The sequence below is a fragment of the Hyla sarda genome (genome assembly GCF_029499605.1).
Source record: "Hyla sarda isolate aHylSar1 chromosome 1 unlocalized genomic scaffold, aHylSar1.hap1 SUPER_1_unloc_15, whole genome shotgun sequence".
NCBI lineage: Eukaryota > Metazoa > Chordata > Amphibia > Anura > Hylidae > Hyla > Hyla sarda.
Window position 1 is genome coordinate 26,095 of NW_026607576.1, and position 72,089 is coordinate 98,183.

A 72,089-nucleotide genomic window follows, 5' to 3' on the forward strand; every position below is an offset into this window, starting at 1 on the left:
AGGACAGCTTCACATGGTCCAAGGCGACCATCTGGTTAGGCCTTTCAGTGTGGATGGGGTGAAGGGGCGCTCTCGCATCCTTGCGGAGGTTCTTGGTGACATTGCAGACGGTATATTCAGCATACCATTTCTCAATATCTCCACGCATTCCCACCCAGTAGAACCTCCACCTGATGGTGGCTATCGGTTTTGTGGACTCCAAAGTGTCCTGACTGGTCGTGGTACGTATTAAGGACCATGGCTGCATCTCTCCTAGGGATCAGAATCTGGTTTAGGCGCTCCCAGGAGACTGGATCCAACGAGTTTCTGTACAGCAGTCCTTTATGGAGAAACAGACGATTTTGTTGTGGCCACAACCGTTTCAGTTCAAAGTCACACTGCGGCATGCATCGACAAGTTGGTACCTTCTTCTGGAGCAGGTAATCCAAGAGATCCCCCATTAATCAACTCTCATCTTGCAGAGTCTTCCAAGTGTATAGGTCTTCGGGAACCTTGGTAGATCCAGGCTCATCGCCTTCTTGTGTGGTCACAGCATTCTTACTCACAAACCTCTGGTAGAACGGATGGTTCTTCCCCAGGAGCCATTCGAGAGAGTACATCAGCGTTGATATTAGATTTACCAGTTCTGTACTTGATGTTGAAGTCATAGTTGGCCAGTCTGGAGGCCCAACGCTGTTCTATGGCTCCCAACTTCGCAGTATTCAAGTGTGCTAACAGGTTATTATCCATATACACAGTGAAAGGGGTGGATGCTAGATAGTCTTTGAACTTCTCGGTTACCACCAAGACCAAGGCAAGGAGCTCCAACTTAAAGGAACTGTAGTTGGCGTAATTTTTCTCCGCTCCTCGCAGATGTCTGCTGGCATAGGCTATCACCCTTTCTTTACCTTCTTGTACCTGGGATAGGACAGCTCCCAGGCCTTCAAAGCTGGCGTCGGTGTGCAGCCTGAAAAGGCTGACGATAGCCAGGATCCGCCAGGATGGGCGGCTCGGTGAGGAGGTATTTCAGAGCCTGGAACGCCATTTCTTGTTTTTCAGCCCACTGGATCGGGAGTCGTCCATTGCAGTTCTCCTTTGCGGTACCCCGGAGAAGAGCTGTAAGGGGTCCAGCAATTTGTGCGAAGTGAGGGATGAAGCGCCGGTAATAGCCAGCAAACCCCAGGAAGCTTTTGATGTCTCGCACCGTGCGGGGTGTAGGCCAGTCCTTCACTACCCTCACTTTTTCGGGGTCAGGCTGAACACCCTCTGCACTGACGACATGCCCCAGATAGTGGACTCGTGGCTCCAACAAATGGCATTTGGATGGCTTGATCTTTAACCTGTGCTGTATCAGGACTTGAAACACCTCCTTCAAGTGATCCAGATGCTCTTGATAAGTCCAATGACATCGTCCAAATACAGGAGTACACTTTGGAAGTTGAGATGTCTGAGGCAGCATTCCATTAAGCGCTGAAAGGTGGCAGGTGCATTGCACAGCCCAAAGGGCATGCTCTTGAACTAGAAGAGACCCATCGGGGTCACAAACGCCGTCTTCTCACGGTCTTCTTCTGCCATCGGCACTTGCCAATATCCACTGGTCAGGTCTAATGTGGAGAAATAGGCAGCTGATCCCAAAGCAGTCAGAGATTCTTCTATTCTGGGTAGAGGGTAGGCATCTTTGTGAGTGACGTTATTTAGCTTTCTGTAATCCACACAGAAGCAGATGGTCCCATCTTTTTTCTTGACAAGGACCAAGGGAGCAGCCCAATGACTTTGGCTCTTCCGGATGATGTCCACCTCCTTCATCTCTGATAGCATCTTCTTCACCATCTGGTACATACCAGGGCCACTGGGCGATGCCTTTCCTTGATTGGAGGGCTATCGCCAATTAGGATCCGATGCTGGATCATCGTGGTCCGGCCAAAATCGGTGGGGTGTTTGCTGAAGGCTTCCTGATATTGTTTAGCCCCTTGAGTGACCCCACCAACCTGATCTCTGGGGGTATTCTCATCCCCAATTTGCAACTGGGTCCACCAGGGTTCAGGGTAGCCTTTGCCGGCACTATGGGCAGTCTGAGCGGTCTGCTATCGTGCTACTTGCGGCTTTGACAACACATCCTTGGACTCCAAATGGTAGAGCTGAGCAACAGGAATATACTTGGGCAGCCTGGTAGCGACATCCGATAGATTAACCACTCGAACTGGGACTCTTCCATTTGTCACTGTCACTAGACTCCTTGCTGCACGGACCAGAGGGTAGTCTTCCAATTGAATCGGTTCCAATAAGGCCTGGTACTCTTGGTTCTTCACCCTTGGTCGGGAACGGCACTATATGATAGTCTCTGTCTGTGGTTGGAGGGTCACAGACCTTATATCTTGAATTCTTACACGACAGATCTCCCCCTGGCGGTTGACGAATTTCTGTTCTGCCTGTAGGGTCTTCAGATGGTGTTGCGCGGCTCGCCAGCCTGAGGGTGACATGTGAGGGAGAGATGCATCGAAGGACCCTACCAATCTCCTCAAAACAGTGTCTCATGATGTTCATCCCTAAGATAAACTCGGCTACATTCTTATCATTGACATTGGTAACAATAACACCTTGCCTTCTAAGGACACATTCCCCCACTTGTATTGTGGGCTCCCAGTACCCATGCCTGGGTACTGGTTTCCCGTTCCCTGCAACCACCTTAAAATCTACGTCATCGGGTTCACACATTTCAGGTCCCCAAAATTTGTAAAACACTTCTTGAGGGATAGTGGATACCTGGGACCCTGTGTCAATGAAAGCCTGTAATTGTACTCCCTCTACTATAATTTTCACGTAAGGGCATGGGGCAACATACATGGAAAAACCCAACTTAATACCGGTTGTTTCTGGACCTAAAGTAGTTACTCCTGAGGTGCGGTCCTTGACCTCAGGGGATGCCCGTTTAAAGCCCAACACTGACTCTTCCAATGTTCAGCTTTGTTACAATGGCTACAAACAGGCCGCTGAGTCCCAGGAGGTCTCACAGGGGGGTAATTAGGTGGATTGGCAGGACGGGGAGCAGGCTTTCTAGGTTGAAGTGTCTCGGATCTAGATGGACTAGACCTGCCCGCCATTTCTTTAAAAGCTTTAGTTAGTTGATCAATGTCCTGACGTACACTCTGTAGGTCTGTGGTCCCAGGACTAGCAGGGGCAGCTGCAACAACAGGCTGTGAGGGTGGCATTGGCTTGGCAGAGGCTCCTAATGTCTCAGCAGAAGGGGCACTACCTTCCTCTGCCTCGGGCTCTGACTCAATGACTTTTATGGCTAACCTCTTAAAGGCTGGGAAAGATCAGGATTCTGCACCACCAGCATCCTAAGTTGGGCCTTATCCCATTTATTCTGTGCCCCATCTATGAATATGTCCATTATCACCTTGTTACCCTGCTCGGGCTTGATGTCGTCTAGTTTCTGTACATTTTCTAAGGCATTTTGTAATGCCACAGCATATGCTCGAAGAGTCTCACCTGGCTTCTGACGTCGTTCGTACAGCCTAAGACGTACCTAATGTCACGATTCGGCAGGCTGGAGGTGGATCCTCTGTGTCAGAGAGGGATTGGCGTGGACCGTGTCGGTGGACCGGTTCTAAGTAGCTACTGGTTTTCACCAGAGCCCGCCGCAAAGCGGGATGGTCTTGCAGCGGCGGTAGCAACCAGGTCGTATCCACCGGCAACGGCTCAACCTCTCTGACTGCTGAGATAGGCATGGTACAAGGGATAAGGCAAGAGCAAGGTCGGACGTAGCAGAAGGTCAGGGCAGGCAGCAAGGATCGTAGTCAGGGGCAACGGCAGGAGGTCTGGAACACAGGCTAGGAACACTCAAGGAAAGGCTTTCTCTGGCACAAGGGCAACAAGATCCGGCAAGGGAGTGCAGGGGAAGTGAGGTATAAGTAGGGAGTGCACAGGTGGAAACTAATCAGGAAGATTGGGCCAGGCACCATCATTGGTGCACTGGCCCTTTAAATCTCAGAGAGCTGGCGCGTGCGCGCCCTAGAGAGCGGAGCCGTGCGCGCCAGAGCATGACAGCCGGGGACCGGGACAGGTAAGTGACTTGGAATGCGATTCGCGAGCGGGCGCGTCCCGCTATGCGAATCGCATCCCCGCTGACAGTGCAGCGCTCCCGGTCAGCGGGTCTGACCGGGGTGCTGCAGAGAGAGGGACGCCACGAGCGCTCCGGGGAGGAGCAGGGACCCGGAGCGCTCGGCGTAACAGTACCCCCCCCCCTTGGGTCTCCCCCTCTTTTTGGGACCTGAAAATTCTTTAATCCGGAAGACGTCTGAGGACCCGGAGACAGGAGTAGCTTCCTCTAGGCATTTCACTTCAAAGGGTCCAAGATAACGTGGTCCCAGATAAAAACTGGGGACACGGAAGCGGATATACTTGGCGGAGAGCCACGCAAAAACAGGAGGAGCTCTTCTCTTTTTTCCGGCAAGCTTCTTCACCCGGGATGAGGCTAGTATGAGGAATTTTAGAGTCTTTTTCCAGACGGTGGCGAAGCCCCGGGAAACCTCATCAACAGCGGGCACACAAGAAGGCGTGGGAGTGGGGAGGGAGGGAAGAGGGTAAAGCTTGGCACGGGGCAGAGTGTTAACAGGACGGGGGCTGTGAGGAGGAGACACAGCATAGTCCAGATAGGCCTTGGGGAGACCAGGTAAAGGAGGAGACACAGAGGTTTGACTGACGGGACTGGGAGCAGACGTGAGGCATTTTCTGTGGCAAGAAGCACCCCAGCTCTTGATCTCCCCGGTGGTCCAGACAAGGGTAGAGGAGTGGCGTTGGAGCCATGGCAGACCGAGGAGGACTTCAGAGGAGCATTTGGGCAAAACAAAAAGTTCAATTTTTTCGAGATGCAATTCCATGCTCAAGAGCAGGGGTTCTGTGCGGTAACGCACAGTGCAGTATAGAAGTAAATCTTTCTTTCTGCGGCGAGTCCTCTCTTCAGGGGTCAGGCGAGACCGATCCACTTGCATAGCCTCCTCGGCGGGAGGCACAGGGGTGGATTGCAAAGGATACTGTGAGAGAGGTGCTCCGAGCGGTGTGGCACATGGCAGGGCCTTCCCAGGCAGGAGACCACGGCAGAGTCTAGAGTCCCCATCAAATTTGTCCGGCAGGGACAAGTGGGGGTTAGGAGCGGCCGGTCGCTGCGGAGGAGTTGCAGGAGCCGGCGGAGGAGATGGTTGTTGCTGTTGCAGCTGCTGTGTCTGTGACTGAAGTTGCTGTATCTGCGGCAGCAGCTGCTGTATCTGTGACTGAAGTTGCTGTGTCACGGTGGTCAAGTATGACAGCTGGTGATTTCGTTGGGTGATCATTAGGGATTGCTGGGCGATCACCGTGGAAATGTCGGCAAGACTTGACAGCGGCACCTCAGCGGAATCCATGGCCGGATCTACTGTCACGATTCGGCAGGCTGGAGGTGGATCCTCTGTGTCAGAGAGGGATTGGCGTGGACCGTGTCGGTGGACCGGTTCTAAGTAGCTACTGGTTTTCACCAGAGCCCGCCGCAAAGCGGGATGGTCTTGCAGCGGCGGTAGCAACCAGGTCGTATCCACCGGCAACGGCTCAACCTCTCTGACTGCTGAGATAGGCATGGTACAAGGGATAAGGCAAGAGCAAGGTCGGACGTAGCAGAAGGTCAGGGCAGGCAGCAAGGATCGTAGTCAGGGGCAACGGCAGGAGGTCTGGAACACAGGCTAGGAACACTCAAGGAAAGGCTTTCTCTGGCACAAGGGCAACAAGATCCGGCAAGGGAGTGCAGGGGAAGTGAGGTATAAGTAGGGAGTGCACAGGTGGAAACTAATCAGGAAGATTGGGCCAGGCACCATCATTGGTGCACTGGCCCTTTAAATCTCAGAGAGCTGGCGCGCGCGCGCCCTAGAGAGCGGAGCCGCGCGCGCCAGAGCATGACAGCCGGGGACCGGGACAGGTAAGTGACTTGGGATGCGATTCGCGAGCGGGCGCGTCCCGCTATGCGAATCGCATCCCCGCTGACAGTGCAGCGCTCCCGGTCAGCGGGTCTGACCGGGGTGCTGCAGAGAGAGGGACGCCACGAGCGCTCCGGGGAGGAGCAGGGACCCGGAGCGCTCGGCGTAACACCTAAGAAGGGGAGGGGGACTTGAACACTTGGTAGAGTCCCTCAAAAATCTGCTCCACTGTAGCCTTATCGGCAGCTGGCCAGGTGCGGACCTCTTCCAATGCAGACCCCTATAGCTGTCCCGTAAGTAACTGCACCTTCTGATTAGGGGGAAAAGAATAAAAAACAAAGACTCTGGATCTTTTCTTTGAAGTCACGCAGTGTGAAGGGATCCCCATTGTTGGTGGGGAGGACTGGATTCCCTGGGAAGACAGGTGCGGCTACAGGAGCTCCCAAGTTAAGATGTTGAGCCGGAGGTGTAGTGGGTAGCATTCTTCTTGCTTGTTGTGGTGACCCCCTGACGGGGTCGCTGGAGCACCACCATCCTGCTGGTCAGGCGGTGGCGGTGATGCTGTAGGCGCTGACATCTTGATTGGATGCGTCGGCCCTTTAACCACATAGGGACCCAGGGCGTACAGGTACGCCTTTGGTCCCTGGTACTTAAGGACCCAGGGCGTACCTGTACGCCCGTGGGAATGCGGGGACCGGACCGGGGTGACTGCTGATATTGATCAGAAGGCACCTCCCCATGTCGGCGATCTGCGCAAATCGCAAGTGAATTCACACTTTCAATTTGCGACAATTCCGGGTCATACGGGTCTATGGTGACCCGGAATAGAAGGGGGATCATGCTTGTCCATAACACCCATGATCCCCCTGAAGGGATAGGAGTGAGGTGGCAGGGGTGCCACCCCTCCTATCCCTGCTATTGGTCATCAAGACGCGATGACCAATAGCAGATCGGGGGCGGGGGGCTTTACTTTCGGTTTCCCGGTTCTGCCCACCCACAATAGGCGGGGAAGAATGGGGAACCGAAGGGCACCGGGCGGCGAAGTCCACTCACCCATCGGCGACGGCAGTATGTGACGATCGACTGAAGAAGAGGACGGCGAAGCAGCTCCGTGGATCCTACGGAAGCCGGTGAGTTGCTTAGCAACATCTGGAGGGCTACAGTCTGAGACCACTCTAAACTGTAGTCCTCCAGATGTTGAAAAACTACAACTCCCAGCATGCCCAGAGAGCTGTTTAGGCATGCTGGGATTTGTAGTTTTGCAACAGCTGGAGGGCTACAGTTTGAAACCACCGCACAATGATGGTGGAGGCTCCTGCACCTATCTGGACTGTTCTGTACACAGGATATATATAGTGGAGGCTCCTGCACCTATCTGAACTGTTCTGTACACAGGATATATATAGTGGAGGCTCCTGCACCTATCTGGACTGTTCTGTACACAGGATATATAGTGGAGGCTCCTGCACCTATCTGGACTGTTCTGTACACAGGATATATATAGTGGAGGCTCCTGCACCTATCTGGACTGTTCTGTACACAGGATATATATAGTGGAGGCTCCTGCACCTATCTGGACTGTTCTGTACACAGGATATATAGTGGAGGCTCCTGCACCTATCTGGACTGTTCTGTACACAGGATATATATAGTGTTGGCTCCTGCACCTATCTGGACTGTTCTGTACACAGGATATATAGTGGAGGCTCCTGCACCTATCTGGACTGTTCTGTACACAGGATATATAGTGGAGGCTCCTGCACCTATCTGGACTGTTCTGTACACAGGATATATATAGTGGAGGCTCCTGCACCTATCTGGGCTGTTCTGTACACGGGATATATAGTGGAGGCTCCTGCACCTATCTGGACTGTTCTGTACACAGGATATATAGTGGAAGCTCCTGCACCTATCTGGACTGTTCTGTACACGGGATATATATAGTGGAGGCTCCTGCACCTATCTGGACTGTTCTGTACACAGGATATATATAGTGGAGGCTCCTGCACCTATCTGGACTGTTCTGTACACAGGATATATATAGTGGAGGCTCCTGCACCTATCTGGACTGTTCTGTACACAGGATATATATAGTGGAGGCTCCTGCACCTATCTGGACTGTTCTGTACACAGGATATATAGTGGAGGCTCCTGCACCTATCTGGACTGTTCTGTACACAGGATATATATAGTGGAGGCTCCTGCACCTATCTGGACTGTTCTGTACACAGGATATATATAGTGGAGGCTCCTGCACCTATCTGGGCTGTTCTGTACACGGGATATATAGTGGAGGCTCCTGCACCTATCTGGACTGTTCTGTACACAGGATATATAGTGGAGGCTCCTGCACCTATCTGGACTGTTCTGTACACAGGATATATATAGTGGAGGCTCCTGCACCTATCTGGACTGTTCTGTACACAGGATATATAGTGGAGGCTCCTGCACCTATCTGGACTGTTCTGTACACAGGATATATATAGTGGAGGCTCCTGCACCTATCTGGACTGTTCTGTACACAGGATATATAGTGGAGGCTCCTGCACCTATCTGGACTGTTCTGTACACAGGATATATAGTGGAGGCTCCTGCACCTATCTGGACTGTTCTGTACACAGGATATATAGTGGAGGGCTACAGCCCATGACCAAAGATCCTGTATATCAATATACTATAATAAAATATAATAAATATATACATTTCTGGACAGTTATATGAGGCAACTAGGGGACAGCCCTCCAGGAGAGCCCTACCAGCATGGAGGGACTCTGGCTGAGGGGACACTGACTGAGGGACAGGACCAAGTCCTGTACCGGAACACCACACACCTATCTGGACTGTTCTGTACACAGGATATATAGTGGAGGCTCCTGCACCTATCTGGGCTGTTCTGTATACAGGATATATAGTGGAGGCTCCTGCACCTATCTGGGCTGTTCTGTACACAGGATATATATAGTGGAGGCTCCTGCACCTATCTGGACTGTTCTGTACACAGGATATATATAGTGGAGGCTCCTGCACCTATCTGGACTGTTCTGTACACAGGATATATATAGTGGAGGCTCCTGCACCTATCTGGACTGTTCTGTACACAGGATATATATAGTGGAGGCTCCTGCACCTATCTGGACTGTTCTGTACACAGGATATATAGTGGAAGCTCCTGCACCTATCTGGACTGTTCTGTACACAGGATATATATAGTGGAGGCTCCTGCACCTATCTGGACTGTTCTGTACACAGGATATATAGTGGAGGCTCCTGCACCTATCTGGACTGTTCTGTACACAGGATATATATAGTGGAGGCTCCTGCACCTATCTGGACTGTTCTGTACACGGGATATATAGTGGAGGCTCCTGCACCTATCTGGACTGTTCTGTACACGGCATATATAGTGGAGGCTCCTGCACCTATCTGGACTGTTCTGTACACAGGATATATATAGTGGAGGCTCCTGCACCTATCTGGACTGTTCTGTACACGGGATATTTAGTGGAGGCTCCTGCATCTATCTGGACTGTTCTGTACACGGGATATATAGTGGAGGCTCCTGCACCTATCTGGACTGTTCTGTACACGGGATATATAGTGGAGGCTCCTGCACCTATCTGGACTGTTCTGTACACAGGATATATATAGTGGAGGCTCCTGCATCAATTTGGACTGTTCTGTACACAGGATATATATAGTGGAGGCTCCTGCACCTATCTGGACTGTTCTGTACACGGGATATATATAGTGGAGGCTCCTGCACCTATCTGGACTGTTCTGTACACAGGATATATATAGTGGAGGCTCCTGCACCTATCTGGACTGTTCTGTACACGGGATATATAGTGGAGGCTCCTGCACCTATCTGGACTGTTCTGTACACAGGATATATATAGTGGAGGCTCCTGCACCTATCTGGACTGTTCTGTACACAGGATATATAGTGGAGGCTCCTGCACCTATCTGGACTGTTCTGTACACGGGATATATAGTGGAGGCTCCTGCACCTATCTGGACTGTTCTGTACACGGGATATATAGTGGAGGCTCCTGCACCTATCTGGACTGTTCTGTACATGGGATATATAGTGGAAGCTCCTGCACCTATCTGGGCTGTTCTGTACACAGGATATATAGTGGAGGCTCCTGCACCTATCTGGACTGTTCTGTACACAGGATATATATAGTGGAGGCTCCTGCACCTATCTGGACTGTTCTGTATACAGGATATATAGTGGAGGCTCCTGCACCTATCTGGACTGTTCTGTACACAGGATATATAGTGGAGGCTCCTGCACCTATCTGGACTGTTCTGTACACAGGATATATATAGTGGAGGCTCCTGCACCTATCTGGACTGTTCTGTACACAGGATATATATAGTGGAGGCTCCTGCACATATCTGGACTGTTCTGTACACAGAATATATAGTGGAGGCTCCTGCACCTATCTGGACTGTTCTGTACACGGGATATATATAGTGGAGGCTCCTGCACCTATCTGGACTGTTCTGTACACGGGATATATAGTGGAGGCTCCTGCACCTATCTGGACTGTTCTGTACACAGGATATATAGTGGAGGCTCCTGCACCTATCTGGACTGTTCTGTACACGGGATATATAGTGGAGGCTCCTGCACCTATCTGGACTGTTCTGTACAGGGGATATATAGTGGAGGCTCCTGCATCTATCTGGACTGTTCTGTACACGGGATATATAGTGGACGCTCCTGCACCTATCTGGACTGTTCTGTACACGGGATATATAGTGGAGGCTCCTGCACCTATCTGGGCTGTTCTGTACACGGGATATATAGTGGAGGCTCCTGCACCTATCTGGACTGTTCTGTACACGGGATATATAGTGGAGGCTCCTGCACCTATCTGGGCTGTTCTGTACACGGGATATATAGTGGAGGCTCCTGCACCTATCTGGACTGTTCTGTACACGGGATATATAGTGGAGGCTCCTGCACCTATCTGGACTGTTCTGTACACGGGATATATAGTGGAGGCTCCTGCACCTATCTGGACTGTTCTGTACACGGGATATATAGTGGAGGCTCCTGCACCTATCTGGACTGTTCTGTACACAGGATATATATAGTGGAGGCTCCTGCATCTATCTGGACTGTTCTGTACACAGGATATATAGTGGAAGCTCCTGCACCTATCTGGGCTGTTCTGTACACAGGATATATAGTGGAGGCTCCTGCACCTATCTGGACTGTTCTGTACACGGGATATATAGTGGAGGCTCCTGCACCTATCTGGACTGTTCTGTACACAGGATATATAGTGGAGGCTCCTGCACCTATCTGGACTGTTCTGTACACAGGATATATAGTGGAGGCTCCTGCACCTATCTGGACTGTTCTGTACACAGAATATATAGTGGAGGCTCCTGCACCTATCTGGACTGTTCTGTACACGGGATATATAGTGGAGGCTCCTGCATCTATCTGGACTGTTCTGTACACGGGATATATAGTGGAGGCTCCTGCACCTATCTGGACTGTTCTGTACACGGGATATATAGTGGAGGCTCCTGCACCTATCTGGACTGTTCTGTACACGGGATATATAGTGGAGGCTCCTGCACCTATCTGGACTGTTCTGTACACGGGATATATATAGTGGAGGCTCCTGCACCTATCTGGACTGTTCTGTACACGGGATATATAGTGGAGGCTCCTGCACCTATCTGGACTGTTCTGTACACAGGATATATATAGTGGAGGCTCCTGCACCTATCTGGACTGTTCTGTACACGGGATATATAATGGAGGCTCCTGCACCTATCTGGACTGTTCTGTACACGGGATATATAGTGGAGGCTCCTGCACCTATCTGGACTGTTCTGTACAGGGGATATATAGTGGAGGCTCCTGCACCTATCTGGACTGTTCTGTACACGGGATATATAGTGGAGGCTCCTGCATCTATCTGGACTGTTCTGTACACAGGATATATATAGTGAAGGCTCCTGCACCTATCTGGGCTGTTCTGTACACGGGATATATAGTGGAGGCTCCTGCACCTATCTGGACTGTTCTGTACACAGGATATATATAGTGGAGGCTCCTGCACCTATCTGGGCTGTTCTGTACACAGGATATATATAGTGGAGGCTCCTGCACCTATCTGGACTGTTCTGTACACGGGATATATAGTGGAGGCTCCTGCACCTATCTGGACTGTTCTGTACACAGGATATATATAGTGGAGGCTCCTGCACCTATCTGGGCTGTTCTGTACACAGGATATAAAGTGGAGGCTCCTGCACCTATCTGGACTGTTCTGTACACAGGATATATAGTGGAGGCTCCTGCACCTATCTGGACTGTTCTGTACACAGGATATATATAGTGGAGGCTCCTGCACCTATCTGGACTGTTCTGTACACAGGATATATAGTGGAGGCTCCTGCATCTATCTGGACTGTTCTGTACACAGGATATATAGTGGAGGCTCCTGCACCTATCTGGACTGTTCTGTACACAGGATATATAGTGGAGGCTCCTGCACCTATCTGGACTGTTCTGTACACGGGATATATAGTGGAGGCTCCTGCACCTATCTGGACTGTTCTTTTACACATGGCGCACACTTCTGCTCTACCTATAATGGTGGCTGCTGCTCTCTGTATTCCCTGGTGCCTCTGACCCCTAAACTGCCTCCTGATTGGCTTCCCGAGCCCAGATATGTCCTTAAGGAGTTAAAGAGTAGTACAAAACTTTATACATGGACACCCTGACCGCCTGGTTCTCAACCCACCAGAACATACATGTACACCCTGACCGCCGGGTCCTAAACCCACCAGAACATACATGGACACCCTGACTGCCTGATCCTAAACCCACCAGAACATACATGGACACCCTGACTGCCTGATCCTAAACCCACCAGAACATACATGGACACCCTGACCGCCTGGTCCTAAACCTACCAGAACATACATGTACACCCTGACCGCCTTGTCCTAAACCCTCCAGAACATACATGGACACCCTGACCGCCGGGTCCTAAACCCACCAGAACATACATGGACACCCTGACCACCTGGTCCTAAACCCACCAGAACATACATGTACACCCTGACCGCCTGGTCCTAAACCCACCAGAACATACATGGACACCCTGACCGCCTGGTCCTAAACCCACCAGAACATACATGGACACCCTGACCGCCTGGTCCTAAACCCACCAGAACATACATGGACACCCTGACCGCCTGGTCCTAAACCCACCAGAACATACATGGACACCCTGACCGCCTGGTCCTAAACCCACCAGAACATACATGGACACCCTGACCGCCTGGTCCTAAACCCACCAGAACATACATGGACACCCTGACCGCCTTGTCCTAAACCCTCCAGAACATACATGGACACCCTGACCGCCTGGTCCTAAACCCACCAGAACATACATGGACACCCTGACCGCCTTGTCCTAAACCCTCCAGAACATACAAGGACACCCTGACCGCCTGGTCCTAAACCCACCAGAACATACATGGACACCCTGACCGCCTTGTCCTAAACCCTCCAGAACATACATGGACACCCTGATCGCCTGATCCTAAACCCACTAGAACATACATGGACACCCTGACCGCCTGGTCCTAAACCCTCCAGAACATACATGTACACCCTGACCGCCTGGTCCTAAACCCACCAGAACATACATGTACATCCTGACCTCCTGGTCCTAAACCCAACAGAACATACATGGACACCCTGACCGCCTGATCCTAAACCCACCAGAACATACATGGACACCCTGACCGCCTGGTCCTAAACCCCCCAGAACATACATGTACACGCTGACCGCCTGGTCTTAAACCCACCAGAACATACATGTACACCCTGACCGCCGGGTCCTAAACCCACCAGAACATACATGTACACCCTGACCGCCGGGTCCTAAACCCACCAGAACATACATGTACACCCTGACCGCCTTGTCCTAAACCTACCAGAACATACATGGACACCCTGACCGCCTGGTCCTAAACCCACCAGAACATACATGTACACCCTGACCGCCTGGTCCTAAACCCACCAGAACATACATGGACACCCTGACCGCCTGGTCCTAAACCCACCAGAACATACATGTACACCCTGATCGCCTGATCCTAAACCCACCAGAACATACATGGACACCCTGACCGCCTTGTCCTAAACCTACCAGAACATACATGGACACCCTGACCGCCTGGTCCTAAACCCACCAGAACATACATGGACACCCTGACCGCCTGGTCCTAAACCCACCAGAACATACATGGACACCCTGACCGCCTGGTCCTAAACCCTCCAGAACATACATGGACACCCTGACCGCCTGGTCCTAAACCCACCAGAACATACATGGACACCCTGACCGCCTGGTCCTAAACCCACCAGAACATACATGTACACCCTGACCGCCTGGTCCTAAACCCACCAGAACATACATGGACACCCTGACCGCCTGGTCCTAAACCCACCAGAACATACATGGACACCCTGACCGCCTGATCCTAAACCCACCAGAACATACATGGACACCCTGACTGCCTGGTCCTAAACCCACCAGAACATACATGGACACGCTGACTGCCTGATCCTAAACCCACCAGAACATACATGGACACCCTGACTGCCTGATCCTAAACCCACCAGAACATACATGAACACCCTGACCACCTGGTCCTAAACCCACCAGAACATACATGTACACCCTGACCGCCTGGTCCTAAACCCACCAGAACATACATGTACACCCTGACCTCATGGAACTCTGCAGCTTGATCACAGGGGTCTGATGGGTTAAATGGCAACCTAAGGTCTTTTACCCCCCTCCGTGCAGCATGATTGTCGGTCGTCTTGTGCGGTCTGCCAACTATACAAGTAGATCACTGATTTCACTGATCAGTGTTATGTAATAGCGGAATAAATTAACATAAAATATATAGAAGCCCCTCCCTCCCCTAATAACAATTTAATCCCCTCCCATAATAAATTGTAAACCCCTCTCCTTTTTCTTATTGATAGTGAAATCAAATAAACCTATTTCGTAACGGAATGTTATGTTTATGATCCCGCACGATGATTGGCGTTAATCCGTTTTAATCCGTTATGAATAACGGACGTTATTTTGTGACGGGAGAATGAAGAGAAGAAATAGCACATGCACTAATTCTCCCGTTATTATCTTCAGCCACAAAATAACGTCTGTTATTCATAACGGATTAAAATGGATAATGTAAAAATCCAATCGACTATAATGGGATTTTCAAACAGACGTTTAATGGCCGATTTTCAGGGTTTTCATAACGGAACATCAAACGGATGAATTTTATAGTGGGAAAGACGCCTTACTAATTAACTAAATCCATTTTATCCCAACAGGACATCCCAGAAAGAAAGAAACATCAGAGATCATGGAGCGCTACTCAGGAGAAGATGGAGAGATTATGGAGCGCCCCTCAGGAGAAGATGGAGAGATCATGGAGCGCTACTCAGGACAAGATGGAGAGATCATGGAGCGCCCCTCAGGAGAAGATGGAGAGATCATGGAGCGCTCCTCAGGAGAAGATGGAGAGATCATGGAGCGCTGCTCAGGAGAAGATGGAGAGATCATGGAGCGCTCCTCAGGAGAAGATGGAGAGATCATGGAGCGCTCCTCAGGAGAAGATGGAGAGATCATGGAGCGCTCCTCAGGAGAAGATGGAGAGATCATGGAGCGCTCCTCAGGACAAGATGGAGAGATCATGGAGCGCTCCTCAGGACAAGATGGAGAGATCATGGAGCGCTACTCAGGAGAAGATGGAGAGATCATGGAGCGCTACTCAGGAGAAGATGGAGAGATCATGGAGCGCTCCTCAGGACAAGATGGAGAGATCATGGAGCGCTGCTCAGGAGAAGATGGAGAGATCATGGAGCGCTCCTCAGGAGAAGATGGAGAGATCATTGAGCGCTCCTCAGGAGAAGATGGAGAGATCATGGAGCGCTCCTCAGGACAAGATGGAGAGATCATGGAGCGCTCCTCAGGACAAGATGGAGAGATCATGGAGCGCTACTCAGGAGAAGATGGAGAGATCATGGAGCGCTACTCAGGAGAAGATGGAGAGATCATGGAGCGCTCCTCAGGACAAGATGGAGAGATCATGGAGCGCTGCTCAGGAGAAGATGGAGAGATCATGGAGCGCTCCTCAGGAGAAGATGGAGAGATCATTGAGCGCTCCTCAGGAGAAGACCTCCTTACCCCTAATGTCCATCCAGATCTATCATATAATAATCCCCCTGATCATGTGGAACCTTCTCCTCACCAACCCCAAATTGTTACCACAAGGACAAGTCAGAAAGAGGGGAAAAGGATCCAATGTGATGAATGTGGGAAACAGTTTAAAAAAAGAGCAGATCTTGTTACACACAGAAGAAGTCACTTAAGAAAGAAGCCATATTCATGTTCAGAATGTGGAAAATGTTTTAAATCTAAATCAGAGGTTGTTATACATCAGAGAAGTCACACAGGAGAGAAGCCATATTCATGTTCAGAATGTGGAAAATGCTTTTCGCAAAAATCACTGCTTGATACACATAAGAGAACTCACACAGGAGAGAAGCCATATTCATGTTCAGAATGTGGGAAATGTTTTATACAGAAATCACTTCTTAATAGACATGAAATAATTCACACAGAAGAAAAGCCATATTCATGTTCAGAATGTGAAAAATGTTTTAATTCTAAATCACAGCTTGTTGTACATGAGAGAAGTCACACAGGAGAGAAGCCATATTCATGTTTAGAATGTGGGAAATGTTTTAGACAGAAATCACATCTTATTAAACATGAGAGAATTCACACAGGAGAGAAGCCGTATTCATGTTCAGAATGTGGTAAATGTTTTACAACTTCATCAAAGCTTGCTAGACATGAGAGAATTCACACAGGAGAGAAGCCATATTCATGTTCAGAATGTGGGAAACACTTTGGTCAGAAAGTAGATCTTGTTAAACATGAGAGAATTCACACAGGAGAGAAGCCGTATTCATGCTCAGAATGTGGGAAATGTTTTAAACAGAAAGTAAATCTCGTTACACATGAGAGGATTCACACAGGAGAGGAGCCATATTCATGTTCAGAATGTGGGAAATGTTTTAAACAAAAATCATCTCTTGTTATACATCAGAGAAGTCACACAGGAGTGAAGCCATATTCATGTTCAGAATGTGGGAAATGCTTTACAAATAAATCAAATCTTGTTACACATGAGAGAATTCACACAGGAGAGAAGTCATATTCATGTTCAGAATGTGGGAAATGTTTTACAACTAAATCATATCTTGTTATACATCAGTGAAGTCACACAGGAGAGACAGCATATTCATGTTCAGAATGTGGGAAATGTTTTTCAAGTGCATCAAATCTCGTTACACATGAGAGAATTCACACAGGAGAGGAGCCATATTCATGTTCAGAATGTGGGAAATGTTTTAAACAAAAATCATCTCTTGTTATACATCAGAGAAGTCACACAGGAGAGAAGCCATATTCATGTTCAGAATGTGGGAAATGTTTTAAGCAGAAATCAAATCTTATTACCCATGAGAGAATTCACACAAGAGAGAAGCCATAGTAATTTTATGATTGGGTGAAATGACGAGGATATCCTATCACAGAGGATAAACCAGGTTCTTGTTTGGAATGTGTGAAAGTATTTACACCCCTGGGACCGCCCACAGTCCATCAGTTCTAATGCTATAAAGCATAGGAGGGCGGAGTCTATAATACAAGATGATAGCATTATATTAGGGGTTTCCGATGATTCTTTAGGGTCAGGGATTGTATAGGGAGATGGAGGGTCCGATCCCTATATAACCCCGGGGTGATTTGTAGTAATAACCGTCCCGTTCCTGGTGTGTGGGTGTGTTTGCACACCTGTGAGGGGAGATGAGTGCGATACGTGTGAACTCCTCACATCTTACAGCTTTATACACTTAGTTTGCAGTAGACGTCTCTTGAATATTCATCTTTGTTCCTTCTAGTCTGTGATGTAAAGTTGTAGGAAGACGCCTGTATTATCATTATGTGCTATATATCTATATACACAAACTCCTTCCTGATGATTAACCCCTAATGTGCTGGGGATGTAGTTCAGCCTATAGTCAGGTGAAGTCATTTGTGATTGTCAGGAAGGTTTTACCTTCAGCCTATGTTCATATGTAGACGCTGACTAAGACCACTGTGCACCCGAAACCCGTCAGTCTTTTCCTGTCTATTCATGCTGCCCGAGTGTATTTTATTATCTTCTAAATAAAGGATTGAATTGTAAGGAATTTCATTACTTGTGTGATGTCTACAGCGCATAATGATTAGATACAGATTAGATACATCATGGAGAGAAGATTCCTGTACACTAAGGGTTCTCATATATTTGTGTGATGTCCATAATGATTAGATACAGATTAGATACATCATGGAGAGGAGACTCCTGTACACTAAGAGTTCTCATATATTTGTGTGATGTCCATAATGATTAGATACAGATTAGATACATCATGGAGAGGAGACTCCTGTACACTAAGGGTTCTCATATATTTGTGTGATGTCCCATAATGATTAGATACAGATTAGATACATCATGGAGAGGAGACTCCTGCAGCACTAAGGGTTCCCATATATTTGTGTGATGTCCATAATGATTAGATACAGATTAGATACATCATGGACAGAAGACTCCTGTACACTAAGGGTTCTCATATATTTGTGTGATGTCCATAATGATTAGATACAGATTAGATACATCATGGAGAGGAGACTCCTGTACACTAAGGGTTCTCATATATTTGTGTGATGTCCATAATGATTAGATACAGATTAGATACATCATGGAGAGGAGACTCCTGTACACTAAGAGTTCTCATATATATGTGTGATGTCCATAATGATTGGATACAGATTAGATACATCATGGAGAGGAGACTCCTGCAGCACTAAGGGTTCCCATATATTTGTGTGATGTCCATAATGATTAGATACAGATTAGATACATCATGGAGAGGAGACTCTTGTACACTAAGGGTTCCCATATATTTATGTGATGTCCATAATGATTAGATACAGATTAGATACATCATGGAGAGGAGACTCCTGTACACTAAGGGTTCTCATATATTTGTGTGATGTCCATAATGATTAGATACAGATTAGATACATCATGGAGAGGAGACTCCTGTACACTAAGGGTTCTCATATATTTGTGTGATGTCCATAATGATTAGATACAGATTAGATACATCATGGAGAGGAGACTCCTGTACACTAAGGGTTCTCATATATTTGTGTGATGTCCATAATGATTAGATACAGATTAGATACATCATGGAGAGGAGACTCCTGTACACTAAGGGTTCCCATATATTTGTGTGATGTCCATAATGATTAGATACAGATTAGATACATCATGGAGAGGAGACTCCTGTACACTAAGGGTTCTCATATATTTGTGTGATGTCCATAATGATTAGATACAGATTAGATACATCATGGAGAGGAGATTCCTGTACACTAAGGGTTCTCATATATTTGTGTGATGTCCATAATGATTAGATACAGATTAGATACATCATGGAGAGGAGACTCCTGCAGCACTAAGGGTTCTCATATATTTGTGTGATGTCCATAATGATTAGATACAGATTAGATACATCATGGAGAGGAGACTCCTGTACACTAAGGGTTCTCATATATTTGTGTGATGTCCATAATGTTTAGATACAGATTAGATACATCATGGAGAGGAGACTCCTGTACACTAAGGGTTCTCATATATTTGTGTGATGTCCATAATGATTAGATACAGATTAGATACATCATGGAGAGGAGACTCCTGCAGCACTAAGGGTTCCCATATATTTGTGTGATGTCCATAATGATTAGATACAGATTAGATACATCATGGAGAGGAGACTCCTGCAGCACTAAGGGTTCCCATATATTTGTGTGATGTCCATAATGATTAGATACAGATTAGATACATCATGGAGAGGAGACTCTTGTACACTAAGGGTTCCCATATATTTATGTGATGTCCATAATGATTAGATACAGATTAGATACATCATGGAGAGGAGACTCCTGTACACTAAGGGTTCTCATATATTTGTGTGATGTCCATAATGATGTCCCATTTAGGAAGCCCCTATGGTGCCAGGACAGCATAGAACACCCCACATGGGATACTATTTTGGAAACTACACCCCTCAAGGAGCGTAACAAGGGGTACATTGAGCCTTAATACCCCACAGGTGTTTGACGTCTTTTCGATAAAGTTGGACGTGTAAATGATTTTTTCATTTTCACATGTGGTTGTAAATCCGTCTCTTTGGAGTAAGGACAAACCTCCCATCTTGGTGTACGGCGCGCGCACACGGGTCTCACAGGTCCCGGAGATCAGTCAGGGCGTTGAGCTAAGCCAGAACAGTAGGACCCCCCTCCCTCAAGGGGCATTACATGGGGTAAATAACTGGGGTACACTAAATAACTAAAATGGGGTACAGTTGGATATAAAAGTATAAAACAGATTATGTTCCCAGAATGATGACCCAGAGCATAGCCAAAACTAAATAAATATGCCCACCCCAAACCCTGTGCTCTGAATCCTCATTCTGGGAATGTGACATGTGTGGCCCTAACCTGTCGCCTCAGATGTGCCCCCGCTCAGGTGGAGAGAGAGGCAACATAAAATGTCCCCGATAATAATTTTTTTTTTTTAGATGAAACATTATTTTGGGCAATTTAGTGGTTTATGGGGTTAAAACTTAGAATGTGCTCTGGACTTGGGGTCAAATTATGGAAAATTTTAATGAGAAGGGAAAATGTAGGACTCCATGAAGTGTGATCCTCCCTGAAGGAATCCTTAATGCAGGGGCCCGGATGATCGGGGCAAGTGTCACATTGAGTGGTGGTGTCCTTCCGTGTCCCCCTCCTGTCCTCCCGTCTCCCCCCTCCTGTCCTCCCGTCTCCCCCCTCCTGTCCTCCCGTCTCCCCCTCCTGTCCTCCCGTCTCCCCCTCCTGTCCTCCCGTCTCCCCCTCCCGTCCTTCCGTGTCCCCCTCCCGTCCTCCCGTCTCCCCCTCCCGTCTCCCCCCTCCCGTCCTCCCGTCTCCCCCCTCCCGTCCTCCCGTCTCCCCCCTCCCGTCCTCCCGTCTCCCCCTCCCGTCCTTCCGTGTCCCCCTCCCGTCCTCCCGTCTCCCCCTCCCGTCCTCCCGTCTCCCCCCTCCCGTCCTCCCGTCTCCCCCCTCCCGTCCTCCCGTCTCCCCCCTCCCGTCCTCCCGTCTTCCCCCTCCCGTCCTCCCGTCTCCCCCTCCTGTCCTCCCGTGTCCCCCTCCTGTCCTCCCATGTCCCCCTCTTGTCCTTCCGTCTCCCCTCCTGTCCTTCCGTGTCCCCCTCCTGTCCTTCCGTGTCCCCCTCCTGTCCTTCCGTCTCCCCCTCCTGTCCTTCCGTGTCCCCCTCCTGTCCTTCCGTGTCCCCCTCCTGTCCTTCCGTGTCCCCCTCCTGTCCTTCCGTGTCCCCCTCCTGTCCTTCCGTCTCCCCCTCCTGTCCTTCCGTCTCCCCCTCCTGTCCTTCCGTGTCCCCCTCCTGTCCTTCCGTGTCCCCCTCCTGTCCTTCCGTGTCCCCCTCCTGTCCTTCCGTGTCCCCCTCCTGTCCTTCCGTCTCCCCCTCCTGTCCTTCCGTGTCCCCCTCCTGTCCTTCCGTATCCCCCTCCTGTCCTTCCGTATCCCCCTCTTGTAATACACTCTGCATCTTTTCTGGGTTCGTCCCTTCTTACTAGTGCGGGGGACGTCACCTGGAAAGTGTTGGCCGGGGACCATCCTGGCCCCTATTACTTCAGGTCCTTGGGAAGTCCGGCCTGCTCTTTCCCGGTCAGCAAAGATCAGGACCTTTAGGACTTCTTCTTGGAACTGCAGGAATGTCCCTGTGTTGCCAGCGTTCTGGGACAGTACTAAAGAGTTGTACATGGCGACCTGTACCAAGTAGACTGCAACTTTCTTGTACCATACCCGTGTTTTGCTCATGGCGTTATATGGCAGAAAGATCAACTCCCCCCATATACTCAAGGAAAAATGATGCTTGTGTATCGGCGCACATAAAAGGAACCCCCATATGGGAATACACTTACCTAATACAGTTGGTTTCTTGGTATCTGTGTAAGATAGGACGATTCTGATGAATGCGCTGGTATTGGTTTCATTCACTCGGCAGAAAAAAATGCTTTTGAGTGACCAATCCGGATACTGTGTCTGTCACAGAATTGTATCCACTTTGTATCACTATATATTGTAGCAAAGAAACTTACTTAGATGTCCTATTAGAGTTGGTCTATGATGAAAATGGACGCCGTCTCCCCACCACACCAGACGGCGTTGACGGAGCAGTTCTATCTCAGTCACTGTGTGTGTTTATAAAATGAATCAATAATTACGTAATTTGAGTATATTGAACACAATGTGCTTACATGCAAACGAAGGTGGCAAAGTGCATGACTATATATGGCACGATATATTATACGCTGCAACATGTCAACGGTACCTGTAGATTTGATGCCACACAAAGTGATCCACGGAGCGCTGTTCGTCCTGGGAATCGGTGTGGGATGCTGGTATACACGATGCGGTCCACGGAGTGCTGTTCGTCCTGGGATACGGTGTGGGATGCTGGTATACACGATGCAGTCCACGGAGCGCTGTTCGTTCTAGGATACGGTGTGGGATGCTGGTATACACGATGCGGTCCACGGAGCGCTGTTCATCCTGGGATACGGTGTGGGATGCTGGTATACACGATGCGGTCCACAGAGCGCTGTTCGTTCTAGGGTACGGTGTGGGATGCTGGTATACACGATGCGGTCCACGGAGCGCTGTTCGTCCTGGGATACGGTGTGGGATGCTGGTATACACGATGCGGTCCACAGAGCGCTGTTCATCCTGGGATACGGTGTGGGATGCTGGTATACACGATGCGGTCCACGGAGCGCTGTTCGTTCTAGGGTACGGTGTGGGATGCTGGTATACACGATGCGGTCCACGGAGAGTTGTTTGTCCTAGGGTACGGTGTGGGATGCTGGTGTACACGATGCGGTCCACGGAGCGCTGTTCATCCTGGGATACGGTGTGGGATGCTGGTATACACGATGCGGTCCATGGAGCGCTGTTCATCCTGGGATACGGTGTGGGATGCTGGTATACATGATGCAGTCCACGGAGCGCTGTTCGTCCTAGGATACGTGTGGGATGCTGGTATACACGATGCGGTCCACGGAGCGCTGTTCGTCCTGGGATACGGTGTGGGATGCTGGCATACACGATGCGGTCCACGGAGCGCTGTTCGTCCTGGGATACGGTGTGGGATGCTGGTATACACGATGCGGTCCACGGAGCGCTGTTCGTCCTGGGATACGGTGTGGGATGCTGGTATACACGATGCGGTCCACGGAGCGCTGTTCGTCCTAGGGTACGGTGTGGGATGCTGGTATACACGATGCGGTCCACGGAGCGCTGTTCGTCCTAGGGTACGGTGTGGGATGCTGGTATACACGATGCAGTCCACGGAGCGCTGTTCATCCTAGGGTATGGTGTGGGATGCTGGTATACACGATGCGGTCCACGGAGCGCTGTTTGTCCTAGGGTACGGTGTGGGATGCTGGTATACACGATGCAGTCCACGGAGCGCTGTTCATCCTAGGGTATGGTGTGGGATGCTGGTATACACGATGCGGTCCACGGAGCGCTGTTCGTCCTGGGATACGGTGTGGGATGCTGGCATACACGATGCGGTCCACGGAGCGCTGTTCGTCCTGGGATACGGTGTGGGATGCTGGTATACACGATGCGGTCCACGGAGCGCTGTTCGTCCTGGGATACGGTGTGGGATGCTGGTATACACGATGCGGTCCACGGAGCGCTGTTCGTCCTAGGGTACGGTGTGGGATGCTGGTATACACGATGCGGTCCACGGAGCGCTGTTCGTCCTAGGGTACGGTGTGGGATGCTGGTGTACACGATGCGGTCCACGGAGCGCTGTTCATCCTAGGGTACGGTGTGGGATGCTGGTGTACACGATGCGGTCCACGGAGCGCTGTTCGTCCTAGGGTACGGTGTGGGATGCTGGTATACACGATGCGGTCCACGGAGCGCTGTTCGTCCTGGGATACGGTGTGGGATGCTGGTATACATGATGCAGTCCACGGAGCGCTGTTCGTCCTAGGATACGTGTGGGATGCTGGTATACACAATGCGGTCCACGGAGCGCTGTTCGTCCTGGGATACGGTGTGGGATGCTGGCATACACGATGCGGTCCACGGAGCGCTGTTCGTCCTGGGATACGGTGTGGGATGCTGGTATACACGATGCGGTCCACGGAGCGCTGTTCGTCCTGGGATACGGTGTGGGATGCTGGTATACACGATGCGGTCCACGGAGCGCTGTTCGTCCTAGGGTACGGTGTGGGATGCTGGTATACACGATGCGGTCCACGGAGCGCTGTTCGTCCTAGGGTACGGTGTGGGATGCTGGTATACACGATGCGGTCCACGGAGCGCTGTTCGTCCTAGGGTACGGTGTGGGATGCTGGTATACACGATGCGGTCCACGGAGCGCTGTTCGTCCTAGGGTACGGTGTGGGATGCTGGTGTACACGATGCGGTCCACGGAGCGCTGTTCATCCTAGGGTACGGTGTGGGATGCTGGTGTACACGATGCGGTCCACGGAGCGCTGTTCGTCCTAGGGTACGGTGTGGGATGCTGGTATACACGATGCGGTCCACGGAGCGCTGTTCGTCCTGGGATACGGTGTGGGATGCTGGTATACACGATGCGGTCCACGGAGCGCTGTTCGTCCTGGGATACGGTGTGGGATGCTGGTATACACGATGCGGTGCACGGAGCGATGTTCGTCCTGGGATACGGTGTGGGATGCTGGTATACACGATGCGGTCCACGGAGCGCTGTTCGTTCTAGGGTACGGTGTGGGATGCTGGTATACACGATGCGGTCCACGGAGAGTTGTTCGTTCTAGGGTACGGTGTGGGATGCTGGTATACACGATGCGGTCCATGGAGAGTTGTTCGTCCTGGGATACGGTGTGAGATGCTGGTATACATGATGCAGTCCACGTAGCGCTGTTCATCCTAGGGTACGGTGTGGGATGCTGGTATACACGATGCGGTCCACGGAGCGCTGTTCGTCCTAGGGTACGGTGTGGGATGCTGGTATACACAATGTGGTCCACGGAGCGCTGTTCGTCCTGGGATACGGTGTGGGATGCTGGTATACACAATGTGGTCCACGGAGCGCTGTTCATCCTAGGGTATGGTGTGGGATGCTGGTATACACGATGCAGTCCACAGAGCGCTGTTCATCCTAGGGTATGGTGTGGGATGCTGGTATACACGATGCGGTCCACGGAGCGCTGTTCGTCCTGGGATACGGTGTGGGATGCTGGCATACATGATGCAGTCCACGGAGCGCTGTTCGTCCTGGGATACGATGTGGGATGCTGGTATACACGATGCAGTCCACGGAGCGCTGTTCGTCCTAGGGTACGGTGTGGGATGCTGGTGTACACGATGCGGTCCACGGAGCGCTGTTCATCCTAGGGTACGGTGTGGGATGCTGGTGTACACGATGCGGTCCACGGAGCGCTGTTCGTCCTAGGGTACGGTGTGGGATGCTGGTATACACGATGCGGTCCACGGAGCGCTGTTCGTCCTGGGATACGGTGTGGGATGCTGGTATACACGATGCGGTCCACGGAGCGCTGTTCGTCCTGGGATACGGTGTGGGATGCTGGTATACACGATGCGGTGCACGGAGCGATGTTCGTCCTGGGATACGGTGTGGGATGCTGGTATACACGATGCGGTCCACGGAGCGCTGTTCGTTCTAGGGTACGGTGTGGGATGCTGGTATACACGATGCGGTCCACGGAGAGTTGTTCGTTCTAGGGTACGGTGTGGGATGCTGGTATACACGATGCGGTCCATGGAGAGTTGTTCGTCCTGGGATACGGTGTGAGATGCTGGTATACATGATGCAGTCCACGTAGCGCTGTTCATCCTAGGGTACGGTGTGGGATGCTGGTATACACGATGCGGTCCACGGAGCGCTGTTCGTCCTAGGGTACGGTGTGGGATGCTGGTATACACAATGTGGTCCACGGAGCGCTGTTCGTCCTGGGATACGGTGTGGGATGCTGGTATACACAATGTGGTCCACGGAGCGCTGTTCATCCTAGGGTATGGTGTGGGATGCTGGTATACACGATGCAGTCCACGGAGCGCTGTTCATCCTAGGGTATGGTGTGGGATGCTGGTATACACGATGCGGTCCACGGAGCGCTGTTCGTCCTGGGATACGGTGTGGGATGCTGGCATACATGATGCAGTCCACGGAGCGCTGTTCGTCCTGGGATACGATGTGGGATGCTGGTATACACGATGCGGTCCATGGAGAGTTGTTCGTCCTAGAGTATGGTGTGGGATGCTGGTATACACGATGCGGTCCACGGAGCGCTGTTCGTCCTGGGATACGGTGTGGGATGCTGGTATACACGATGCAGTCCACGGAGAGTTGTTCGTCCTAGGGTACGGTGTGGGATGCTGGTATACACGATGCGGTCCACGGAGCGCTGTTCGTCCTGGGATACGGTGTGGGATGCTGGTATACACGATGCAGTCCACGGAGCGCTGTTCGTCCTGGGATACGGTGTGGGATGCTGGTATACACGATGCAGTCCACGGAGCGCTGTTCGTCCTGGGATACGGTGTGGGATGCTGGTATACACGATGTGGTCCACGGAGAGTTGTTCGTCCTAGGGTACGGTGTGGGTACTAACAGGATCCCTCCAGGAGCTCCCAGGGACAGGGTGAGAGAGACAGTCCAGGTGCACAGTGGGTAAAGGCTCCGGGAGATCTGCTCCGGCCGTGAGCGTCTCACCGGTGCGACCGCACTGTGATAGTTTGCACAGAGATCTGATTACTGAACGTGACGTCACGGTTACAGCTACAGCAAGGCACATGAGCCAAAAATCATCTAACGCGTTTCGGTCAGTACGCTGACCTTCGTCAGAGATGAAGTGTCGCTAATGGCTCCTGGTATTTATGCGAACTAGCAGTTGTTAATCCGGAATAGTCCTTACACTCCTGTTCGCATCTCCGGCAACCATATTTTCCAAATTGCAAGTTTCTAATAGAGTATATTCACCGTATCTAGTCTTTATGGATACTCTATTGGTCCACAGATGTCCCAGGCTCCAATTCTAATATTTACACTTTCATATATGCAATACTTCAGGGCCTTTGCTGTAAAAAACGCATCCAAAACGCAAGTGCAAAAAACGCACGGTGTGAACATGTTCCTAACCAAAAGTTTCTGAAAAAGAGGGTTAAAAGGAAAGGGTGAAATGATCCTATATATTGGTAGTACTAATCTGACAGACAACCGAACTACCATAGTAGTACTTTTAATTAAACACTTCACAAAGAAGTATCGTAAAAAGGCAAAGAGTTCTAGATCAATATTTAAACCGTATGGGGACATTGTATTTAAATTGAAAATCCAGCGGCTCTCCGTTCTTGACATGTTTGCCACATGATTTCCGCCTCGCCAATGGGTTTTTTTATTTTTTCCAGTCCAAAAAATATAGATTGTGCAAAAGACGCATTGTGCTTGTCCACAAAATGTTTAGAGAGTGGATGGCCCAAGAATTTCCTCTCTATATTATAAATATGTTCTCCAATTCGAGTGGACAAAATGCGTTTGGTCCGTCCCACATACATTTTGCCACACGGCACTGAATACCATAAATCACATCTTTGGTTTTACAATTTATCTGTCATTTTATGGGACTTCTGAACGAGCCATCCCAACTTTCCACTTCACGCATTGGAGTTCTTTTTAATTCAGTTTTTTTACAACATTTACATGACCGACATGGAAAAAACCTGTTTTCCTGAAAAAACGCAACCTGATCTTTGTTGGGCTTATTTTTGATGGTCGGTGCCACCCTATTCCCTATATTGGAAGTTTTCTTAAATATAAAGGTAGGGTGTTTTGGTAGCAATTGTCCCACAATTCTATCACCTTTCAGGATTTCCGGACTTGGATCTGGCAGCGAGGGATGTGAACAGAGGGATGCTGGTATAAAAGTTGTCCACGTACATGTGGTGTCCCAGTACCGTATCCTATCCGGTACCTGCGTGTGTGGGTCCCCTTAGCCAGAGTCCCTAGGACGTCGGGGTTCCCATTGTCTTGTTCACCCCTGGTCACCTCTCACTCAGATATTTATTGTGCTAATAGTTTATTTAACCCCTTAAGGACTCAGGGTTTTTTCGTTTTTGCACTTTCGTTTTTTCCTCCTTACCTTTTAAAAATCATAACCCTTTCAATTTTCCACCTAAAAATCCATATTATGGCTTATTTTTTGCGTCGCCAATTCTACTTTGCAGTGACATTAGTCATTTTACCCAAAAATTCACGGCGAAACGGAAAAAAAAATCATTGTAAGACAAAATCGAAAAAAAAAAACGCCATTTTGTAACTTTTGGGGGCTTCTGTTTCTACGCAGTGCATATTTCGGTAAAAATTACACCTTATCATTATTCTGTAGGTCCATATGGTTATAATGATCCACGACTTATATAGGTGATTTTGTCGGACTTCTGGAAAAAATCATAACTACATGCAGGAAAATTTATACGTTTAAAAATGTCATCTTCTGACCCCTATAACTTTTTTATTTTTCCACGTACGGGGCGGTATGATTTTTGTTTTGATCGGACTTTTTGATCACTTTTTATTCATTTTTTAATGTTATAAAAAGTTACCAAAATACGCTTTTTTGGACTTTGGAATTTTTTTGCGCGTACGCCATTGACCGTGCGGCTTAATTAATTATATATTTTTATAGTTCGGACATTTATGCACGCGGCGATACCACATATGTTTATTTATTTATTTTTTTACACTGTTTTATTTTTTTTATGGGAAAAGGGGGGTGATTCAAACTTTTATTAGGAAAGGGGTTAAATGACCTTTATTAAGACTTTTTTTTTACTTTTTTTTTGCAGTGTTATAGGTCCCATAGGGACCTATAACACTGCACACACTGATCATTGTTATCCCATAGGGACCTATAACACTGCACACACTGATCATTGTCATCCCATAGGGACCTATAACACTGCACACACTGATCATTGTTATCCCATAGGGACCTATAACACTGCACACACTGATCTCTTATACTGATCATTATTATCCCATAGGAGACTATAACACTGCACACACTGATCTCTTATACTGATCATTATTATCCCATAGGGACACTGATCATTATTATCCCATAGGGACCTATAACACTGCACACACTGATCTCCTATGCTGATCACTGGCATGTATTAACACGCCTGTGATCAGCATTATCGGCGCTTTCTATACAAGGGTAAAGTTTTACTGTAAAGAGTGCACACCACAGGATCAATATTCATATAAGTAACATGTTTTATTTTATTAGATATCAAATAAATGTGAAAAAAGACAGAAAGAGCTAAAAACAATTAAAAGGCTCTTAATTGAGCCACCTCTACAACATGGGAGAGGGGCCATGAACCCCCTTCTCACCAAAGTCCCGTCCCTCTATAATACAATACAATGGCTCAAGCAGTGGTGCTAACTAATAAGATAATACACATGCAACATCAAACTATGTCACCGAATAAATTATCCTAAATTAAAATGAAAAGGAAAACACGATGTACAAAGAGAAGGTATATAAATGCATATCACCAGTGCACAGCAACCACAGAACAAAGGAGCCAAAAGGATGGAAAGCGGGACGGGACCCCTAAAGCCCCACGCGTTCCGTCACCGTTTGTGACTTCCTCAGGGGTGTTGTAGTCTACCTGCCCTCAGGGTCTTTTATATCAGCATAATGTATTAAATAATACCTGTCAGGTGAGGCCATTGAGGGTCAACCACGCTGTGTGTAATGGAGCCGGCGTGGACTTCCGCCTCCGCCACCCACTTCCGCTATGCGTGCGTCATGAGTGCAGACCATGTGACCAGCAAGTGGTCACATGATCTCCTCTATTAGATGTATGCTGTCATGCGCAGTAATGCCGTATCCAGGAATAAGTGCGTCTCACGTGACCAAGGTCACGTGAGGCGTCATGTGATCACATGTTGTTAAAAATTTTTTGTACCTTAGCGCATGCGCACCCTTTATGTCAGGACACCAGGTAAATACATAGCAATGTATATTGACACAGTGGAACTCAATAATAAAACGGTACTGTGCATGCAATGATGGTAAGTAAATTAGACCGTAACATGATAGACATTATATATAAAAAAGTAAATAAGAATATATAGAAATATAAATGTGTATGATTGAAAATGAATAGTATATATATATATGTGAATGGAATGTGAAAAGTAAAAAATAATAAGTGATAATACACAATATATATGTATGTATGGGGGGCAGAGTATATTATATATATGTATTAAAAAAATATATAAAGGAAATAAGAAATAGCTAGTGTGTGTGTAATTTATTGAGGAGTGTATAAATGATGAAGTGAGTAGGCAAATAACCAGTGTGTGGTCATCCGTTTGAATAAGTGCGAGATCTCAAGGTAATTAATACAAAGAGTAAATAAAAAATACCCAAAATAATAAAAATTAATAAGAATGTGCAAATAAATATATCGATATGATGTCTATCTGATCCCAATCATAGAGAAATAGCAATTATAAGAAGATCTTCGTCCAATATATAATCCCACCATGCATGCAGAATCAAAAATATACGAGATATATATCTCTATTAAAATAAAATTTAGAGTCACCATTGCTGTATCATACCTGGTGTCCTGTGCGGGTAAAGGATGGCCCATTATCCCCTTAGTTAAAACAGCCTGTGTAATCCTCAAGGGCCTCCCGACCAGGTCAATGTTAAATAAACCAATATTAAGATACTACATAAAGTATTATTGTTCAAAATTTAATGATCATCCAAATTTAATGGTCATCCAGACTGGGCAAGTGGCATCCTCTTCTTAATTAAATCAATACAGTCCAGGGTCTCCAAAATGGAGTCCACATCCATAAATGTTCTCGTAGTGTGTGTGGGGGGATGGCTACAAAAAAGTCCATCAATCCCAAAATTTCCCAAATTAGATCATCCTAGGGGGGACCAGTAGCAGTCAATAGGGTCCAAATCCAGGCTGGAAAGTCCATTATCCAAGAGTGTCAAGCTGCCACAAGTATGTCCAAATATTCTCATACGTTCTTCTTTTTATCATCTTCCTAGACTCCACATTGCACCCGCCATTAGGGACTCAACAATTCTTGGAACAACACGAGGTAAGTACAATAACTCAGGATCAACTTAATCTGGAAAGGTGATGCAAAAACCATTAGTATAATACAACTAATCACTCCGACAAGATGCCCCCATGTCTGAACAAGCCCACCCGGTATAAGTGGATGTGTGTGTGTGTGTGTATGTGTGTGTGTGGCCATGCCTCCTGTGCGTGTGGTGCCTGTGCCCCCTATGTGTGGTGAAGTAACTGTTGTATAAGTGGTCATGTACTGGCTGACCATGTAATGTGATCAATGTGTGATAGTGAATGAGATGTAAGTGTGTGAATTAGGTGTGGCCCAAGCATGACCCAGGGACTAATGTCCTCCCTAATCTCCATGAATGGTGTGGTGCCCCCCCCCCCCCCCACAAAAAACCCCCCCCAACACACAAAAAAGCCACTAGCCCCCCTCCCCTAAAACAACCTCCCCAAACCAACCCACTACACTGCAAACCCATACTTGCCTGTTGAGAATGAGTGACATATAAACTTGATATCACTTTAAGTCATCCCTACTGGAAAGTGCCTGAATGATCGTCGACCTGAAACATAAAAGTGTACAATCTCTCCATAGGATCTATGCATGAGTGTGCGTAAAAACGCACACCCATACCGCATAATTGGATGTGTGAACACACACATGTAACAGAATAGCCACAGTAATGACAACTCCTCACTCACCCAAAAAGCCAGTAAACAGTAGGTCCTCGTTCATGCCCCAGGGAGACACTGTTCCCAATTCGAAAATCCATTTGGATTCTACTTGTAGTAATCTTTGGGTAATGGGTCCTCCTCTCATATTTGTCATAACTCTTTCCAAGCCGATAACCTGTAAGCCACATGGGCGTCCTCCATGATGTTCTAAAAAGTGATTTGCCACGGTTGTCAGGGTTTTGAATCTGTCTTTATCTCGACGAGCCAATGCTATGGTGGATAGATGCTTCTGTATTCTTTTTCTAAGCTGTTGTCCTGTTTGCCCCACATATAGTTTACCACAAGGGCAAATGATGGTATATATGACCTGTGATGTTTTACAGTTGATGTAATTTTTTAGATGGTAGCTTTTTCCATTTCGTGGATTGGTAAATTCTTGTTTAGGTGTCATAAATTGACAGGCAGTACAATCTCCACACGGATATGATCCATGATGTTTGAAACCCCGGCCTAGAGTTCTTGTGGGTCTCTGAAAGTGGCTCCTTGTTAATAAATCCCTCAAATTTGGCGCTCTTCTTGAGACCAACATTGGTCTCTCAGGTATCACATTTCTAACCTGGTTATCTGATAGCAAAATGTTCCAGTTCTCACCTAATATCTTCCTGATGTCCTGCCACTGGTTGTTATATGTGGCCACAAATCTTATAGTGTTATCCTCCAGTCTTTTAGAAGTCCCCTCAAGGAGTGCTCTTCTCTCAATGCCATTAGCCCTTTGGTAGGCCTGGGATATAATACTTTTCGGGTATCCCCTCTTTTTGAATCTGTTAGTAAGGTCCAAAGCCTGTACTTTGAAATCTTGGGGTCGGCTACAGTTTCTTCTCACACGCAGAAATTGTCCGGTAGGGATCCCCCTCAAGGTGTGTCTAGGGTGAAAAGAGGAGTAATGCAGCAAACTATTGGTAGCTGTGCTCTTCCGGTATAGATTGGTCTCTAAATGCCCGTTGCTCACCTCTATTCGAAGATCCAGAAATTCCACTGCCCAAGGGGAGATAGTGTGCGTCAGTCTTACATTGACGTTGTTCTGATTAAGAAAAGAAATAAAATTCCAAACATTCTTCCTGTGTACCTGTCCAAAGAAACAAAATATCATCTATGAACCTAAACCATTTGAGTACATGATGAAAATAGGGCGATGGGTACACGTGTGTCCCCTCCCACCAACCCATAAAAAGGTTGGCATAGGAGGGGGCACAACGTGCGCCCATCGCCGTGCCTGATATCTGTAAGAAAAATTTGTTGTCAAAGGTAAAGAAATTATGATGTAGAACAAAATCCAGAAGCGTGATCAAAAAGGAATCAAACTGTATGTCCCGGTTTACCTGTTGTTCCAAGTAGTATGTAATTGCACAGATGCCATCTTGGTGTCCGATATTGGAGTACAGTGATTCTACGTCACATGTAACTAATAATGTTCCTTTCGGGATTTGTATGTCCTTAATCATTTGCATCAGGTGTAGAGAATCTCTCAAATATGATGGTAGTGCTGTTACCAGGGGCTGCAGAGAAAAATCAATGTAGGTAGTAGCTCTTTCACATAGGCTTCCTATCCCTGAAATAATTGGTCTTCCACGTGGATTTTCCCTGTTTTTGTGTACCTTAGGGAGCATATAAAATGTTGCAATACGTGGCTCTTTTACCTGCAGGTATTCAAGTTCCTTTTTAGATATTACTCCGTATTCCAGGGCTGAGTCAAGAATGTGTGTGAACCTCCTTTGAAAGTAGTCCGTTGGGTCTGATGGTAATTGTTGATAATAGTTCCGGTCATTCAGCTGTCTCAATGCCTCACAGATATATTTGTCTAGGGGCCACAGGACAACGTTTCCGCCTTTATCAGCTTCCTTGATCAGGAAGTCCTTGTTATTCTTCAGATCATTTATCGCTTGCTGTTCCTCTCTGGTCAAGTTCCTCCCTGAAACACAATTATTGGGTAGTTTACATACTGCTTCCATGATCGTCTGGAAAAACACCTGGACAGTAGGGAACAGAGAGAAAGGGGGGGCTGTTCTGGAAGGTTTAATGCAGGGACAGCGACTTCCGGATTGTGTACCTGTTTGGTTCTCCTCCAAAAGGTCCATTATCGGCGCTTGACTGCTCCTGCCTGGATCTCAGGCACAGAGCAGTCATTCGTCGATCGGACACCGAGGAGGCAGGTAAGAGCCCTCCCGGTGTCCGATCAGCTGTTCGGGACGCCGCGATTTCACCGCGGCGGTCCCGAACAGCCCGACTGAGCAGCCGGGATACTTTCAGTTTCACTTTAGAAGCGGCGGTCAGCTTTGACCGCCGCTTCTAAAGGGTTAATACCACACATCGCCGCGATCGGCAATGTGTGGTATTAGCCGCGGGTCCCGGCCGTTGATTAGCGCCGGGACCGACGCGATATGATGCGGGATCGCGGCGCGATCCCGCTTCATATCGCGGGAGCCGGCGCAGGACGTAAATATACGTCCTGCGTCGTTAAGGGGTTAAGAAGCATGTAAATATGATATCAATGTCTATAAATAGTTAATTACCCTTGTAGCGTAGCAGGACCTGCGGGTCACGTGGTTAAGTGAACTCTATGGTATTTCTGCTTAAGGACCTTTGGAGGTCCCTGTGACGTAGTCAATCCCATCACACTGTGTAAAAGTGAGTGACGGATGTTGGGACCAATCAGATTCACCCCGCCCCTGCCCATATAAGGGAGCAGCGGCCATTGTTCTCTCTCTTGTTCCCAGGCTGTCAAATGAGCAGGATCTGCGCAGCTGTTTATCGCAGTGAGTTAGGCCTGAGCCTTGCGGCAACGGCTGCTATATTCTGGATCGCGAGTGTATCAATCCCTAAACACTCTGCAGCATCACCGGACCTTATCTATCCCCTAAATCCGGACGAATCTGCAATAATTACCCTAAATTCAGAGACTTTAATATCATTCAAGGTTCGCAACAATTGTCAGTCATTGAGATATATAGAGACTGTGTTCCAGAGACTGTTATTGTGCTTTTACGCCGAGCGCTCCGGGTCCCTGCTCCTCTCTGGAGCGCTCGCGGCGTTCGTCTTTGTGCAGCGCCCCGGTCAGACCCGCTGACCGGGAGCGCTGCACTAGTGTCACCGGCGGGGATGCGATCCGCGTAGCGGGTCGCGCCCGCCCGCGGGTCGCATCCCAATCTCCTCACCTGCCCCGTCCTCTGACTGTTCAGTCCTGGCGCGCGCGCCGTCTCTCTGAGATTTAAAGGGCCAGTGCACCACTGATTGGTGCCTGGCCCAATCAGTACCTGCACCTGTGCCTTGTATATAAAAACCTACTTCCCCTTCCTGTCCTTGCCGGATCTTGTTGCCTTGTGCCCTGTGAAAGTGTTTAGTGTGTTCCCAAGCCTGTGTTTCCAGACCTTCTGCTGTTGCCCCTGACTACGACTCTTGCTGCCTGCCCTAACCTTCTGCTATGTCCGACCTTGCTCTTGCCTTGTCCCTGTGTACCGTGCCTGTCTTAACTGTCAGCTGGGGTTGAGCCGCTATCGGGTGAAACGACCTGGGGGTTACCTGCCGCTGCAAGTCCATCCCGCTTTGCGGCGGGTTCTGCTGAAAACCAGTAACCCCTTAGACTCCGTTCCCCTGGTACGGCCCATGCCATCACCCCACTGATACAGAGGATCCACCTCCAGTGTCCTCTCTGCATTCCAGTCCGGATCCTGACAGTAGATCCGGCCATGGATCCCGCTGAGGTCCCGCTGCCTAGTGTCGCTGACCTAACCACGGTGGTCGCCCAGCAATCCAAACAGATCGCACAACAAGGACAGCAGCTGACTCAACTGACCGTTATGCTGCAACAACTTTTGCCACAACTTCAGCAATCATCTCCTCCGCCAGCTCCTGTATCTCCTCCGCAGCAAGTGGCTGCTCCCAGCTTGCGCCTGTCTCTACCGGACAAGTTTGATGGGGACTCTAAACAGTGCCGTGGATTCCTGTCCCAGTGTTCCCTACACCTGGAGATGATGTCGGACCAATTCCCCACTGAACGGTCTAAGGTGGCTTTCGTGGTCAGTCTCCTGTCTGGAAAGGCCTTGTCATGGGCCACACCGCTCTTGGACCGCAACGATCCTGCCACTGCTACTATCCAGTCCTTCTTCTCAGAAGTACGCAGTGTCTTCGAGGAGCCAGCCCGGGCCTTCTCAGCCGAGACTGCTTTGCTGAATCTCATCCAAGGGAGTTCTTCTGTGGGTGAATACGCCATCCAGTTTCGTACCCTCGCCTCAGAGCTATCCTGGAACAATGAGGCTCTCTGCGCGACCTTCAAGAAAGGCTTTACAGCAACATCAAAGATGTACTGGCCGCACGAGAAATTCCTGCAAATCTGTCTGAACTAATCCATTTGGCCACCCGCATCGACATGCGTTTCTCTGAAAGACGCCAGGAACTTCGACAGGAAAAGGATCTTGTTCGCACCAGGCGATTTCTCTCCCCGGCTCCTCTCTTCCAAAGTCCTTTGCAATCTGTTCCTGTACCTTCCGCCGAGGAGGCTATGCAAGTAGATCAGTCCCGCCTGACCCTACAAGAGAGGACTCGCCGCCGTAACGAGAACCTGTGCCTGTACTGTGCTAGTACCGAACACTTCCTAAAAGACTGTCCTATCCGCCCTCCGCGTCAGGAGAAACGCACTCACTTACTTCACAAGGGTGAGACGACTCTTGGTGTGAATTCTGCTTCTCCACGTCTTACTGTGCCTGTGCGGATTTCTCCTTCCGCCAATTCCTCCTTCTCAGCTGTGGCCTTCTTGGACTCTGGTTCTGCAGGAAATTTTATTTTGGCCTCTTTTGTTAATAGGTTCAGCATCCCAGTGACCAGTCTCGTCAAACCGCTCTATATCTCTTCTGTTAACGGAGAAAAGTTGGACTGCACTGTATGCTACCGCACAGAACCCCTGTCTATGAGCATTGGATCTCATCACGAAAAAATTTAATTTCTTGTTCTGCCCAACTGCACCTCGGAAGTTCTTCTTGGCCTGCCATGGCTCCAACGTCATGCTCCTACCCTTGACTGGACCACCGGGGAGATCAAAAGTTGGGGTCCTTCTTGTCTCAAACGATGCCTCTCATCTGCTTCCACTTGTCAAACCCCTGTGGCTCCACCTATACCGGGCAAGCAGAGATCTTACCACCTCATAGGCCTTATGACTGTCCAATTGACCTCCTTCCTGGTACCACTCCACCCCGGGGCAGGATCTACCCTCTGTCTGCCCCAGAGACTCAAGCCATGCCCGACTATATCCAGGAGAACCTAAAGAGAGGCTTTATTCGGAAGTCCTCATCCCCTGCTGGAGCGGGGTTCTTCTTTGTCTCTAAAAAGAATGGATCCTTATGCGACAATATGCGGCCCCTTTTGAATAGTTTAGCGAAGAGAGTAGAAGTATGGATTAAAATGCCCTTCTCTATGTCAGAAAGGATGGCGATAATAATAATGGTGGTCCTCCCACAGATCCTTTTTTTTCTTGCTGCCTCGCCAGTGTGGATCGGCAAATGCTGGTTCCGGAAGATAGAAGTGATACTGGGTAGATTGCTATGGGGAAGAAAAAGGGTTCGTCTGAAGTACAGATATTTTATGGCCCCTGGAGATAGGGGGGGATTGGACATGCCCAATTTCTTTGTTTATTACATGGCCTAGCAGTTGGTACGAATCGTGAATTGGCGAAATTCTAGATATCTGGAGAAGACTGTAGTAGATAAGGAGAAAGTGAACATATATGAGGTGCTGGAATTAGATGATTATGAGGAGAGTGGGTCAAACAAGGGTATAAATATAGGAAAGTATGGGAAAGATTAAAGGGAGAATTACATGTAGGAAATAGTTTTGGGTTCACACCCCTATGGGGTAACAATAAATTTAAAGAATTGGTGAATTGTGAGTCAACTTTTTGGGATAGTAAGGGTATAAAACGACTAGAACAACTATTTGATAAAGGACAACTCTTTTCATTTGAACACATAAAAAGGGGGTATGATATTAGTGATAACGATTGGCTGTACTATTGGCAAGTTAGTCATGCAGTCCATAACACGATAGATAAGGAGATATATGTATATATATATATATATATATGTTGATTAGACACACTATGTAAACAAGTATTAATTTGGCTTCTATGGCTTCTGCTTTTCTTCCGATTGGTGATGTAGTTTTATTGGATTTGTACAATGGCGATGTTGTTTTATCGGATTTGTACAATGTATTTTTGTAATTATTAAAATAAAAATATAAAAAAAAAAAAAGTTAAAAAATAAAAAAAAGTATGGATCCTTACGACCATGCATTGACTACCGCGGTTTAAATAAAATCACCATCAAAAACCGCTATCCCCTGCCTTTGATCTCTGAACTCTTTGACCGTCTTTGTGGAGCCAAAATATTCACTAAATTGGACTTAAGGGGCGCGTATAATCTTATTCGTATCCGGAAAGGTGATGAGTGGAAGACCGCATTCAATACTAGAGATGGACATTTCGAATATCTAGTTATGCCCTTTGGGCTCTGCAACGCCCCTGCAGTCTTCCAGGACTTCGTTAATGAGATATTTCGGGACTTATATACCTGTGTTGTGGTTTACTTGGATGACATCTTAATTTTTTCCTCTAGCTTGGAGGAACACCGCCGTCATGTCCGTCTAGTGCTCCAAAGACTTTGTGAAAACCACCTGTACGCTAAAATTGAAAAATGTTTCTTTGAATGCAACAGTCTTCCTTTCCTAGGTTACCTAGTCTCTGGCCAAGGGCTTCAAATGGACCCAGATAAACTGTCAGCGGTTTTTTATTGGCCACGCCCTTCTGGACTCTGTGCTATCCAACGCTTCCTGGGATTTTCCAACTATTACCGACAGTTTATTCCCCACTTCTCCACCATTGTGGCCCCTATTGTGGCTCTGACCAGGAAGAATGCTAATCCTAAGTCGTGGCCTCCACAAGCGGATGAGGCCTTCAATCGCTTCAAAGCTGCCTTCGCTACTGCACCAGTTCTGTCCAGACCTGATCCGTTGAAGCCATTGTTCCTGGAAGTTGACGCTTCCTCAGTCGGAGCCAGAGCCATACTTCTTCAAAAAAAACTCTACCAGACGTAACATTACTTGTGGTTTTTTCTCAAAAACGTTCTCTCCGGCAGAAAAGAATTACTCCATTGGAGATCGTGAACTTCTGGCCATCAAGTTAGCACTCGAATGGAGGCATTTATTGGAGGGTTCCAAACACCCCATTGTCATTTACACTGAGCACAAGAATCTCTCGTACCTCCAGTCCACTCAGCATCTGAATCCTCGCCAGGCTAGATGGTCGTTGTTTTTTGCCGCTTTAACTTCGAGATACACTTCCGTCCTGCAGACAAAAATGTCAGAGCTGACGCCCTTTCTCGTTCCTCTGATGCCTCCGAATCTGAAGCCCCTCTGCAGCATATCGTACCTCCTGAGTGCCTGGTCTCCTCTGCTCCAGCCTCACTGGGACAAACCCCCCCTGGAAAGACCTTTGTCCCTCCACGCCAGCGCCTCAAGATCCTCAAATGGGGGCATTCCTCTCACCTGGCTGGCCATGCTGGCATTAAAAAGTCCATCCAGCTCATTTCCCGTATGTATTGGTGGCCTACACTAGAGAGTGACGTTACTGATTTCATTCGGGCCTATACTATTTGTGCCCTCACCAGAAGCCTGCTGGACTCCTCCTTCCTTTGCCCGTCCCTAAGCAACGGGGGTCCCATGGCAACACCGTCATCTAGGTGGTCGTTGATCGTTTTTCCAAAATGGCACATTTCATTCCGCTTCCAGGTCTTCCTTCTGTCCCACAGTTGGCGAAGCAATTTTTTCTGCATATTTTTCACCTTCACAGGCTTCCCACGCATATCGTCTCGGATAGAGGAGTTCAATTTGTGTAGAAATTTTGGAGAGCTCTCTGTAACCAATTAAAAATCAAATAAAATTTCTCGTCCTCCTATCACCCCCAATCCAACGGACAAGTAGAGAGAGTAAAACAGATTCTTGGTGACTACCTGCGACATTTTGTCTCCTCCCGCCAAGACGATTGGGTCGACCTTCTGCCCTGGGCTGAATTCTCGTACAATTTAAAAAATTCGGAATCCTCTGCTAAATCCCCATTCTTTGTGGTGTACGGCCGTCACCCTCTGCCCCCCCTCCCCATTCCCACTTCTTCTGGAGTTCCTGCTGTAGATGAAGTAACCCGGGATTTCTCTGTTATCTGGAAGGAGACTTAAAAATCGCTCCTACTGGACTCGTCTCGTATGAAGAGACATGCAGATAAAAAGAGAAGAACTCCTCCTGTCTTCACTCCTGGGGACAAAGTGTGGGTCTCTGCCAAATATATCCGGTTTCGTTTTCCTAGCTACAAGCTGGGTCCATGTTACCTTGGACCATTTAAAGTCAAGAGTCAAATCAACTCTGTCTCCTACAAGCTTCTTCTTCCTCCTTCTCTTCGTATTCCTAACTCCTTTCATGATTCCCTTCTCAAACGTCTCATTCTTAACAGCTTTTCCCCCAAGGTCACCGTTCCTGCTCCTGTCTCTGGCTCCTCTGATGTCTTCACGGTTAAGGGAATCCTCGCCTCCAAGGTAGTCAGAGGTAAAAAAAAAAATTCTCGTTGACTGGGAGAATTGTGGTCCCTGCTCCTCCCCACAGCACTCGCGGCGTTCGTCTCTGTGCAGCGCCCCGGTCAGACCCGCTGACCGGGAGCGCTGCACTAGTGTCACCGGCGGGGATGCGATCCGCGTAGCGGATCTCCTCACCTGCCCCGACCTCTGACTGTTCAGTCCCGGCGCGTGCCGGCTCTCTGAGATTTAAAGGGCCAGTGCACCATTGATTTGTGCCTGGCCCAATCAGTACCTGCACCTGTGCCTTGTATATAAAAACCCACTTCTCCTTCCTGTCCTTGCCGGATCTTTTTGCCTTGTGCCCTGTGAAAGCGTTTAGTGTGTTCCCAAGCCTGTGTAACCAGACCTTCTGCTGTTGCCCCTGACTACGACTCTTGCTGCCTGCCCTGACCTTCTGCTACGTCCGACCTTGCTCTTGCCTTGTCACTGTGTACCGCGCCTGTCTCAGCTGTCAGTGGGGTTGAGTCGCTATCGGGTGGAACCACCTGGGGGTTACCTGCCACTGCAAGTCCATCCCGCTTTGCGGCGGGCTCTGGTGAAAACCAGTAATCCCTTAGACTCCGTTCCCCTGGAATGGCCCCTACCATCACCCCACTGACACAGAGGATCCACCTCCAGTGTCCTCGCTGTATACCAGTCCGGATCCTGACATGTGCATTGGATGTACCGCAACCATCTAAGTAAAGTTCTTCAAGTTAAAGTTCAACTACTTTGTGGATCTTCAGTCATTTTATTACATGCACCTATCGTTACTGGGAAGGGCGGCGATAGGCCAGAGAATTACCTCAGCATACTAGCCCTCAGCCTGGCATCACGAACTATAGGGTTAACATTAACCCCTCATATACCGATACAATACCCCACTATCAACACTCCCCCAAGGGCTACCACAAAGCCTTTTTGGCGTTGCACGAACAGGATGCGGGTGTGTGCCATTAGTGAAAGTGTACTCCCCCCAGAAAGTGAACTTTATTCTTGTACTGTGACTTATACTCCGGAGTAAGGGGTTGCGCACACAGTGCTGTGTGGAGGAAGTGTGCATGTAAAGTAAGGGGGGAGGCGAACAGTACCACAGAGCTACAAGTTAGCGTGGGACATCCCTGCGCACATGATCCAGAGACCCCGCCCACCGAAGCTCTCTGTGCCGCGGCGGCCATTTTGTTGGAGTCTAGTGCCAGAAACCAACAAAGAGACAGTTCAGTGCGGGAAAAGGCGCAGAGTGCGACAACGGGCTGGAAGCCGTGAGGAGCCGGAACAGTACAGGACTCTGAGACATCAGATTGCCGAATTGAAGTCCTACATAGAGTCGCTTCAGCTACCGATCAACACACTCAAATTTCAATTAAAGGCTGTTGAGTTTCAGGTCACCGCTCTCAAATTTGAAATCTACGCTCTAAAGTTCCAGATTAGAGAACAACTGCATATTTCTTTGGGACCTAGGAATTCAAGATCTATTTAAAGGGCCAGCATACCAAATACAGAGATGTGAGAACCTGCAGCCCCACAGTCCCCATCTGATGGGGTCTCCATCCCCAATGGGGTCTCCATCCCAAGCCAGAAGGGTGTTGCCGCCTTCACCAACACTTTCGACCTTACAAGGACATGCTCTGCCTGTGATTCCAGCAAGACCTCCAGCACAGGTGGAACAGGACCCAGCAAGTCCACCTTCAGTCTCTCCCTATGTGTTGGGAGCCCCTGTTGCTTCACCTGTCTTCTTGGGGAATCCTGTGCTTCCCACCTACAATGGTGACCCTTTTACATTAAGAGACTTTAAAGAAAAATTCTTCCGCCTCTTTGGATTTTATGCACTTCCCCCTCATCAACAGGTACAGCTGCTTCTGGGACAACTCCAGGGACCCGCCTTGGGAGAACTTCGCACCTGGCCAGCGGCTGATAAAGCTACAGTGGGACAGATTTTTGAAGGACTTTCTCAAGTGTTTGAATCTCATTCTCCCTCGGAGGTACGCCTCTGACTCTATGAACGGCGCCAGAAGCCAGGTGAGACCCTCCGAGCATATGCAGTGGCTTTGCAGAGCGCATTAGAGGCGGTACAGAAGTTGGACAGCAACACGCCCGATCAGGGCAATCGAGTACTGATGGACCGTTTTATAGAAGGGGCGCTGAACAAATGGGACAAGGCCCAACTTAGGATGCTGGCCGTGCAAAATCCCGACATGGCTTTCCCAGCTTTTAAGAGACTTGCGGTTAAAGTAATAGAGTCGGTACCTCAGACAGAAGAGACTAGTGTCCCCGCTACTGAATCTCCGGAGCCCGTGCCCCAGCCGCCTGTCCCTTCTCAATCTGCCCCGCCAACACCTTCTTCTAGTCCTTGGACAGTTGACTTACAAGACATTAAACAGGACATTGAACAGTTAGTCAAGGCCTTTAAAGAAATGGCTGTACGGCCAAATCCTTCTAGATCTGCAACACCACCACCTAAGAAGGCTGACCCTCGCCCTGTTGCTCCATCTGGTATCCCTCCTGTGAGACCACCTTGGAGTCAGAGACCCGTCTGCAGCTATTGCAACAAGAATGGACACTGGAAAAGCCAATGCTGGGCTTTAAACGGGCGTCCCCTGGGGTCGAGGACCGCACCCCAGGAGTAGAGACTGAAGGTCCAGAATCAACCAGCGACAAGAAGGGACTGTCTATCTATGTAGCTTCTTGTCCTTATGTACAGGTGATGATTGAAGGTATCCGGTTACAAGCTCTGATAGATACGGGGTCTCAGGTATCCACTATTCCGCAGGGTGTTTTCTATAAGTACTGGGGCCCAGAAAGGTTGTGTGACCCTCAGGAAGCGGAGTTCAGAGTAATTGCAGGGAACGGGAAACAAGTACCCAGGCATGGTTACTGCGAGCCCACGGTGCAGGTGGGAAAACATGTGTTAGGAAGACAGGGTGTGATTGTCACAAATGTTAGGGATGAGGGGGCCGCTGATTTCATTTTAGGCATGACAGAGGAATGGCTGTGGATATAGTGTTTCTGGATTTTGCTAAAGCATTTGATACTGTCCCTCATAGACGTCTGACAGGTAAGTTAAGGTCTTTGGGTTTGGAAATTTTAGTTTGTAACTGGATTGAACACCGGCTCATGGATCGTACCCAGAGAGTGGTGGTCAATGATTCGTACTCTGATTGGTCCCCGGTTATTAGTGGTGACCCCAAGGTTCTGTACTGGGCCCGCTGTTGTTTAATTTATTTATCAATGATATAGAGGATGGTATTAACAGCTCTGTTTCTATCTTTGCAGATGACACCAAGCTTTGTAGCACGGTACAGTCTATAGAGGATGTGCATAAGTTACAAGATGACTTGGATAGACTAAGTGTCTGGGCCTCCACTTGGCAAATGAGGTTCAATGTGGATAAATGTAAAGTTATGCATCTGGGTACTAATAACCTGCATGCATCGTATGTCTTAGGGGGGATTAAACTGGCAGAGTCACTGGTAGAGAAGGATCTGGGTGTACTTGTAGATCACAGACTACAGAATAGCATGCAATGTCAGGCTGCTGCTTCCAAAGCCGGCAGGATATTGTCATGTATCAAAAGAGGCATGGACTCAAGGGACAGGGACATAATACTTCCCCTTTATAAAGCATTGGTACAGTCTATAGTGTATAATACTCCCCCTTTATAAAGCATTGGTACAGTCTATAGTGTATAATACTCCCCCTTTATAAAGCATTGGTACAGTCTATAGTGTATAATACTCCCCCTTTATAAAGCATTGGTACAGTCTATAGTGTATAATACTCCCCCTTTATAAAGCATTGGTACGGCCTCACCTGGAATATGCTGTTCAGTTTTGGGCACCTGTCCATAAAAGGGACACTGCGGAGTTGGAAAGGGTGCAGAGACGCGCTACTAAACTAATATGGGGAATGGAACATCTTAGCTATGAGGAGCGATTAAAGGAGTTACAATTGTTTAGTCTTGAGAAGAGACGTTTAAGGGGGGATATGATAAACGTATATAAGTATATTAATGGCCCATACAAAAAATATGGAGAAAAACTGTTCCAGGTTAAACCCCCCCAAAGGACGAGGGGGCACTCCCTCCGTCTGGAGAAGAAAAGGGGCGTGTCTCAAGGGGCGACACGCCTTCTTTACCATGAGAACTGTGAACTTATGGAACAGTCTACCTCAGGAACTGGTCACAGCAGGAACAATTAACAGCTTTAAAACAGGATTAGATAAATTCCTGGAACAAAATAAGATTAATGCTTATGAAGAAATATAAAATCTCATCCCTTCCCCAATATCGCGCCACACCCCTACCCCTTAATTCCCTGGTTGAACTTGATGGACATATGTCTTTTTTCGACCGTACTAACTATGTAACTATGAATATTATGAGGCACTGTTTTGATGATTTTGTCTGTGCACTGCATGCATCTCTCTCTCACCTGTCACCCCAAGGCCGGCATGCTGCCCAACACCACCTCAAAATCCTCCAAGCAGAACAGAAGTTCGAATTATCAAGGATAAATTGTTTCGAGTAAGAATTCAAGATATCCGAGCCGTTAGTCTACAGCCACAGACGGAGACAGTTATTTGGTGCCGTGCCCGACCCGTGTGAAAATCAAGATTACAAAGCGCTCTTGGAACTTCTTCTACTGGAAGATTGTCCCTTGGTGCGAGCTGCTAGAAGCATGGTTACCGTACGTAATGGGAAGGTTCCAGTGAGACTTATTAATCTCTCTCAAGTTGCGGTCCAACTACCCAAATATACCCCAGTGGCTACTCTACACCATTTAGACATCAGAGATGTGGTCTTGAAGTCACAGGTGGTTCAACGAGGACCTGACCAGAATCCTGCGGAACCTTCGTGGAGCCAACTACAGATAGGAGGCGAAGATACCCCCAAGGAACAGGTGGAAGGAGTCATCCAGGTGGCTAAGAAACATCAAGAAGCTTTCATCAAGTTCTCCACAGACTTTGGCAGGACCACCATGATCAAACATAGGATTCTCACCGGAGATAATCCACCCATTAAAGAGAGACATCGTCCTGTGGCTCCTAGGATGTATCAGACCATAAAGAAAATGCTTGTGGAGATGAAAGAGGCCGATGTCATCCAGGAAAGCCAGAGTCCGTGGGCTGCACCTTTGGTCCTGGTGAAGAAACAGATGGAAATATCCGCTTTTACGTGGATTACCAGAAATTGAACAACATAACTCATAAGAATGCCTATCCTCTCCCTCTCATCGAAGAATCCTTGACTGCGTTGGGGTCTGCCGCCTACTTTTCCACACTGGATCTGACGAGCGGCTACTGGCAGGTGCCAATGACAGAAGAGGATAGAGAGAAGACCGCATTTGTGACCCCTACGGGTCTCTTTGAGTTCAAAAGTATGCCCTTTGGACTGCGCAATGCACCAGCTACTTTCCAACGCCTAATGGAGCGATGCTTGGAGCATATTAACATCCAGAGTGTTCTGTTGTATTTAGATGACGTCATCGTCTATTCTCAGACATATCAGGAACACATGGATAACCTGAAAGAAGTTTTCCAAGTCCATATCCGACATGGACTCAAGGTTAAACCTTCCAAATGTCACTTGCTAAAGCCGCAAGTGCACTACCTAGGACATGTCGTCAGTGCTCTAGGAGTCCAGCCTGATCCAGACAAAGTGAGTGCTGTGAAAGAGTGGCCTACACCCAGGACGGTGCGAGATGTCCGAAGTTTCCTGGGGTTTGCTGGATATTACCGGCGCTTCATCCCCCATTTTGCTCAAATTGCTGGACCCTTGACCGAATTACTGAGAGGGACTGCCCGGGATAATTATAATGGGAGGCTTCCCATACAGTAGAAAACGGAAGATGTCCAGCACCAGGAAGGCAGGTAAAAACTTATTTATTGAGGTACAAAAGTGACAAACAGCATATCGAGGAGCGTAGAGCCTACGCGTTTCAGGCTAAAGAGCCCTTAGTCATGGCATAAAAACTTTACAGCACTGTGTTCTTTTATAATAAAACACATTAGAATCACATGATCTGAGCAGCAAAGTGGTGGATCATCTAAAAAATGCGGCATGGAGTTGATCACAAAACACTATGACTGTTATACATAGATAGACATGGTGTTCAATACACGAGTATACAAGACAGCCACAAGATTCAGTTGCACTAATACTTATATTATCGTAAGCAAAGTTGTAGTCTGGCTAAATAGATAGACCATATTTACTAGTTACTTCTATTATTAAAACGTTAGTATAAGGTCTTGTCTCAAATTTAACCCTTGGGGCTCTCTCGTGCCTAGCATGAATATCCAGAACGATTCCCTGTTGAGAACCATCCTCCTTAAATCCCCACCCCGTCTCGGTTTCCTAACTTTTTCTATGCCCATGATTTGTAATGTACTCATGTTGCCTCCATGAACATCCCTGAAATGCCTGGACAACGCAGAAATATTACTATTAAAAGACAAAATATTCTTTGCATCAGATATGTGCCTGCGTATCCTAGTTTTCAGGGAGTTCATGGTGCAACCTACATACTGGCATTGGCAAGATGTGCAGGACGCTAGATAAACAACATTTTTTGTATTGCAATTAACATAATCCTTCAAAACAAAAGTTTTAGTATTTGAATATGATTTAAATTCCTTGTTAACCTGCATGTAACTGCAAGTGATAGAGACATTGTGCCCACACTTCCAGTTACCTGCATGAAGCAACCAATTCGTACCAGTATGTTTGTTGTCAGCACCACAAAACATACTAGGTGATAAAATAGATCCCAAAGAGGGACCTCTTTTGGACACCATTTTGAAGTTGTCCTGTAAAAGATTATATAAAACAGTGTCTTGATGCAGTATAGGTAGATTTTTCTCAATCATATTCCTGATTTTATGAAATTGTTTGCTGTACTGTGTAATGAAGAAAGGGGGATGAGCCCTGTCCTGTCTCGTTGTAAATTCCTTGTCTTTAGTACCATGTGCAATAAGATCCTGTCTATCTAGTTTGGCCGCTCTATTTCTAGCCTTATTGAGTGTCTCCGGGTGATATCCTCTTTCCCGTAATCTATTAAAGAGCAGGTCCGATTCATGTATAAATGTTTCTTGTTTGCTACAGTTGCGTCTTAGTCTGCACCATTCCCCATAGGGGATGTTGCGGAGAACATGTTGGGGATGGCATGATGTGGCTTGTAGGATAGAATTCCCTGTGTTCTCCTTTCTATAGGGGGCCGCCACAATCTCATTATTTTCCACAGAAAAACATACATCCAGAAAGGGTATGCTTTCCTGTGAAAAATTGTAGGTGAAGGAAAGGTTCAGATTGTTATTATTAATGTATTGTACAAACTCTTTAAACTCCAATTCCGAACCTTCCCACACAAAAATGAGATCGTCTATATATCTCCCCATCCATTTGATCTGTTTTTGGTATGGATTACTGTTTGAAAAGATCACCTCCTCTTCCCACTGACTCATAAAAATATTGGCAAAAGATGGGGAGTATTTAGCCCCCATCGATGCTCCCCTGGTTTGAAGAAAGAATCGGCCATCAAACATAAAGTAATTATTTTTCAACAAAAATTCCGTGGCCATTAAAATAAATTCCTTCAAACCAGGGGAGTATCGGCTGTATGTATCCATATGTTTAGCCAATGCTCTGATGCCCTCTGGCCAGGGAATGGATGGATAAAGGGAGATCACATCACACGTGGCCCATGCACATGCGGAATTCCACCTAATACCCTCCATTACCTGTAAGACATGTTTAGTATCCCTGATATAGCTGGGTGTGACCTTAGTGAGGGGTTGTAAATAACTGTCAACCCAGTCCCCCAGTCTCTCCCCAAGAGATCCAATGCCTGCCACAATAGGGCGCAGGGGAGGTGGAAAGACCCCTTTGTGGACTTTGGGGAGAGAGTGGAAGACTGGGGTGACAGGATTCCTGACCATCAAATATTCCTTCATTTTGTTATCTAAGATACCCATTTGGAGACCTTCCTCCAATACTCTATTTAGTGCAGCCTGACAGCTATTTGTAGGGTCACCTTTGAGCTGCCTATATGTGGATTGGTCTGATAACATATTCATATTTAATTTCTCATACAAACCCACATCTAAAACCACTATACATCCACCCTTATCTGAATTCCGGATGATCACATTTTTGTTGTTTTTTAATTCCTGTACGGCTGCTTTTTCTGCTCTGGACAGATTGGAACCATGTGTATTTTTTCTACTTTTAACCTCTTCGTGTAGTTCCACTAAATCTTTTTCCACTAGTTCCTGAAATCTGTCCAGGGCAGGAGGGCGTGATGCTACAGGATAGAAATCCCTATTACAGGTAATGATTCCTTGTCCCTCATCACAAAATGTAGACGATTCAATGTTCAATGCTCTTAATGTAAGTATATTTCTTTGATCAGCAAAATTGAGGATTTTCCTAGTAGAGTGACGGAAAATATTGATTTTATTAAGACAGGAGGCGAATATCAGAATGCATTATCCTTCTTTATTTTGCCCATTAGCAGAAAGAATGACAGTGTTAAACATAAAAAGAAAAAGAAAACACAGGTGTCCAAGCACCTAGTAACCATAGCAACTCCCTCCTCCATCCCACCAATCCAAGCATAGACTGCCCTATAAAACCAAGCTGCAGCCCCTCCTCCTCCTCTTTCTTTATGCCGTGATTAAGTCCAGCATCGAAACTGCAGAACTCGCGCGACGGCGTCCACACGGAGGATCTTGAACCAATAACGCAGAACGTCAATCTTCAAACAGGAACGATCAACCGGATAGGTCACGCAGCTGACCCCAACAAAGAACCGTGGCAAGGCAGAACCATTCTTCAATATCCTGAAAACAACAAAGGTTATAAATAATAACGGGTAGGGGAAACGGGTGGGATGATATTCGCCTCCTGTCTTAATAAAATCAATATTTTCCGTCACTCTACTAGGAAAATCCTCAATTTTATTGCAGACAGGAGGCTCATATCAGAATGCATGTTCAAAGCACAGTACATAGAGAAGCATCATAAATCCATCACAATACAGACATAGACACATGTACAGTAGGTTTAAAATAGAACGTACGGAATGTATCCTCGGACGACCAGTCGGCCGCCCTCAAGAGTTCCGAAAGCGAGCCACCCGTCTGAAAGACTTTGGTCGACATCGCACTCCTAGTGGAGTGAGCCGTGAATAGTGACACATCAATACCCGCTAAGGACATTGTCAATTTCACCCACCGAGCCAATGTCGGGGAGGAAACCGGTAAATATGGCGGACAATAGGAGATGAGGAGCTGCGCCGAACCCGTCGGACGACGCGTAGCTGTCTTCAACTCATAAGATCGAAGACATCGCACGACACACAATTTCGGGCGCGTCGGAAAAAATGGGAAGAAAACCGAACGTAGATCGGTTTTGGTCCTACGACAAATGGAAAAACGAACCCCATCGGGAACAAATTGTTTCCTGGAAATATCCAGGGCCCGTACGTCTGACACACGCTTGATGGAGACCAGGCATAACAACATTGTCAATTTAAACGACAGGAGTTTAAGAGACAAGTCGTCATTGTCTTCCCATGTCTCAAACATGCGTAATACACTGCTAACATCCCACGTGGTGAGATATCGCGAAGAAGGCGGTCTCTTAAACCGCATCCCCCTCATAAGACGGCAGACAATAGGGTGTTGTCCAACCAACAAGCCATCCACCAACCCATGGGAGGCGGAAATAGCCGAGCGATAAACGTTAATCGTGCGATAAGCTTTCCCCGCCTCAAAAGACTCCGAGAGGTAATTAATGACCTCCGCTACAGGGGCACGTACGGGATCCAAATCCCGTCGTGAGCACCAACGAAGCCAAAGTCCCCAGGCTGATCGATAAGCCGATCTGGTACCTGGAGCCCAAGCGTCATTGATGAGGTCAGAAGCCGATTGCGAAATGCGGCCCCCAAGCGAAGGTGTCCCGAAATCAACCATGCCAATAGCGGCAGTTGATCGTCCGATGTCAAGGGATGAAGATTCCCTGAGGGGTCTCGAAGCAACGTGAGTAGAGGCGGACACAACCTCGGCACATCTATGGCCATCCCCAGGACCTGGGGAAACCATGACTGAGTCGGCCACCAGGGGGTGATCAACACCAGCGTCGCTTTTTGGGACACCGTCTGCCATAATACTCTGGGGATCATGGCAAATGGCGGGAAGGCGTACAGAGTGCTCTGTGGCCACACTTGAAGAAACGCGTCCGTCGCCATGGCGTCCGGATCCGGTCGCCAACTGAAAAATCGTGGCAGCTGTCGATTGAGACGAGATGCGAATAAGTCGATACTCAATGGCCCCCACAGGGCATGGATCGCCCGGAACACCGTTGGTTCCAACATCCAATCGCTGGAGTCCGTGAGGTACCTGGAGTTCCAGTCCGCAATGGCGTTGGAAATTCCAGGAAGATACTCCGCGGTCAACAATATATTCCGCTGAAGGCAGAATTGCCAAAGGACCGTCGCGAGATCTGCGAGGATCTTGGATTTCGTGCCTCCCAGGCGGTTGATGTATTGAACGGCTGCTACATTGTCCATGCGCAGCAGGATACAACAATCCGACCTGTGGAAAGCGAAACTCCTCAGGGCAAAGGTGCCCGCGAGAAGTTTCAGGCAATTGATGTGCAAACCCATTTCTGATGGTGACCACTTGCCTCCGGACGTCGATGCCCCGCAGCGGGCACCCCAACCCCGCAGGCTGGCGTCTGATTCTATCACTAAGTCCGGTTTGGAATTGAAAATTGTCTTCCCATTCCAAACCTGGGCATGACGTAGCCACCACAGGAGTTCTCCCTTGGCTTCTGCGGATAGTGGCACTTCGGTTGAGTAGGGCAAACCCTCCCTCAAGTGCCGAATCTTCAGTCTCTGCAGCGCCCTGTAGTGTAAGGGGGCAGGGAAGATCGCCTGGATGGAGGCTGTCAGCAGACCGACCACCCGAGCGAGCACCCGCAATGAGACCACCTCTGCACGGAGAAGCTTCCGGATCTCCTTGCGGATCGTAGTCAGTTTCCTCGTGGGCAGACTCAGGGTGGCCAAGTGGGTATCCACCTCGAACCCCAGGAACTCCGTCCGTCGAGACGGCGTGAGTACCGACTTCTCTTCGTTGAGCAGAAAGCCCAACTCCGGCCAACGCGTACGTGGACGCCATGATCAGAATATCGTCGAGATAGACGATCAGGCGTACCCCCCGGCTCCTGAGCAAAGCCATGACCGGTCTCAGCAGTTTGGTGAAGCACCATGGTGCTGAAGAAAGGCCGAACGGGAGGCATGCAAATTCCCATTTGCGACCTTCCCAACAGAACTGAAGATATGGACGGGAAGAAAGGTGTATCGGCACGGTCAGATACGCGTCTTTCAGATCTATCTTCGCCAACCAGTCTCCTGGTAGCAAAAGATCTCTGAGAAGATGTATCCCCTCCATCTTGAAGTGGCGATACAAAACGTACTCGTTTAAATGTTTCAAGTTTATGACCGGGCGGTGACCTCCGTCCTTCTTTTGACCAAGAAAATATTGCTCACATAACCCGGAGCGTCCCAAGACACCTCCTGAATGGCGTGCTTCAACTGCAGATCCATCAATTCTGAGCGGATCAGGGCCTTGTCGGCGTCCGCGAAGTGTATCGCTGGCGGCCAACAAGTCTGTATCGGAGGATAGAGAAATTCTATTTGATAGCCGGTTACAGTTTGCAAGACCCACGGGTCGGATGTGATCCGGGACCAGGTCCGGGAAAAATACCCCAGCCTGCCCCCCACAGGAACCCATGTTAATGACAGAATAGGCAGTCTCACCTGTGCCCCTGGATCTTGGGTATCCGCGGCTGGCACCCCTCGCTCTCCACGGACGTCCTCTAGGCGGAAAGAATGGAGTTGAGGGCTGTGGTGGCTGGGGAACTGGTGTGTAATATTGTCTGTCAGGCATGTAGTGGCCCCTGTTATAGGGTCTATAGTTGGTGGCACGGCCGGAAGGGCGACCCCTACCCCTTCCAGCCCTGGGGAAAACCTTGTTAGCGCCCACCTTTTTTAAAGAGGATTGGGCTTTGTCAAGGCCCGAGAAAAGGCCAACATACTTATTTATATTTTTAAGAAAGGCCTCCCCGAATAGTAAACCGTCCGCTGGCGGACCAGGTTCGTCGGTAGCCAGGTGAGTAAGTTGGGGATCCAGCCGCATAAGGATGGATCTCCGGCGTTCCTTAGACGCCGCAGTGTTTGCATTGCCGAGCAAGCAAACTGCTCGTAATGCCCAGCCCCGTAAAATGTCTGCATCAATTACTTCACCTGAAGCGACAGCATGTTCGGCCAATTGTAAAATCTTAGTCATAGGCCCAAGGACATCCAACAATTTGTCCTGAACAGTTTTGAAAGATTTGTCAATACCCTTTTTAGGGTTTTTACCGGTCTTAACCAGATAGCGCACCAGAATGGGGTCCAACTCTGGCGTCATGGCGACATTATTGGGCAGTGACGGTCGTGGACACTCCGCCCTCAGTTTATTGCGGTTGCGACCATCTAAAGATTTGCGCAGCCAAGCCGAAACATAATCAGCCACCTGTGACATGGGCGACCACTCCCCCGAACGGGGGTGTTTGATATTCTCCGGGCTGAAGAATGGAATTCCCATGGAATCCAAGATCGCCCCGGGGGCGTTTGTGTCAGCGGAGCCATGTGGAGGAGAACGACTCGCGTTCCCTTCCAGATCCTCGTCCTCCAACTCATACAAATCATCATCCCCAGAGTCTGAGGTGCCATCTGAATCTTCAACAAAAGAGTCGGGTTTATTACGCCTGGAGGACCGAGAGGTTCCACCGGGCATGTCATCCCCATCCGTGGGGTTCTGAGCACTCACATTGGTATCCTCAGGAGGCACTGAGGTCTTAGTTAGTTTAGAACCACCTCCAATAGTAGGTGTATTGGTAAGGTGGGTATCTAAGTCGGAACAATAGCGTCTCTTCCGGTCCGACTTGCCGGGTCTTAGTAGGCTGGAAGCCTGGGATTGTATGTGGGAGGCGACCAAGGGGGTATCTGAAGAGGCCGGCCCTTCCCGGTGTTGCCGTGACAACGCCATGGAAACAGACTTAGATATGCTGTCATTGACAGATGACATGGCGGAGGCCAGGGCGGATTGGACCGATGTAGACACCATCTGTTGTAATAATTCAGAAGGGGCTAGGGTATGGTCCTGGGATGAATGAGTCAGCCCACCATTAGGTGGAGATAGCTGATCATCAGACATGATGTAGTTAAAATATGTATGGATGTACAATATAAGCGTGCAGTCCCAGCTGTAAGGAGAGAACAGACAGAGGGACTAGCATTAACTGCAGTGAATAAATAACCTATAATTATACAAGAGTATACAATAAGAGAGAGAGAGAAAAATGTTCGCAATAAGGCGCAGCGAAAAAATCCCACTCAGTTGCGAACTGGGTAAGGCGATAATAATGCGCCAGCGCCGAAAGATGAACGGAGGGGCCGCGGGGAATCCCTGAGTCGGCGACCGACGAAACGGCCGGGCCGCGCAACCAAGGGACTCGCCGGGGCACCACACAGAAGGCCCCGCACGTAGGCGAGGTAACAGTCCAAAACGCTCGCGAAGCGAACGTGCGGACACGCCCCCCTGCGGCGCGCAAAGCGCTCAGGAGATCTCAGACTGAAAGCCGGAGAAGAAGGGGGGCGGAGTCAGGAAAAATGGCGGAGCGCCAAAGGGGAGAAAAAATAAGTGAGACAGAACAACGGTACAGTTCCCTGGGTCTGAAATACCGACCCAGAGGACAAAAAAGGGGAAACGGATATAGATATATAGATGTATATAGATAGAAAAACACGGGGAGAGGGGGGAGGGAGAGAGATAAAGATAGAGAGAGAGAGGGAGAGGGACCCTCGCTCCCTCAGAAGCCGGCCACAGAAGGCAGATGTCCCCCAACCCTGGGAGTACAGGGTCAAGGGAGAAATCACAGTGTGGGTGACAGGAATGAGAATTATTAATGCACTTATCTGTTAGATACTGATGCTGCTAACGAGCAGAAAGAAAGAGAGGAGGAGGGGCTGCAGCTTGGTTTTATAGGGCAGTCTATGCTTGGATTGGTGGGATGGAGGAGGGAGTTGCTATGGTTACTAGGTGCTTGGACACCTGTGTTTTCTTTTTCTTTTTATGTTTAACACTGTCATTCTTTCTGCTAATGGGCAAAATAAAGAAGGATAATGCATTCTGATATGAGCCTCCTGTCTGCAATAAAATCAACACACGCACCAACATCATTGCCAACTACACCTTCATAAACATGTGTATCGTCACTATGAATGTCCGTGTCCGGCTCATGTCTTGGAGATTTCGGTATAAGGGAAAAATGTTTGTGCAAAGTCAATTTCCGTGCCCACCTGTTTACATCCAGTATAGTGGCAAACAGGTTAAAGTCACACGTTGGAACATAATTAAGTCCCTTACTGAGGGCAGATGATTGTGCAGTGGTGATAATAGATGCAGAGAGATTCAATACGGTTTCACTCACTTTTTGTGCGGAGTTTTGGACCGGAGGGCATACCCGCTTGCATCCACGCTTCCTTCCTCCTCTCCGTGTACGTTTGCGTGACGAAACCCCAATTGCTCACGATTAACACCAGATGTGGTTGGAATGGATTTCCGGGACGAACTAGACAAGCTTTCATTTGATGAGGATATTTCCTGGGCGCTATCCACATCGGAAAAACTCACTCTGCGTTTTACCTTGCGGTTTTTCTTTCGGTAACTCCTCTTTTTGTTCCCATTTCTCAAAATGGATTTAGGTACATTGTGTTCATAGTCCAATGTTTTATGCATAGCCCATGTATATATTTCATCTTTCTGATAATCAAGGGTGTCTCGGTTAAATTTTCCTTTTTTAATGTCCATGATTTTATTTTCCAATTCTGTAGTTTTTTGTGTAACTTTTAATTCTAGCACCTTATAGTTATCGTTGTTTTGAAATGGTTTGAGTTTGCTTTTCACATCTTGCATCTCAGTTTCGATAGCTTTAAGCTCCAGCTCTTCTTCCTCCATAATGTAGGAAATCAATTTTTGAGAGCACTCAGATAGAGCTGAATCCCACTTATTCTGGAATTGTTGTGAAAAGACTTTAGTAGGTCGTTTTTTTAACCTCAGTCCCCTTGGTATCATAAGTTTCTCATGATAGGTACTCAGTGTTTGAAAGTCCCACCATGTCTTAAGTTCCTTTATTTATAGATTTTCCAATTGCCGCATTAGGAGAATAAGATCTTGTGGAGCAGTGGGAGTCAGATTCCCCAGGTTGGAAGAAAAGACTGACCTGATTTTTTCTGCCCTATCTGTTATAGGGGCAACCATGGCATTTGGTTCCAGGTCCTCCATCGCATCCACTAGTTCCGTCATATGCTGTTCCATAGTTATGGTCAACGTTGTCCTCTTGTCGGGGAGAGCAGGTAGCGCCAACTCATAGACAACAGTGCAAAGGTGCTGCTCTATCCCCGTATCCTGGCTTCTGTGCTGCAGACCGGCAGGGTGGCGTTCCCTTCCACGTGCAATTAGTAGAAAACGGAAGATGTCCAGCACCAGGAAGGCAGGTAAAAACTTATTTATTGAGGTACAAAAGTGACAAACAGCATATCGAGGAGCGTAGAGCCTACGCGTTTCAGGCTAAAGAGCCCTTAGTCATGGCATAAAAACTTTACAGCACTGTGTTCTTTTATAATAAAACAGATTAGAATCACATGATCTGAGCAGCAAAGTGGTGGATCATCTAAAAAATGCGGCATGGAGTTGATCACAAAACACTATGACTGTTATACATAGATAGACATGGTGGCGCTACCTGCTCTCCCCGACAAGAGGACAACGTTGACCATAACTATGGAACAGCATATGACGGAACTAGTGGATGCGGTGGAGGACCTGAAACCAAATGCCATGGTTGCCCCTATAACAGATAGGGCAGAAAAAATCAGGTCAGTCTTTTCTTCCAACCTGGGGAATCTGACTCCCACTGCTCCACAAGATCTTATTCTCCTAATGCGGCAATTGGAAAATCTACAAATAAAGGAACTTAAGACATGGTGGGACTTTCAAACACTGAGTACCTATCATGAGAAACTTATGATACCAAGGGGACTGAGGTTAAAAAAACGACCTACTAAAGTCTTTTCACAACAATTCCAGAATAAGTGGGATTCAGCTCTATCTGAGTGCTCTCAAAAATTGATTTCCTACATTATGGAGGAAGAAGAGCTGGAGCTTAAAGCTATCGAAACTGAGATGCAAGATGTGAAAAGCAAACTCAAACCATTTCAAAACAACGATAACTATAAGGTGCTAGAATTAAAAGTTACACAAAAAACTACAGAATTGGAAAATAAAATCATGGACATTAAAAAAGGAAAATTTAACCGAGACACCCTTGATTATCAGAAAGATGAAATATATACATGGGCTATGCATAAAACATTGGACTATGAACACAATGTACCTAAATCCATTTTGAGAAATGGGAACAAAAAGAGGAGTTACCGAAAGAAAAACCGCAAGGTAAAACGCAGAGTGAGTTTTTCCGATGTGGATAGCGCCCAGGAAATATCCTCATCAAATGAAAGCTTGTCTAGTTCGTCCCGGAAATCCATTCCAACCACATCTGGTGTTAATCGTGAGCAATTGGGGTTTCGTCACGCAAACGTACACGGAGAGGAGGAAGGAAGCGTGGATGCAAGCGGGTATGCCCTCCGGTCCAAAACTCCGCACAAAAAGTGAGTGAAACCGTATTGAATCTCTCTGCATCTATTATCACCACTGCACAATCATCTGCCCTCAGTAAGGGACTTAATTATGTTCCAACGTGTGACTTTAACCTGTTTGCCACTATACTGGATGTAAACAGGTGGGCACGGAAATTGACTTTGCACAAACATTTTTCCCTTATACCGAAATCTCCAAGACATGAGCCGGACACGGACATTCATAGTGACGATACACATGTTTATGAAGGTGTAGTTGGCAATGATGTTGGTGCGTGTGTTGATTTTGCTGATCAAAGAAATATACTTACATTAAGAGCATTGAACATTGAATCGTCTACATTTTGTGATGAGGGACAAGGAATCATTACCTGTAATAGGGATTTCTATCCTGTAGCATCACGCCCTCCTGCCCTGGACAGATTTCAGGAACTAGTGGAAAAAGATTTAGTGGAACTACACGAAGAGGTTAAAAGTAGAAAAAATACACATGGTTCCAATCTGTCCAGAGCAGAAAAAGCAGCCGTACAGGAATTAAAAAACAACAAAAATGTGATCATCCGGAATTCAGATAAGGGTGGATGTATAGTGGTTTTAGATGTGGGTTTGTATGAGAAATTAAATATGAATATGTTATCAGACCAATCCACATATAGGCAGCTCAAAGGTGACCCTACAAGTAGCTGTCAGGCTGCACTAAATAGAGTATTGGAGGAAGGTCTCCAAATGGTTATCTTAGATAACAAAATGAAGGAATATTTGATGGTCAGGAATCCTGTCACCCCAGTCTTCCACTCTCTCCCCAAAGTCCACAAAGGGGTCTTTCCACCTCCCCTGCGCCCTATTGTGGCAGGCATTGGATCTCTTGGGGAGAGACTGGGGGACTGGGTTGACAGTTATTTACAACCCCTCACTAAGGTCACACCCAGCTATATCAGGGATACTAAACATGTCTTACAGGTAATGGAGGGTATTAGGTGGAATTCCGCATGTGCATGGGCCACGTGTGATGTGATCTCCCTTTATCCATCCATTCCCTGGCCAGAGGGCATCAGAGCATTGGCTAAACATATGGATACATACAGCCGATACTCCCCTGGTTTGAAGGAATTTATTTTAATGGCCACGGAATTTTTGTTGAAAAATAATTACTTTATGTTTGATGGCCGATTCTTTCTTCAAACCAGGGGAGCATCGATGGGGGCTAAATACTCCCCATCTTTTGCCAATATTTTTATGAGTCAGTGGGAAGAGGAGGTGATCTTTTCAAACAGTAATCCATACCAAAAACAGATCAAATGGATGGGGAGATATATAGACGATCTCATTTTTGTGTGGGAAGGTTCGGAATTGGAGTTTAAAGAGTTTGTACAATACATTAATAATAACAATCTGAACCTTTCCTTCACCTACAATTTTTCACAGGAAAGCATACCCTTTCTGGATGTATGTTTTTCTGTGGAAAATAATGAGATTGTGGCGGCCCCCTATAGAAAGGAGAACACAGGGAATTCTATCCTACAAGCCACATCATGCCATCCCCAACATGTTCTCCGCAACATCCCCTATGGGGAATGGTGCAGACTAAGACGCAACTGTAGCAAACAAGAAACATTTATACATGAATCGGACCTGCTCTTTAATAGATTACGGGAAAGAGGATATCACCCGGAGACACTCAATAAGGCTAGAAATAGAGCGGCCAAACTAGATAGACAGGATCTTATTGCACATGGTACTAAAGACAAGGAATTTACAACGAGACAGGACAGGGCTCATCCCCCTTTCTTCATTACACAGTACAGCAAACAATTTCATAAAATCAGGAATATGATTGAGGTATGATTTTAGGGATGTTCATGGAGGCAACATGAGTACATTACAAATCATGGGCATAGAAAAAGTTAGGAAACCGAGACGGGGTGGGGATTTAAGGAGGATGGTTCTCAACAGGGAATCGTTCTGGATATTCATGCTAGGCACGAGAGAGCCCCAAGGGTTAAATTTGAGACAAGACCTTATACTAACGTTTTAATAATAGAAGTAACTAGTAAATATGGTCTATCTATTTAGCCAGACTACAACTTTGCTTACGATAATATAAGTATTAGTGCAACTGAATCTTGTGGCTGTCTTGTATACTCGTGTATTGAACACCATGTCTATCTATGTATAACAGTCATAGTGTTTTGTGATCAACTCCATGCCGCATTTTTTAGATGATCCACCACTTTGCTGCTCAGATCATGTGATTCTAATGTGTTTTATTATAAAAGAACACAGTGCTGTAAAGTTTTTATGCCATGACTAAGGGCTCTTTAGCCTGAAACGCGTAGGCTCTACGCTCCTCGATATGCTGTTTGTCACTTTTGTACCTCAATAAATAAGTTTTTACCTGCCTTCCTGGTGCTGGACATCTTCCGTTTTCTACTAATTGCACGTGGAAGGGAACGCCACCCTGCCGGTCTGCAGCACAGAAGCCAGGATACGGGGATAGAGCAGCACCTTTGCACTGCTTCCCATACAGTGGGCCGAAGAACAAGAAGATGCCTTTCGAGCCCTGAAGTATCTCCTCACGGAACCCCCCCATTTTGGCGTATCTTGACTACAGTCTGCCGTTCCGTTTATACACAGACGCTAGCTTTGAAGGTCTGGGGGCGGTCTTATCTCAAGTGCAAGATGGCAAGGAGAGGGTGATTGCCTATGCCAGCCGGCATCTTCGAGGTGCTGAGAAGAATGATGCCAACTATAGCTCCTTCAAGCTGGAGCTCCTGGCCCTGGTCTGGGCCATTACTGAGAAGTTTAAGGACTATCTGGCTGCTACTCCCTTCACGGTCTACACTGATAACAACCCCTTGGCCCATTTGAACACTGCTAAGTTGGGAGCTCTTGAACAGCGTTGGGCCTCTCGGTTGGCCAACTATGATTTCAACATTAAGTATTGCAGCGGAAAAACCAATGTTAATGCGGATGTACTTTCTCGCATGGCCCCGGGAGAAGCACCCCCTACTGAAGATGTGTGGGAAGATGTGGAAAGGCCTCCCTTCTACCGAAGGTTCGTGAGCCAGAGTGCTCTAACTGCCCAGGCGGGTGACGGACCTGAATCTCCCAAAGTCCCTGAAGATCTGTCCACCTGGAAGACACTTCAGGATAAAAGCCGGGTTATCGGGTGCCACTCGGGTGCGCAAGGCCCACGGGGACTTCGAATTGAAGCGGTTGTGGCGGCAGAGGAATCGCCTGTTCCTGCACAAGGGGCTGATTTACCGAAATTCCCTGGACCCAGTCTCCGGAGACCGCATACACCAGATTGTGGTTCCCAGAAGAGATGCAGCCATGGTCCTGAATACCTATCATGATCAATCCGGACACTTCAGGGTCCATAAGACAGAGATCACCGTCAGAAGATTTTACTGGATTGGGATGCGAGAAGACATCGAGAAATGGTGTGCCGAGTGCTCCATGTGCAATGTGATAAAGAACCCCCGGAGAGACGCAAGAGCCCCTTTGCATCCCATCTGTACAGAAAGGCCAAATCAAATTGTTGCCTTGGACCATGTGAAGCTGGCCCCCACTCGATCTGGCTATTGTCATGCTCTAACTATGGTGGATCATTATTCCAAGTGGGTGGTCGTGGTCCCTGTCAAGGATCTTACCGCCAAGACTGCTGCTCAACTCTTCTATCGACATTGGATCCAACCTCTGGGGTGTCCCGAATCGGTCCTCATGGATAGGGGAACCGCCTTTGAAGCCCAGTTGTTCCAGGAACTTTTCCGGTTGCATGATTGCAAGAAGCTCCGGACAACGGCCTACCATCCCCAAGGGAATGGGCTCTGCGAGAGGATCAATCAAGTGTTCATCCAGATGCTCAGAGCTGCCTCTGTCTCAAAGCACGAAGAGTGGCCTCAGCTGTTGCCTGAACTCCTGGAAATTTACAACAACTCTGTCCACTGCTCTACGGGGTATACGCCCTTTTTCCTGATGATGGGCCGAACCTTCTGGTTACAGGCACCTTTCAACAATTCTCCTCAGGCTTCCCAAGGTTGGGTGTCAGAGCATCGACGAAGAATTGAGGAAGCCAAGGACGTTGTTGAGAAGAAAATGGGTGAAGTTCATGAACGCCAGCAGAAAGATTATAATCGGCATGCTTCGGCTCAGCCCTTACAGCTTGGAGATAAAGTGTGGCTCAGAAAATTTCCTAGAACCCATAAATTGGACTCCTTGTGGGAAACGGAGCCATACACCATTACTGCGGTTCCTTATCCCGAAACGGACGTGTACGAGATACAAAAAGACGGGTTCGAGCCACAGGTGGTCCACAGGAATAGGATAAAAATGTGCCTGAAAGAAGATATGCTTTGCCCATCTCCTCCTACTCCTCCTGCTACTTCTACTCCACCTCCACCAAGGCCAATGAGAGAATATGTGTCGGGAGAAGGAATTCATCCCACTATGGACGTTCCTTTGTTCCCATCTCAGCAGCCTACCATGTATTGGGGTATACCGTTCCCAGCTCCATCCAATCAGCCGCCACTGGTTGCACCACCCAATCAGTTGCCAGTAGCTGTTGCTCCCTGTCAACCATCATTGGTTCCTACACCCAACATCAGTCCTGCTCCAGTGACTGCTCCAGATATTGATGCCACTACTTCATCTGTCTTAAATGGGTACTCCAGTGAAAAACTTTTTTTTTTTTTTTAAATCAACTGGTGCCAGAAAGTTAAACAGATTTGTAATTTACTTCTATTAAAAAATCTTAATCCTTCCTGTACTTATTAGCTGCTGAATACTACAGCGGAAATTATTTTCTTTTTGGAACACAGAGCTCTCTGCTGACATCACGAGCACAGTGCTCTCTGCTGACATCTCTGTCCATTTTAGGAACTGTCCAGAGCAGCATATGTTTGCTATGGGGATTTCCTTTTACTCTGGACAGTTCCTAAAATGGACAGAGATGTCAGCAGAGAGCACTGTGCTCGTGATGTCAGCAGAGAGCTCTGTGCTCATGATGTCAGCAGACAGCTCTGTGTTTCAAACGGAAAATAATTTCCACTTAAGTATTCAGCAGCTAATAAGTACAGGAAGGATTAAGATTTTTTTAATAGAAGTAATTTACAAATCTGTTTAACTTTCTGGCACCAGTTGATTTAAAAAAAAAAAAAAAAGTTTTTCACCGGAGTACCCCTTTAACCGCGAGTATGGTCTAACCTACTGTATTGATGTTTATTACAACGGCCGACCTGAAGTCCCGCCCCCCGCGTTACAACTCATTGAGAAAAGTCACATGATCTTTTCCATTATGCAATGGTGACGTCACAAAGGGGTTGGTCCGGGTTTACCGCGATGTGTTTAATGGCGTTTATGTTACGTGCCGGGCGCTTGTTCATATTGTAGCCTGAAAAAGGCCGTTGTGGCCGGAACGCGTGCTGCGTGCTCGGTGGGAATAAAGAAACACTGTTTTGCAAAAAGATCTTTGGTGTCCCAGGATTCTGTCACTTACCTCGGATGCTCGGTCCTACCATAGATGGGGGGGGGGGGGGGGGTCACTTTTCTGGGATTTTCCACTGTCGGGATTCTGGGCACTCCGATCATGACAATTCATCCAATGCTTCATCGTGTCTTGTGGGGAGTCAGGGGGCGCACTAGGGCGACATATGGGAAGAATTGGGGTAATAAAAATCCCTTTAAATCTCACTGATAACACCCGCAGGGTCACAGAAAAAATTCATGGAAATAAAAAATATGCAAAAAATAAAAATAGAAATTTGGAAATTAAAAAAATGTCACTTTACTTTGCTTTAATTCATGTGAACCCCCTAAATACTTTGAGGGGTGGACCCCATTGTTGCTCCTTCAAGCTAATACCGATGCCGATCAGGGTGATTTCGGCATTAACCCTTTACATGCCACTATCAAAGTTGATTGAAACATCTAAAGTGCCCAAAATCAAGTGCCGATAGCTCAGAGAAGCTGATCCCTACTTTCCGCCTGTCCGTCCGATATCACTGATCAATGCTGTTCTATGGCAGGCTGTAGTAATGGAGCGTAGATAACACTGATCAATGCTGTTCTATGGCAGGCTGTATTAATGGAGTGCCGATATCACTGATCATTGCTGCTCTATGACAGGCTGTAGTAATGGAGCTCCGATAAAATAATCAATGCTGTACTATTGCAGGCTGTAGTAATGGAGCGCCGATAACACTGATCAATGCTGTTCTATGGAAGGCTGTAGAAACGGAGCGCCAATATCACTGATCAATGCAGTGTTATGGCAGACTGTAATAATGGAGCGCAGACAACACTGATCAATGCTGTGCTGTTTCAGGCTATAGTAATGGAGCGCTGATATCACTGATCAATGCTGTTCTATGGCAGGCTGTAGTAATGGAGCGCAGATAACACTTATCATTGCTGTGCTAAGGAAGGCTGTAGTGATGGAGCACCGATAAAATGATCAATGCTGTACTATGGCAGGCAGTAGTAATGGAGCGCCGATAACACTGATCAATGCTGTACTATGGCAGGCTGTAGTAATGGAGCGCCGATAACTGATCAATGCTGTTCTATGGAAGGCTGTAGTAATGGAGCTCCGATAAAATGATCAATGCTGTACTATGGCAGGCTGTAGTAATGGAGCGCCGATAACACTGATCAATGCTGTTCTATGGAAGGCTGTAGAAACGGAGCGCCAATATCACTGATCAATGCAGTGTTATGGCAGACTGTGGTAATGGAGCGCAGACAACACTGATCAATGCTGTGCTGTTTCAGGCTATAGTAATGGAGCGCCGATATCACTGATCAATGCTGTTCTATAGCAGGCTGTAGTAATGGAGCGCAGATAACACTTATCATTGCTGTGCTAAGGCAGACTGTAGTAATGGATAACCGATAAACTGATCAATGCTGTGCTATGGCAAGCTGTAGTAATGGAGCGCTGATAAACTGATCAATACTGTACTAAGGCTAGCTGTAGTAATGGAGTGCCAATACCACTGATCAATGCTCTACTATGACAGGCTGTAGTAATGGAGCACCGATAACACTGATCAATGCTGCTCTATGGCAGGCTGTAGTAATGGAGTGCCAATACCACTGATCAATGCTGTTCTATGGCAGGCTGTAGTAATGGAGCACCGAGAACACTGATCAATGCTGTGTATAAAAGTTTGAATCACCCCCTTTTTTTATTTCAAATAAAATATAAACTATATAAAAACATAAATGTATGTGGTATCACCGCGTGCGTAAATGTTCCGACTAGTAAAATGCAACGTTGATGAAAACGGCAAGGTAAACGGTATTAACGTAAATGCAGGGGATTAACGCCATGCAGGGGATCCCGGCACGGAGCAGACACCAAGGAGGCAGGTAAGGTCCCTCCCGGTGCAGCTGCGGTTAGTGCAAATTTCGCTTCAGACGCGGCGGTCAGCTTTGATCGCCGCGTATGAAGGGTTAATATAGGGCATCACCGCGATCGGTGATGTCCTGTATTAGCCGCGGGTCCCGGCCGTTGATGGCCGCAGGTATTTGCCAGTTTTGGGGAAGAAAAAGTGCGTCTTATACGGCGAAAAATACGGTAGCTTTTTAAAAAAAATGTATTTCTCCCCACAAATATTTTTTGTTTCCCCTTAGATTTTGTGGCGCAATGAGTGACGTCATAACAAAGTATAATTGGTGGCGCTAAAAAAAAAAAAAACAACAATAATAATAATAAGCCTCATATGGTCCTGGAGGGGAAATTGAAGGTGTAGAGAAATTAGATGACACCGACTCTTATAGAAGTAAAAATCTTCTTTTATTCCAACATGACAGGTACAAGTGTCGTTTAGGCCAACGGGCCGTTTCACACTATATACAGAACGGCTCCATCATCCATGGATATAGACATAACGGCTCCATCATCCATGGACATAGACATAATGGATCCATCATCCATGGACATAGACATAACGGCTCCATCATCCATGGATATAGACATAACGGCTCCATCATCCATGCATGGACATAGACATAATGGCTCCATCATCCATGGATATAGACATAACGGCTCCATCATCCATGGATATAGACATAACGGCTCCATCATCCATGCATGGACATAGACATAATGGATCCATCATTCATGGACATAGACATAACGGCTCCATCATCCATTCATTGATAAAGACATAATGGCTCCATCATCCATGCATGGACATAGACATAACGGCTCCATCATCCATGGACATAGACATAAAGGCTCCATCATCCATAGACATAATGGCTCCATCATCCATGGACATAACGGCTCCATCACCCATTCCGGGGCTCTATCACCACAGACTGGAGAAATAAATGGGGGGTCCTGTGTGATCACATGACATTAGGAGGAAGCAACAATATGAGGAGGAGAGAAATATGGAAGAAGAACAATGTGTGTGAGCTCTGAGAGATTTCCCACATTCACCACTAAGAGGCGTGTGTATAGATATCCAGTAACCTCCCTGATAGGGACAAAGCCATGGACACTGTTCTATAGGACTTAGGTCACATGACATTTCTATCAGGGACGATCAGGACTGAAGTTTGGAGATGTTTATATTCTGCTCATTGGACGTTGATATTATTTGGGTTTTCTTCACATTCATTGGCCATTAGAATCCTTTCACCTTCATCAACTCACTGGGGGGTTTGACTGGCGAGACTTCTCTCCTGTGCGACTTCTCATGTTTATTAAAAGCCAATTTATATGTAAAACATTTCCCACATTCTGAGCATGAATAAGACTTCTCTCGTGTGTGAACTCTCTCATGTTTTAAAAGATCCGATTTACTTATAAAGCATTTTCCACATTCTGAACATGAATACGGCTTCTCTCCTGTGTGAATTCTCCCATGTATAACAAGATCTGATTTATTTGTAAAATGTTTCCCACATTCTGAGCATGAATATGGCTTCTCTCCTGTGTGACTTCTCTTATGTCTAACAAGAGCTGATTTCACTGTAAAACATTTTCCACATTCTGGACATGAATACGGCTTCTCTCCTGTGTGAATTCTCTCATGTTTAACAAGAGATGATTTAACTGTAAAACATTTCCCACATTCTGAACATGTATACGGCTTCTCTCCGGTGTGCTTTCTCTCATGTAAAACAAAAGTTGATTGATCTGTAAAACATTTCCCACATTCTGAGCATATATACGGCTTCTCTCCTGTATGAATTCTCTCATGTTTAACCCTATCTGCTTTATTTATAAAACTTTTTCCACATTCTGAGCATAAATACGGCTTCTTTCCGGTGTGAATTCTCTTGTGTCTCACGAGGTCTGATTTAACTGTAAAACCTTTCCCACAATCTGAGCATGAATAAGGCTTCTTTCCTGTATGATTTTTCTCATGTCTAACAAGATGTGATTTGTCTGTAAAACTTTTCCCACATTCTGAGCATGAATGCGGCTTCTCTCCTGTATGAATTCTCTCATGCTTAGCAAGATCAGATTTATTTATACAACGTTTCCCACATTCTGAACATGAATACGGCTTCTCTCCTGTATGGATTCTCTCATGTCTAACAAGATCAGATTTACCTGTAAAGCATTTTTCACATTCTGAACATGAATACGGCTTCTCCCCTGTGTGAATTCTCTCGTGACCAACAAGATGCGATTTGAGTGTAAAACATTTCCCACATTCTGAACATGAATATGGCTTCTCTCCTGTGTGAATTCTCTCATGTCTAACAAGCTGTGAATTACTTATAAAGCATTTTCCACATTCTGAACATGAATATGTCTTATATTGAAGCTCTCTCCCCCTTTTTTGCTCTGTGGTGGTAACAATGTGTGGTCGGTGAGGAGAAGATTCCTCATGATCAGGGGGATTATTATATGATAGATCTGGATGGACATTAGGGGTAAGGAGGTCTTCTCCTGAGGAGCGCTCCATGATCTCTCCATCTTGTCCTGAGGAGCGCTCCATGATCCCTCCATCTTCTCCTGAGGAGCGCTCCATGATCCCTCCATCTTCTCCTTTATAATATGGTAATAACACGACATTTCCCTCATGGTTCTTAGTGGGATTTCCTGTAGGAATAAAGTAGAGACGTTTATTACATTTCTATTGGTCTGCCAACAGGAAGTAGACATCTTTGTGTCAGATCATTACAATGGAGTACCCCTTTAAGCCTCTTGGTCATGGGGTTCATCAGAGCTTGACAGGTTCCCATTGGAGTTCCCTCTTCCTCTATGACGGAGCTGGTGGATGATAGAGGCCTTGTGCCCCCCACCTTCTATATGAGGATGCCCCACAGATACTCAATAGGATTTAGGTCCGGAGACATGATTGGCCTTAACCCTCTTGGTTACGAGGCAGTGGTGGTGTTTGGGGTCATTATGGTGTGTGAATACTTCCCTACGGCCCGGTCTCTGAGGGGAGTGGATCATACTCTACTTCATTATGTCATGTGACATGTTGGCAGTCATGGTTCCCTCAATGACCTGTATCCCCCCCAGTTCCAGCAGCCTGGACCACGACACCCGTATCACCATGGTGACTGTAGGCAGGACACTTGTCTTTGTCCTCCTCACCTGGTTGCCGGGAGGAAGAACAATGTGCCTGAGCTCTGAGAGATTTCCCACATTCACCAATAAGAGGCGTGTGTATAGATATCCAGTAACCTCCTTGATGGGAACAAAGCCATGGATACTGTTCTATTTTTGTTTAAAGGGGTACTCCAGGGATAAGACCTCTTATCCCCTATCCAAAGGATAGGGGAGAAGATGCCTGATCAAGGGGGTCCTGCCACTGGGTACCCCCGGGATCTTGCACACAGCACCGGGTCTGATGACTGGCAATCACACGCAAGCCTATGGGAGGGGGCGTGTGACGTCACACGGGGGCGGGGCCGTGACATCACAATGCTCTGGCCCTGTGATTGGCAGCTGTCACGCCCCCTCCCATAGGCTTGCATTGAGGGGGCGGAGCGTGACATCACACCGGGGCCGTGACAATACTCTGGTCCCGTGATCGGCAACTGTCACGACCGCTCCCATAGACTTGCATTGAGGGGGCGTGGTCGCGAAGTCATGAGGGGCAAGGCCGCCCCCGGCAGCGTGAAAACAGCATTCGAAACATTTACTTCCGAATGCTGGCCAGTGGAGTACCCCTTTAACAAGTATATCTGCCCAAGTGGGGCACATACAAAAAAAATTATAATAAATAAATGAAAAAAGAGGGGGGGGGGGGGGGTAAGGGGATAGGGAAGAACAAGTAGGGGAACTCAGACAAACGAGTAGACAATTCACCAAACAAGTAAGGGAACAGGAGAGAAAAAGAAAGAGGGAAAAGGAAACAAAAACAGAGTAAATCACGGAGGCTGAGATCAGAGAAGCGATCCTAAGGTTCCCAGACAGAGAGAAACACAGTCACCCTCCGACCTACGATGGCCCCGACCTATGATTATTTCAACATGCGATGGCCTCTCAGAGGCAGCATCAACATACGATGCTTTTGTATGTCGGGGCCATCGCATAAACAGCTATCCGGCAGCGCAGACGGCTTCAGCCACCACCGGATAGCCGTTTACAGTGCCCCGTAAGCTCCGGTGATGGTCACTTACCTGTCCGCGGCGCTCCAGGACGTCATCTTCAGGATCCCCTGCATCATTGGCTCTCTCCATCGTCATCTTCACGTTGCCGCGCACGCCGTCCCGTCATCCAATAGGAGCGGCGTGCATAGTGACGTGATGGCGGCGATGAGGACACCCCGGGGACGCGGCAGCAGCGATGGAGGGCAACATCCAGGGCAGCGGTGACGGCGGGGACAGGTGAGTACAACACGGATCCCTTAACATACGATGGTTTCAACAAATGATGGTCCATTTGGAACGGATTCCCATCGTATGCTGAGGGACCACTGTAAAGGGATAGAGTTATTGAAGGAAGCTGCGAGTTATTCCAAAGAACGGATCTCACGTATACGGGCCGGTAAATCCATCTCAGAGGGAGAGAGAAACCTCTTACCAATACTTAGCAAAATGTGTCTAAGCAGCCAGAACTATACGCATGAAAAGCTTAACCCCTTAATGACAATGGACATAAATGTACATCATGGTGACGTGGTACTTAACGCACCATGACGTACATTTACACTCCGCCATGACCACAAGCACCGGTCTCCCGGGGCCTTCTGCTCTGGTCCGAGATCGAGCAGACCAGAGCAGAAGATGACAGATAACACTGATCAGTGCTGTGTCCTATGCATAACACTGAACAGTATTGGCAATCAAATGATTATCTAAATAGTCCCCTATGGGGAACTATTAAAGTGTAAAAAATTAATCAATTAAAAAAAATGTACAAAAAAAAATGTATTAGAAAAATCACCACCCCCAATAAAAATTGTAATCATCCGTTTTTCCCCCCATTTTACCCCCCAAAAAGCGTAAAAAAAGAATGAATACACATATTTGGTATCGCCGCATGCGTAAAAGTCTGAACTATCAAAATATATTGTTAATTATCCTGTACGGTGAACAACGTAAATGTAAAAAAAATAAAAAAGTCCAAAATTGCCAAAATTGTCACATTTTATTCCAAAAAAAAAATTTATAAAAAAATGCATTAAAAAGTAAAACCTAAGCAAAAGTAGTACCGATAAAAACTACAGATCATGGTGCAAAAAAATTAGCCCTCATACCGCCCCGTGTATATATATATATATATATATATATATATATATATGGAAAAATGAGAGAGTTATAGGTGGTCAAAATAGAGCAATTTCAAAAATGCTAGTTTGAGATTTTTTTTTAAGCGGTACAATTATAGAAAAGCGAATAACACGGGGATCATTAATCGTATTGACCCACGGAATAAAGAAAACGTTGTTTTTACCGGAAAGTGCACAGCGTGAAAACAAAACCTTCCAAAATTTGCTAAATTGCGGTTTTCTTTTCAATTTCCCCACATAAATAATGTTTGTTTGGTTGCGCCGCACATTTTATGGTGAAATAAGTGATGTCATTACAAAGTACAATTGGTGACGCAAAAAACAACAACCACCTCATACGGGTCTGTGGATGGAAATATAAGAGAGTTATGGATTTTTAGAAGGCGAGAAGAAAAAAACGAAAATGCAAAAATAAAATTGGTCTGGTCCTTAACCCCTTAAGGACACATGACGTACTGGAACGTCATGTGTCCACTCCCGATCCATAACGCGGGGCCACGGCCGGGACCCGTGGCTAATAGCGAGCGGAATTGATCGCTGTGCTGCGCGCTATTAACCCTTTAGACGTGGCGTTCAAAGTTGAACGCCGCGTCTAAAGTGAAACTGAAAGCATGCCGGTTAGCTCAGTGGGCTGTTCGGGATAGCCGCGGCGAAATCGCGGCATTCCGAACAGCTGACAGGACAGCGGGAGGGTCCCTACCTGCCTCCTCGCTGTCCGATCGCCGAATGACTGCTCAGTGCCTGAGATCCAGACATGAGCAGTCATCCGGCAGAATCATCGATCACTGGTGTCCTATGAGAAACCAGTGATCAATGATAAAGATCAGTGTGTGCAGTGTTATAGGTCCCTATGGGATAATAATGATCAGTATAAGAGATCAGTGTGTGCAGTGTTATAGTCTCCTATGGGATAACAATGATCAGTATAAGAGATCAGTGTGTGCAGTGTTATAGTCTCCTATGGGATAACAATGATCAGTGTGTGCAGTGTTATAGTCTCCTATGGGATAATAATGATCAGTATAAGAGATCAGTGTGTGCAGTGCTATAGTCTCCTATGGGATAACAATGATCAGTATAAGAGATCAGTGTGTGCAGTGTTATAGTCTCCTATGGGATAATAATGATCAGTATAAGATCAGTGTGATCAGTATTACAGTCTTCTATGGGATAACAATGATCAGTATAAGAGATCAATGTGTGCAGTGTTATAGTCTACTATGGGATAATAATGATCAGTATAAGAGATCAGTGTGTGCAGTGTTATAGTCTCCTATGGGATAACAATGATCAGTATAAGATCAGTGTGTGCTGTATTATAGTCTCCTATGGGATAATAATGATCAGTATAAGAGATCAGTGTGTGCAGTGTTATAGTCTCCTATGGGATAATAATGATCAGTATAAGAGATCAGTGTGTGCAGTGTTATAGTCTCCTATGGGATAATAATGATCAGTATAAGAGATCAGTGTGTGCAGTGTTATAGTCTCCTATGGGATAATAATGATCAGTATAAGAGATCAGTGTGATCAGTATTATAGTATCCTATGGGATAATAATGATCAGTATAAGAGATCAGTGTGTGCAGTGTTATAGTCTCCTATGGGATAATAATGATCAGTATAAGATCAGTGTGTGCAGTGTTATAGTCTCCTATGGGATAATAATGATCAGTATAAGAGATCAGTGTGATCAGTATTATAGTCTCCTATGGGATAATAATGATCAGTATAAGAGATCAGTGTGATCAGTATTATAGTCTCCTATGGGATAATAATGATCAGTATAAGAGATCAGTGTGTGCAGTGTTATAGTCTCCTACGGATAATAATGATCAGTATAAGAGATCAGTGTGATCAGTATTATAGTCTCCTATGGGATAATAATGATCAGTATAAGAGATCAGTGTGTGCAGTGTTATAGTCTCCTATGGGATAATAATGATCAGTATAAGATCAGTGTGTGCAG

At 47.3% G+C, this 72,089-nt stretch overlaps 4 protein-coding genes across 5 annotated transcripts in view; 1 reads left to right on the forward strand and 3 right to left on the reverse strand.

Moving 5' to 3' along the window:
• Window positions 1-922: 922 nt before the first annotated feature.
• LOC130298007 (uncharacterized) lies at window positions 923-1,438 on the reverse strand. The gene has a single exon (XM_056550886.1). It carries the CDS (start codon window positions 1,436-1,438, stop codon window positions 923-925), a length of 516 nt encoding a protein of 171 aa, XP_056406861.1.
• A 13,274-nt stretch (window positions 1,439-14,712) lies between these two features.
• LOC130298002 (oocyte zinc finger protein XlCOF22-like) lies at window positions 14,713-18,325 on the forward strand. Its single transcript, XM_056550881.1, has one exon. It carries the CDS (start codon window positions 15,357-15,359, stop codon window positions 17,277-17,279), a length of 1,923 nt encoding a protein of 640 aa, XP_056406856.1. The 5' UTR covers window positions 14,713-15,356; the 3' UTR covers window positions 17,280-18,325.
• Window positions 18,326-49,070: 30,745 nt separating this feature from the next.
• LOC130298008 (uncharacterized) lies at window positions 49,071-55,707 on the reverse strand. The gene is made up of 3 exons (XM_056550888.1): window positions 55,181-55,707; window positions 52,464-53,953; window positions 49,071-49,482 (listed from the first exon to the last, which is right to left on the reverse strand). Exons 1-3 carry the CDS (start codon window positions 55,705-55,707, stop codon window positions 49,475-49,477), a joined length of 2,025 nt encoding a protein of 674 aa, XP_056406863.1. The 3' UTR covers window positions 49,071-49,474.
• A 9,507-nt stretch (window positions 55,708-65,214) lies between these two features.
• Window positions 65,215-72,089, reverse strand: part of LOC130298000 (oocyte zinc finger protein XlCOF7.1-like) — a 210,444-nt gene continuing 203,569 nt past the window's right edge. For both annotated transcript variants that reach the window (XM_056550878.1, XM_056550879.1), the window contains one exon: window positions 65,215-67,473. In XM_056550878.1, coding sequence (XP_056406853.1) covers window positions 66,044-67,473 — 1,430 coding nt within the window. In that variant the 3' untranslated portion in view covers window positions 65,215-66,043. The remainder of the gene's footprint in view (window positions 67,474-72,089) is intronic.

Coding starts and splice junctions, on each gene's coding strand:
- LOC130298007 (XM_056550886.1), bottom strand. CDS start 1,438: ATGCTGCCTCAGACATCTCAACTTCCAAAGTGTACTCCTGTATTTGGA.
- LOC130298002 (XM_056550881.1), top strand. CDS start 15,357: ATGGAGCGCTACTCAGGAGAAGATGGAGAGATTATGGAGCGCCCCTCA.
- LOC130298008 (XM_056550888.1), bottom strand. CDS start 55,707: ATGGAGGAAGAAGAGCTGGAGCTTAAAGCTATCGAAACTGAGATGCAA. Junction 53,954..55,180: donor TCCAAAACTCCGCACAAAAA/GTGAGTGAAACC, acceptor CTCTCCTTACAG/CTGGGACTGCACGCTTATAT.